General features: G+C 44.1%; 2 protein-coding genes across 5 annotated transcripts in view; one reads left to right on the top strand and one right to left on the bottom strand.

Moving 5' to 3' along the window:
* The window catches only part of PREPL (prolyl endopeptidase like), a 48743-nt gene extending 41495 nt beyond the window's left edge, over positions 1 to 7248 (top strand). For all 4 annotated transcript variants that reach the window (XM_073564190.1, XM_073564191.1, XM_073564188.1 and 1 more), the window contains 5 exons: positions 2506 to 2722; positions 3403 to 3552; positions 3842 to 3968; positions 4868 to 4953; positions 6851 to 7248. In XM_073564190.1, coding sequence (XP_073420291.1) covers positions 2506 to 2722; positions 3403 to 3552; positions 3842 to 3968; positions 4868 to 4953; positions 6851 to 6895 — 625 coding nt within the window. In that variant the 3' untranslated portion in view covers positions 6896 to 7248. The remainder of the gene's footprint in view (positions 1 to 2505; positions 2723 to 3402; positions 3553 to 3841; positions 3969 to 4867; positions 4954 to 6850) is intronic.
* Positions 7249 to 31644: 24396 nt separating this feature from the next.
* Positions 31645 to 62434, bottom strand: SLC3A1 (solute carrier family 3 member 1). Its single transcript, XM_073564215.1, has 10 exons — positions 61746 to 62434; positions 53678 to 53857; positions 53438 to 53592; positions 52659 to 52784; positions 49166 to 49285; positions 46958 to 47082; positions 46670 to 46871; positions 44514 to 44693; positions 33746 to 33862; positions 31645 to 32398 (listed from the first exon to the last, which is right to left on the bottom strand). The coding sequence occupies exons 1-10, from the start codon at positions 62161 to 62163 to the stop codon at positions 31958 to 31960; spliced, it is 2064 nt and encodes a 687-aa protein (XP_073420316.1). The 5' UTR covers positions 62164 to 62434; the 3' UTR covers positions 31645 to 31957.
* Between the last annotated feature and the right edge of the window lie 227 nt (positions 62435 to 62661).

Raw genomic sequence — 62661 nt, 5'->3', positions numbered from 1 at the left:
TACTTAACCTTAAATCTACTAAAATGCTTGTGCATGGCCTCATCATCTCCCGCCTCGACTATTGCAATATCCTTTTCTGTGGCCTCCCTGCTAACACCCTTGCACCTCTCCAGTCCATCCTCAACTCTGCCGCCCGACTAATTCATCTCTCTCCTCGCTACTCCTCCGCTTCTCCCCTCTGCAAATCTCTTCACTGGCTCCCATTCCCTCATATCCAGTTCAAATGACTAATACTGACCTACAAGGCCATCTATAACCTGTCTCCCCCATGTCTCTGAACTAATCTCCCGATACCTTCCCTCACGTAATCTCCGGTCCTCCCAAGACCTCCTTCTCTCCTCCACACTTATTTGCTCCTCACCCAACCACCTCCAAGACTTCTCCCGAATAGCCCCCATCCTCTGGAATTCCCTGCCCCAACACGTGTGGCTATCAACCATACTCGGATCCTTCAGATGGAACCTGAAAACCCACCTCTTCAAGAAAGCCTGCAATGACCCCACTACCTCCTCACCACTACCGGAGATATCGCCTCAACCAACACCGGAACTGCTGCAACCCACCAACCTACTGTCTCCTTCCCCACCATCCTGTAACATGTAAGCCCGAAAGGGCAGGGTCCTCTCTCCCCTCTGTATCAGTCTGTGATTGTTAGTTTGTTTACTGTAAGTGATATCTGTAATTTGTATGTAACCCTTTTTCATGTACAGCACCATGGAATCAATGGTGCTATATAAATAATAAAAATTATTATAATAATTGTAAAATAAAAGTTAATCCAGCTCAACGAACCATGAATAGGCTTTTGTTCACACAAAGTGCATAACAGAGGACAACGTCAGCTAGTATAACTTCTATATCAATGCGTTTCGGGTGACAGTCAACCCTTAGTCATGACTTTTTAACTTTAAGGGCTCATTCTCACTTGCGAGAGACTCGCATGATTCTCGTGCGAGTCTCTCGCATGAAAACCCGGCACTGCGGCTGGGACTGGAGCGTGCGGCTGCATAGAAATACATGCGAGTCTCTCGCAAGTGAGAATGAGCCCTTAGACTTCAACTTTTTTTCAATCTGTTGTTCATCTAATTTCTATTCCATTCACAACTTTAGCCCCAACTTGATGTCATATTTCTTCTAGCTGTACTGCTGATCTTGTCCCATTATGAACTTTGTGTGAAATAACTCAACGCACAGTGACTATACTTTTTTTTTTTTTCCAGAGAAAATTTGCATGTAAAATGGTAGTTGGGGCTAAAGTTGTGAATTGAGCAGAAATTAGATGAACACATTTTTAAAAAATTGAAGATCTGCCGAATCCATATGTCCTACTTGTTTTATTATGCTTTGCTTGTAGAGCGCCGTCATATTCTGCAGCACTTTACAGACGTTATCGTTACTGTCCCCATCGGGGCTCCCAATCTAAATTCCCTTATTGGTAAATCTTTGGCGTTTGGGAGAACCCCGAGGAAACCAATACAAACTCCTTCCAGATGTTGTCCTTAGTGGGATTTGACCTGGCCCCTTACTGTAGTAATCTTCATCATCATGGGCCTCTTCTGGTTATAATGACCTCTCAGCCTGGGCCCCTTCCTGGTGTAATGTCCGTTCTGCTGCTTTTTTTTTTTTTTTGAACACATTAAAATATATATTCTTGCATTCCTCTGCTCCTACAACATGCAGTGTCCTTTTTCCATAGCCTGAAGCTGACATGAGCATGCTAGCCATGGGTGGCGGATGATGTCACTGCCATGCGCCGCTCGTGACAAGCACACAGACATCAGCTGCCAGCCTCTGATTGGCTGGTGGCATGTATTGCAGTGCAGGGAGCCAGCGGGTCTCTGTGCTGCAGTACACTTCAGCTGAGGACGCACATCCAGCTGAAACTGGTGCTGGTGTCGACATGCCCCCTTCCCACACAGGACCATTCACACCCTCTGCAACCACAATTGATACCCCACTGGCCCTTTTTATGTTTTTTTTTTTTTTTTTTTTTTTTTTTTTTTTTTTTTAACACTGTAGCTTCCTGTTTCAGGAAATAATATTTAGATTAGCCCTAATAAAGAGACCACGACCCTATCTTTTGTATTGAAGCATCTAATGAGCGTGTACAAAAATCATTGTGAAGGGGAGCAGGGTCAGCAGTGACATTGTCTTTTGTGATTGGTGGATCCTGTGTCTTCAGCTGTGTATAGCGGTATTATCGGTTATCATCCTGCCTCTGATGACAAGGAACCTGCTGAAAACCTTTTTCCTGATTCCTCCTTCACACGTCTGTATAAAACACGTGTGTGAAAAACCGGTGTCATCACTGTGTCCTTTTTACCATCAGTCCTCAGTGTTTTTCCGGTATGTATAAAGAAAGATATGACAACGCTTCTCCTATACTTTGCAACAGATTTTATTTCTGTCCAAATGATTGGGTATAAGCTTGTTCTTGGTGTTATAAACATGAGTGTCTGTCATTTATTTCCACTGCTTCCTCCAGTGCCTGCTCTGTCTTTACAGAGGTGGTGGAGAATTGGGCTGTAACTGGCATAAGCAGGGTAACCTGGAGAAGAAGCGGAATGGTCTGGATGACCTGGAGGCTTGTATTGTTCATCTCCACGATGTTGGATTTTCTCAGCCCTGTCGGACATCCCTAGAAGCTGCCAGCGCCGGAGGAGTTCTGGCCGGAGCTCTGTACAATTCGAGGCCGTGGCTTTTCCGAGCCATGGTCTTGGAGGTACCACATTAGGTTACATAGTTCAAATAGTTTGTTTCTAGATTTTGCAATTAATGGGCCAGTTCTTAGGTATGACATTGCTGTGTTTATTGGTGGGGATGGATTGTACAAGAATTTACGGTGACTGGTCAAACAATCGAGCGAGTGCTGCGGCCCCTATGGGCAGACCCTCAATGTGAGATAAGTGAAGACCAAAGGCTAAACCATCAATAAAGACCCCATTATATCTAGAAAATATATACAGTTTTATATCGGACAAGTGTACTATCCTTTAATATTAATGAGAAGGCGATTCGGTACCAGGAACAGTCAGAACCGTGTGAATGGGCAAATCCATAGGCGAGCGCTGCGCTTTTTTTAATCTCCATATTCGTACTGAACTGGAGCATAATAAATGCCGTAAAAACGAATGATGGTTTGTCCACTGGGAACTACACTAATCACAAGTATGGAGGTCCTCTGTCCCCTGTGTGAACGCTCTGGAGCCGTGGTGCACATGTATCTAGGGGGGGAGCAGTGGTCACCAGTGTCCACTATCGCTCTCATAGAAGTGAATGAAGTGGTGGTCTCACCTGCATATGGGGGACCCTGTTCTCGTACTTCACTTTTTACTTAATTATTAACATAATGCCCATCTACGAAGTGCAGCAGTACAATGACCATGCCGGTTTCTTCATTAGGCGCCTTTCCTAAATGTGTTGGCTACAATGATGGACCCGTCTTTACCACTCACCATTGAAGAGCAAGATGAATGGGGCGACCCTCAGGGTAACGCGCAGCACTACAGAGCTGTACGGGCTTACTGCCCTTATCAGAACATCACTCCGCAGGTAGGAGCGACACTGACGCCTTTTTATAGCCTTGGCTTTATCTTTTATTAATCTGCAGTTTTCTTTAAAATTTGGGTGAAAAGAGAGAATAGGCGTCAAAGCGTTGTGCCGACCTCGCCAGTCTATCCCTGACCTGCAGAAGAGCTAATGTGTGCGTTCAGAAAAACTGACCGCGGCTGGACTGCCAAATATTCTGGCTTATTGGACTGTACATAGAAAGAAAAGTGTGTAACCATTTCTGATCCTATTACGCTGTCATGGTCGTGTCTGTTTCTTTGTTCTCTTGCAGAATTATCCCTCAGTTCTGATTACGGCTTATGAGAATGATCAGCGCATTGTGTTAAGTGGATTACTGCAGTACGTGAAAAGGCTCCGGACAGCTGCCCTCTGCCATTTTCAGGCATCGACATTGCCCGGTGAGTAAGTGCCAGTAAGTGAGCGGCGCCTCCATCTATATCCGACTGTCACTTGCATACTTAATTCTAGTAGATCTGTCAACACCATCTCCCCCCATTTTACCTTTGAACTCTGCGTTTGGCTATCCCTCTGTTATTCCTCTTGGAATCCTTTGAATAAATTGACGGATGTTTTTGTTTCTCTTCCTTGCCTGGATTCGCCTTCTTATTCTTGGGGGGGGGGGGGAACGACATTCACACAAATGGGTTTTTCGCTCATGTAATGTGCGCTTGTGCAAAGAGAGGCTACAGTTGGTCTGTTTGGCATGTGCTAGACCTCATGGGTAAATATCCCCACAGACCTCAGGACGTCGGTGGATAAAACTCACAATTTGCACTAACCTGGCCCATCTTATGCACCAGACTAGGGCCACTATATAGTAGGCATCTTTCTGCTGATGCGCACACTGAGTGTGTCTGTCACGTCTGCAATTTGCGGATGTGACTGGTCCTTTACGGTCAGTGCTCTTCTGAACTTCTTCACGTATGGCTATATGATATGGCTGGGCAAATCTTTGGCAGTTCTGCCACCACCGCACCATTGTACTGTTGGTCTGACAGTCTAGAAAAACACCCTGTCGACCATGAAATGGGCAACAACCAATTGTAAGTTTTCCGAGTTTTTGGTGCCTTTTGGTTCTTAAACAAAAAAAAAACTTTTTGGTCCTTATTAACCATGAGACACTTTTTTTTAAAGAAGTGCCCCTATGGGAACTGGGAATGAAAAGATTTGTGTAATTGTAGAATTGCTAAAAAGTAAAGTGTATAATACAAAGGCATACTGGTGTGTGGTTTGTTGTGGTGTTGTGTTTTTTTTGTTTTTTTTTTTTTATTATATTGTACTTGTGATACTATTTCAGATTGGAGGATGCCAAATATACTGCTAGATGTTCAGCCTGGAGGCAGTCACACGGATTCATTATCTTGGGAAGATTCCTTGAAAAAGGTAACAAATCGCACACAGTCACTTGTGTTCTCAAAATCACCAGTAAAATCGAGGTAACGCTCTGGCAAAACTGATGGCGCAGCCTGTCTGGTTCAGAGCCTCGGGAGTGGGGGGGGGAATCCCTGTCATGCTCCGCCCCTGAGGTCTGCACTATGTAGAATATAGTGTATCGGTTTTGCCCGGTGTGTTCCCTTTTTTAACCCTTTCGCTGCTAGTGATTTTTCAACTCTTTTTCAGCCTCTGGTAGTCTGGACAAACCTTCAAGTACAAGTAAAACTTAAATTGGAAAATAAAAAATATATTAACCCCCCCCCCCCCCCCCCCCCATACCTATATCTTCTTGTAAGTAGACGCTTGATACATTAAAACATTATCAGAAAGCCACTCAGAACTTGATACACAGTCGCCATCATGTGTTTTTTGGTTTTGTTTTTTTGGTTTTTTTTTCTATACCTAAAAATTAATATTGGTGTCTTAAAGAGGACCTTTCACCAAACTTTAAAAAAAAAAAAATTGCCTTTCCGTTGCGGAGATTATTAGCAATTTACAGTAATTTTTTTTTTACCTGTTGCGTTGACTTTTGCTATATCAAATTGGGTGTCATCAGATCTCACTGGGGTTATGTACTTTTTCTTTGTATGGTGTTTGCACATGATAAGCAAGCAGCAACAATGGAAAGGAATTGCAGACCCAACTTCCATTAGCTCAAAACAGGCGTTTGGCGCAGGTCGCTGCACCGTCAAAAGGATGCATGCGGCGGCAAAAGCATACCTGCGCATGGCCTGTGTACCCAATGCTAAAGATGGGGTACGCATGCAGCGGCACGGAGGAGGCGCGGCAGGGGGTGGAGCTTCACGACGAGCGTCCACTGCGCCTCCAAATGTAAATGTGAAATAAGCCTGCCAGGTCCCTTTTGTCTGCAAATGTTGTGTGGTTTTTTTTTTTTTTTGTTTTTTTTTTTTGTTTTTTTTTTTTTTTGTTTTTTTTTTTTTTACTAAGCTATTAATTTTTACAAGACCATTTACAGTTTCCTATCTTACAGAATTGCAATGTGTCCGTAAAAATTGGATGCCATACTGATGGTCTATCTGCACTGCCCCATTGAATAACATGGGACCGAGTGCTGTCCGATTTTAAAAAGAAAAAAAAAAAAATAGCAGTTGTCCGTTACACACTCGTGTGAGCTCTTTAGCCCAGCTCTTGCAATGTTATTAGATCTTTACCGAGCATGCGCCGGCCTAAGAAATTTCGACACGTGATGAATCTCGGGCAGGGGATGCAGGTCACTCGGACAAGAGGCAGTCGATGACCGATACCGAGAGGAGAACAGGCAGGGAGCTGTAAGTGCCACTCCAGCTGCACTTATGGATCATTAACATAAAACATTTGCAAGGGACTGCTAAAAAGAAAAAAAAAAAATCACTTTTCTACAACCAATAGATATGAATTTAATGTCCTTTACAACGACTTTGCTTAGATCCCATTAGTTTGGTGTACAAAAACCTGCGGACAAGTTCCCTTTTAAAAAAAAAAAAAAAAAAGGACACACATTCAGCTGAAGTAAGGGCTGGTGTTGGCGGCCCTCACCCACCGGGCCCGATCACAGCAGAGACTGCTGCAACCGCCCGTTATGCCTCTGCCCCTATACCTACATCTATATTTTATCTATCTTCATAAAATTATCAGACCTGGAGAATTTTTTTATACATTTTAGAAGCAGCAAGCAAATCACCACATAAAAAAAAAAAAAAAAAAAAGTGCACCCTTTTTTATAGTGTTACATGGCATTTAGGAAGTTTATTAGTTCATGTGAAACACCTGAAAGGCGAGGATACCTGAGTAACATATCGTTATGTCTTATCTAGTGTTGTTTTTTTTGTGTGTTTTTTTTTCTTAGGTGGCCGCGCATCTTGCTTTTCTTCACAAAGAACTGAAACTGTAGGAGAAAAGATGGTTCCGACATTAGAGGCAAAACAGGAAATTGAAGTACTTAATGAAGCGGAAAGGACGTGATTACCACGCCTCTCTACCATGCAGCAGATTGGTTGCAGAAGTTTCTGCTGTTTTCATGCATTGAAATAGTTTCTGCAGCAGCACGTCCATGAATGTCTGCAAGCCCCATTTCCCATTTAGGTGAATGTGACAGTCATAGAAAAATATACTCTGTAGTAGACCGGCGGACACAGAACCTGTGGCGTTACTCTTGGAGGACAGTGCTCATATTTTGTAATCCTGAATCGTCCCTTTTGGGGACTGCACTTTTGAATAAAAAAAAAAAAAAAAAAAAAAAATTTAGATCAACCTGTCATATTATCATTTATAGTTTATCGCGTCGTGATGGCTTCAGTCCTACAGTGTGATAAATGTGCTGAGGATGAGGACGCTCGTCTGCACTGTGCTTTCTCCCATTAGGTAACGTTCTGCCGATGCGTGCTGCATGTAATACATTACTTTGTTGAAAAGTGGATTCTGCAATGTATTTTTCATGAGATTTTACCGATGCAGATTTTTCTTCACTTGGGTTAGAAATGTAAAAGTTGGCAACCTCATAACTAAAGTGAGAAAGGAGCGTTATGTAGATGCTTTAGGCGACTGCTCTACCTGTTCTACCAAAAACACTTAAGGATGTGAAACATCTTTTTTCCCGTCTCCCATGACGGCACACATGAGAGAGGGGATCCGCCCTGTCAGGACAGGAACCCTACTGAAGATAAAAGGGGCGGTACCTCTCCCTCGCTTCAGTTGGGTTTCCTGTCCTGACAGGGACTCGTGTGCTGAAGACGGCGTGTCAAGATGTCTGTACCTTCCCACCCCCGTGCCAGCGTGGAAGATCAGGCAGAGCCTGGGCGTCGGGGGTGGAAGCGCCGTCCACGGGTCCCCCAGGGGGTCAGCGTAAGAGCGGGCGTCAGCGCAGCACGGTCAGGGGTCCAGGGGCTCTTTCGTGGCTGCCGCGCCGCCCGCCCCCCTCTGCCGATGTCCAGGAGGGGCGGCCTTTCCTGGGTGGCTCCCCTCTGACGTCACGCGCAAGGCACGCTGGGAATGGGCGTGCCCGTGTGACGTAGGGGGCCCTCCGGTGCCCATTCACAGCCCGTCACTCCTGCCACGCCGCCGGGATGATCTTTTGCCGGCCAGCGTTTTCCCCATGGGCGCCGCCATCTTGGATCCCGGCGGCGTGGCAGGAGGAGTGACGGGCTGTGAATGGGCACCGGAGGAGGCTTGAGAGTGCAGTGGATCCCTCTGATAGAGGGATGACCACAGAAGACGCATTCATGCCCAGAAAACTTCACGAGGGAAGTGGGGCAAGAGAGCAGCAACAGCAGCAGCAGCAAAAGCTCTCGCCAGATGCAGTGCCGAGCCGCCAGCAAACCAGAAGTAGCCGCTCAAGTGGTGGGAGCGCAAGTTGTAAACACGACTGGCATGACTCTGAGACGTCCAGAAAAAGCGTCACGAGTGCATCTGAGGAGCCTCCGAGATTGGTACCCTTGATTGACAGCGGTGGTGAGTGATCTACGTGAATGTCATCCTTATGGTAACGGGGTTCCAATTTTTCTGTTTGATCACTAGGGGTCTAGCGGCAAAAATAGAGCATGCACCCTATGCAGACACCTGCTGGCAGGTCAGTGGCAGAAAGATCTCTGCGCTGACTGTATAAACAAAGCCATACGGGATGAAATCCCTGATTAGGTGACTAGCCTTAGGGCTATAATACAAGAGGAGGTGAAAGGCTCCCTAAAGGCAACCCTTAAAAGGGCGAATTAAAAGAAGCCGTACAAGGGACTCGGAGGCCTCGCTAGTGCAAAAAGGCTGTGAAAAATCCCTGTCACCCTCCACCTCCTCTTCCTCTACTCAATCCTCAGAAGCCTCCTCAGACAGAGATATAGGGGGCCATCTGTGTTTCCAAAACAGACAACGTGGAAAAGCTGGTCAAAACTGTCAGGTCTACAATGGGCCTTAAGGAGTAAAAGTCTCGTAAATCATGGGAGTAGGTTATGTTTGGAGGACTGGAGGAAAAGGAAAAAGAAAAAAAAAAAAATGATAAGATAAAGGCTTTAATTGACAGGGAATGGGCAAAACCCTGAAAGGTCGGGTGCCTTACCTTCTACATCAAAAAGGTGGTACCCATTTAAAAAGACTCAGAAACCTGGGAAAAATTCCCAAAGATTGATGGTGCCATAGCTAAATCCTCAAAAAAAAGTATTTCTACCATTAGAGGACTCTGGCGTGCTGAAAGACCCGCTTGATAAAAAAAAAATGGTTTCCTGAAGCATATCCAGGAAGCATCGGCAGGTGGATAAAAACCAGCAATAGCTGGTACTTGTACCGCTCGTGCCCTCATGGCCTGGCTACAACAAATAGAGGACCAGATCAGGGATAAAGTTCCTAGGGACGAAATACTGTCTAACCTGACACTGGCGTACACGGAGCAGTGGCTTTCCTAGCAGATACCTCAGCAGATGCCATGAGGTTAACAGCTAGAGCGGCAAGCTTATCAAATGCAACAAGGCAAACCCGGTGGCTTAAAGGGTGTCCGGGGGATTTGCCATCAAAACATAGACTGTGTTCCATTCCATGTGACGGCCAGTTCCTCTTCGGGAAAAAACTAGAGCAAATTTTGGAGCATGTGGCAGGGGTCATCCCACGGGAGATAGGAAAAATTAGGACTTTAAAAGAAGGAGAGGATCGGGCTATATGTTTAAAGGGCCATATACTTCCTCCAAAAAATCTCCCCAATGACATCAGGTCGGAGGTAGGGGGAGGACTTTTTCTCTTCCTTCCCGCCTGGGCAAAATATCTCCCCCAGTACATGGGTCCTGAGCATAAGGACGGTTTAAAAAAATAAATAAAATTCACCCGTCCGCCCAGGCGAACCTTTATAATGACACCCCAAAGGAAAGCCCAAGAGCAACAACTGGCCCTGGAGACGGAAGTCTTGGGACTAGTGCAAAAACGAGTCCTACAGGGGGTCCCAGTTCAAGAAGGAAAGGGGCTTCTACTCCCCCCTCTTTTTAATACAAAAACCAGACGGCTCTTGGAGGACCATAGTTAATCTGAGGAGGCTCAATTAGTGGGTAGACAATTGCTCCTTCAAAATGGAGTCAATCAATACAGCCACAAAAATCCTGTTCCAGCACTGCCTCATGGCAGTGATAGACTTAAATGATGCCTACTATCATATCCCAATCCACCGGGGGTATCAAAAGTACTTGAGAGTAGTGCTCTATGTCCAAGGTCAGGTCAAACACTACCAATATGCAGCTCTTCCGTTCGGCCTGTCTACAGCCCCCAGAGTCTTCATCAAGGTGATGGCTGAGGTAATGTCATTTCTTCATTCCCGGGACATGGTGATCGTCCCATACCTGGACGACTTTCTTGTCATAGGGAGGTCGGAGACCCATTGCACACACCAAGTGAAGGAAGTGATATTAACGTTACTAAGGCTAGGATGGATAGTAAACATCCCCAAGTCGAGACTAACACCAGTAAAGGTGCAATCCTTCCTAGGGCTAATACTGGACTCCGGGCGACAGCGCTGCCTCCTACCAGGAAACAATGTGACCAGAATAAGGGGCCTAGCTCGCACAGCAATACAAAGGCTAGCTATAACACTGAGGAACGCATTGTCCCTTTTAGGCTTGTTCACATCATGCATACCCGCGGTAGCGTGGGCACAGTACCACTTAAGACAACTGCAGTGGGAAGTTCTGTCAGCACAGAAACAATTGAAAGGGCGTTTAGAGGGCGAACTATGTCCCTCCATGGAGGTAAGAAACTCCCTACTCTGGTGGACTATAGAAGAGCATCTAACAGCCTGTGTCCCGTGGCAGAAAACAATCGAGGACCTCATTACAATCGACGCAAGTGCCACAGGGTGGGGAGCACACCTAAGATCCCACTCGATACAGGGAACCTGGTCCTCGCTAGAAAAGGATCACGGTTCAAATGTAAAAGAACAATGGGCAGTAGAGAAAGCCGTGAAACTTTTTCTCCCCTTGCTTCGGGGCTGCCACACCCGAGTCATGACTGGCAATCGTGCAGTGGTAGCTTACATCAACCACCGGGGGAGGGGAAAGATCTTGGGGCCTCATGAAAATACCAAATCTACTTTTCCAGTTAGCTGGACAACATCTGTTGTCCATCACGGCACTGCATATAAGGGGTGTCGAAAATACACAAGTAGAATTCCTGAGAATTCCGGGGTCAGGAAGTTCTGCTCAGTGAATTCAAAAGAAAATCCCTTCGCAGTAGATGCCCTACAAATACCCTAGAAGTTCCCCCCCTGATAACAAAGATCCCCGTAGTAGTCCGGAAAATCAGGGAGGATCGAGCAAGAATAATTCTTATAGCTCCGTTTTGGCCAAGGAGACCTTGGTTCTCCATTGTGGGACTCATGTCAGTGACTGATCCATGGATCTTACCAGAGGTTCCAGACGTACTCTCCCAGGGACCGGTGGTCCACTCTCAGGTGGGGGGGCTTCCATCTGGCAGCCTGGATTTTGAGAGGGTGCTACTGAGTCGCCAGGGATTCTCACCAGGGTTAGTCACCACCCTGTTGAAAAGTAGGAAACCTATAACATCCCAAATCTACCGTAGAACGTGGAAAAAGTTCCTAGGCTTCCTGAGGGAGCCTTTGGGGGATGTAGCTCCAGTGGGACCTATCCAAGAGTTCCTTCAGTCGGGGCTGCAACTCTGGTTGGCCACTGGCACCCTCAGGGTCCAGGTCTCAGCTCTGGGGGCCCTGTATGGCTGCAGCCAATAGGTGGGTGTCCCGGTTTATAAAGTCCTGTGGCAGATCGAGACCGGTCATTATACCAAAGATAACTCCCTGGGACCTGAATCTAGTCTTAGAGGCTTTAACCAAAGATCCCTTTGAACCATTACATGAACTGTCACCAAAACTACTCACATTTAAAACTGTATTATTGGTAGTCTTAACATTGGCCCATAGAGTGAGTGACCTACAAGCTCTATCTATATGCCCTCCATATACGCAGATCTTGGATGACAGAGTGGTTCTAAGACCAGACCCGGCCTATCTCCCCAAGGTGGTCCAAGACTTTCATAGGACTCAAGAGATCTCCTTGTCATTTTTCTGTAATAATCCTAAAAACCCTGGGGAGCAAAAGTTCCATACATTGGACGTAAAGAGAGCCATATTACAATAAATGTCAATAATTAGTCAGTAGAGGAAAGATCAGTCCCTGTTTGTAGCTTTTCTGGGTAGTAGAAAAGGGTACGGGGTAGCTAAGAGTAACATTGCCAGATGGATCAGGGAGGCCATTATGTTATCCTACTCTGCAAGTGGCGCTCCGGGTCCAGAAGGCATCAAAGCTCGCTCCACCAGAGCCGTGGCTGCCTCCTGGGCAGAGAAGGCTGAGGTATCGATTGAGCAGATTTGTAAAGCCGCTACTTGGTCCTCACCTTCGGCCTTTTCTTAAGCACTACCGACTTGATCTATCTTCCTCTACTGACCTAACCTTTGGTAGAAGGGCGCTGCAAGCGGTGGTCCCTCCCTAGGGTGTCTTATTCTACAAAAGTCTCTCATGTGTGCCGTCATGGGAGACGGGAAAACACCAAGGTTACTTACCCGTAGCCGGTTTTTCCGGAGCCCATGACGGCACCTGTATATAACCCCCCCTTATCACTCCTTTGGTGTGCACTATAGTTTGGGTGCTTTTTTTTTGGTTAGTAAGATATAATGTGGTGATAGTTTTACCATGTGTACTAACCCGGGGGGCCTCTCATGCTCTGTAAACCAACTGAAGCGAGGGGAGGTACCGTCCCTTTTATCTTCAGTAGGGTTCCTGTCCTGGCTGGGCGGATCCCCTCTCTCGTGTGCCGTCATGGGCTCCGGAAAAACCGTGTGCCGGTAAGTAACCTTGGTGTATTCATTGTGAAACGCGTGTCGGGTGTGATGGATCTTTGGTTCCACACACTGCTGGTAAGGTTACCTTTTACTTTTAGTCCTATATATGTGGTCTATATGTTGTTAGATATATTCGTGCTATGCAGGATTGTCACTGTGACTAATTCACACTTTACTTAGAACCTCCTCTGATTTTTCCATATGAAAACTAAATGCTTATTTGTATTTAACTGATTTCATCTGGACTATACAGTGTATTAGGCTATGTGCACACGCTGTGGATTCTGCTGCGGATCTGCAGCAGTTCTGCAGACAGTGTACAGTAGCATTTTATCCTATGGGATTTACAATTTTCTGTGCACATGCTGTGGATTTTTAACTGCGGAAAAGCTGCGGTTTTGAATCCGCAGAAAGAAATGACATGTCACTTTTCTGCGGATTCTGCTGCGGTTTACATCTCCATTGTAGAGGTGATAAACCGCAGGGGAAAACCACAGGCTAATCCGCAGATAAACCGCAGGTCATTTTACCTGTGATTCCGCAGATAAAAATCCGCAGACCAATCCGCAGTGTGTCCTCTTAGCCTTATACGCTATACTACCCAGGTGTACTCCTGCATTTGTTTCTCCCATTCTTGTTGAGCTATTATGACATTGGTTGTAGAGATATGTCTTTTTAATAATTTACAATAAAGATGTTTTTTTTTTTTTGTTTTTTTTTGCCCATTGTAAAGAAGTTTCACATCCTTAAGTGTGTTTGGTTGCTTTATGCTTCTTTTCGGCTGTACTGATAGTGGATTTAGAAATTGTGGTGTGGTTGTACCTGCTGCACCAGTTTTATAAAACATATATATTATTATGCATTTTTTAACCCTATATATAATTTTTTTTTTTTTTTCATTTTATACAAGTTTTATCTTCCATTTCCAAGTCAACATTTAGGATTTAAAGTTTCCTTTTGGTGTTGTTTTTTTTTTATTTTTGAGTAAATCTAGTGCCTTATACTCTGTGCTCTAAAGCCTCACTGTTTTAGGCACTTCAAGATTATGGTGGGCGAACATTTCTAGAAACAATCACTTTACAATAATCTTGTTATCTTAACAGGCTGCCGATCACTGGACGAATTAAAAAAACGCTCAGTTTTCGAGTGTAATTATCCCTTGCACAGCATAAGGCCCCCCCCCCCCCCCCCCTTAAAACACACGTGAGGCGGTCCGTTTTTAATATTCATGTGTCTTTTTTGTTGGCCATCGGTGTGACACGTACCGGTATAGGATGCAGAATAGAAATTACAGATTAAGGCTTCTTTTGCATTTACCGGGTTTCTTGCGGCCCGTTTTTGCGGGCAGTATCGCCGCAATTTTCAGTCTGCCGCAATAACTGACTTCAAAAAACTTGCGGATCGCCTTTTTTTTTTTTTTTTTGATGAAATAGATTTTTATTAATCAGAATTCAAAATACAGAACATACAGTAAATCTTCCTCAAACAATAGATTTACAAATTGAACATCCCTGTTCCCCCCCCCCCATGTAGACAGCTTAGGCTGGTTTCACATTTGCGCTTTTGTGCGCAGCGCATCGTGCGCACCCGTGCGCATGCGCACTGCGCACCTATGTTTAACATGACGTGCGCATGTTTTTGCGCACACTTGCGTTTTCGTGCGCATGCGTTTTTTTGTCTTTTGCGCCAGGTGCGCCAGACGCAACATGTTGGATTTTTTGGTGCGCCCTGTCTCGGCAAAAAAACGCATGCGCACGCTTGCGCACGGAATGCGCAAAAACAACACATTGAAGTCTATGGTAACGCATGCGTGCGCATGGTCTTGCGCACGGTTGCGTTTTTTTACGCATGCGTTTTTGAGTGAAACAAGTCTAGAATGTTCTCTAGACAATGGAAAAAACGTCACACTTAAAAACGCATGCGCATAAAAAACGCCAACGCATGCAAAAAACGCATGTAAAACGCAAACAACGCTGCGTTTTTTTTTACACATCAGCGTGCGCATGACGTTAAAAAAACGCGCGTTGGTTTCACATTTGCGCTTTTGTGCGCAGCGCATCGTGCGCACCCGTGCGCATGCGCACTGCGCACCTATGTTTAACATGACGTGCGCATGTTTTTGCGCACACTTGCGTTTTCGTGCGCATGCGTTTTTTTGTCTCTTGCGCCAGGTGCGCCAGACGCAACATGTTGGATTTTTTGGTGCGCCCTGTCTCGGCAAAAAAACGCATGCGCACGCTTGCGCACGGAATGCGCAAAAACACATTGAAGTCTATGGTAACGCATGCGTGCGCATGGTCTTGCGCACGGTTGCGTTTTTTTACGCATGCGTTTTTGAGTGAAACAAGTCTAGAATGTTCTCTAGACAATGGAAAAAACGTCACACTTAAAAACGCATGCGCATAAAAAACGCCAACGCATGCAAAAAACGCATGTAAAACGCAAACAACGCTGCGTTTTTTTTACACATCAGCGTGCGCATGACGTTAAAAAAACGCGCGTTTGTTTTGCGTTTTTCTTTGCGTTTTTTATGCGCCCGATGCGCTGCGCAAAAAAACGCTAATGTGAAACTAGCCTTTGTTTTGCGTTTTTCTTTGCGTTTTTTATGCGCCCGATGCGCTGCGCAAAAAAACGCTAATGTGAAACTAGCCTTATATAACTCTTTTCTCCATAAGATTTCTCTTACACCGTAATTTACCATTAGTCATCCTCTTTACCCATATTGTCAATCAAACCATACAAAACAGAAATGTTCCTATGTCTGGGTATTAATGGTCTATCCACAACACCAGCATTGTAAAATATAGCACATTCCCATCAGTTAACTGTACCGTATTGTAGCCAGGGATTCCACAACCTCTCATAGGTTTTAGAATTGCCTCTTTTAGCATATATCCTTTCCTCCAGCCAGATGATACAAGACACCTGTTTCACAAACTCTCTCCCAGAAGGTGGTTCTTTCCTGATCCAGTTCCTCGCAATCAGCTTCCTTGCTACATATAGTAGTCTGGCTATAGCAAGTTTTGCACTGTTAACTATTTCAATTTCCTCCACATATCCGAGTGGGTTTTTGGGTATAACACTTCCGTAAGCCCCTTCTATTCTGTTAATGACAATAAACCAGAACACAGCCTGGGACAAGTCCACATCATATGAAGGATTCCGGCTTCAGACCCCTCACATCTTGGACAGTCAGAGTTGTCCCTCAGCCCCATTTTAAACATCAGAAGGGGGGTACGAAACACACGATGGATCACATAAAGATGGGACAACCTAGCTGGTTCACTCATAGTGAGTTTGGGGACATATTCTAGGATGCTGTCCCATACCTCGTCAGTCATCACCCCAATCTCTCCCTCCCATTTGGATCTTGCTTTAAGTGGGAACCCCATTAAATGTGTATGCACTATATCTTTGTAGGTGTTAGAAATTACCCCTTTTGTAAGTCCAGCACCACCACATACAATCTGACATAGTGTTGGACTATATATCTGCAGGTTTCTGGAAAGTTTTTGAGCCGTAATGGCATGCCGTACCTGACAGTAGTGGTACCATTCAGAATCCGGCAACTGAAACGCACTCTGTAATTGCACAAACGGTCTCAGCTCCCCGTTATCCATAATTTGAGACATTAATGTCAGCCCCCTACGTTTCCAGCCTTCCAGTCTCCCAAGTTTCCGAATCTCTGGGAGGTTACTATTATCCCATATAACTGTGAATCTAGTCAACCCGGTCACCCCTCTCACCTTCTTTAGTCTGTTCCACAGGTCTTGTAAGAGTCACAGAGTGGGACACCCGTCTCCCATTACACCCATCTTCTTATCCTCTAGGCCAAGTATCAACGGGCTTCTATTTAGTACGTATTCCAGCACTCCTCTGATGACGCCTGCCTTCTATTGATTAGACCACCCTCTGAGATGTTGACTTTGGGCAGCTAAAAAATACAGTTCCGGATTTGGTAGTGCCAGTCCCCCTCATCCTTTGGTCTTTGCAAGGTTTCAAGCCTTATTCTACACTCACTGGCCACTTTATTAGGTACACCATGCTAGTAAGGGGTTGGACCCCCTTTTGCCTTCAGAACTGCCTCAATTCTTCGTGGCAGAGATTCAACAAGGTGCTGGAAGCATTCCTCAGAGATTTTGGACCATATTGACATGATGGCATCACACAGTTGGCGCAGATTTGTCGGCTGCACATCCTTGATGCGAATCTCCCGTTCCACCACATCCCAAAGATGCTCTATTGGATTGAGATCTGGTGACTGAGGAGGCCATTTGAGTACAGTAAACTCATTGTCATGTTCAAGAAACCAATCTGAGATGATTCGAGCTTTATGACATGGCGCATTATCCTGCTGAAAGTAGCCATCAGATGTTGGGTACATTGTGGTCATAAAGGGATGGACATGGTCAGCAACAATACTCAGGTAGGCTGTGGCGTTGCAACGATGCTCAATTGGTACCAAGGGGCCCAAAGAGTGCCCAGAAAAAATTCCCCACACCATGACACCACCACCACCAGCCTGAACCGTTGATACAAGGCAGGATGGATCCATGCTTTCATGTTGTTTACGCCAAATTCTGACCCTACCATCCGAATGTCGCAGCAGAAATCGAGACTCATCAGACCAGGCAACGTTTTTCCAATCTTCTACTGTCCAATTTCGATGAGCTTGTGCAAATTGTAGCCTCAGTTTCCTGTTCTTAGCTGAGAGGAGTGGTACCCAGTGTGGTCTTCTGCTGCTGTAGCCCATCTGCCTCAAAGTTCGACGCACTGTGCGTTCAGAGATGCTCTTCTGCCTACCTTGGTTGTAACGGGTGGCAATTTGAGTCACTGTTGCCTTTCTATCAGCTCGAACCAGTCTGCCCATTCTCCTCTGACCTCTGGCATCAACATGGCATTTCCGGCCACAGAACTGCCGCTCACTGGATTTTTTTTCTTTTTCGGACCATTCTCTGTTGTGCGTGAAAATCCCAGTAGAGCAGCAGTTTCTGAAATTCTCAGACCAGCCCTTCTGGCACCAACAATCATGCCACGTTCAAAGGCACTCAAATCACCTTTCTTCCCCATACTGATGCTCGGTTTGAACTGCAGGAGATTGTCTTGACCATGTCTACATGCCTAAATGCACTGAGTTGCCGCCATGTGATTGGCTGATTAGAAATTAAGTCTTAACACACAGTTGGACAGGTGTACCTAATAAAGTGGCCAGTGAGTGTAGGTTGTTTCTTACCCCATACCAAGACCCTATACAGTGAATTCACCACTCCGAACCTTTTCTGCGGTATCCAGATTGGGGAGTTGTGTAATATTTATAAAAGCTTGGGCATTAAAACCATTTTAAGTAGATTAATCCTTCCCACTACCGACAAGTGTAATTTGTTCCAAGTATCCACCTTAGTTCTTAGAATTGCCAGTAGAGGTACTAGATTAGTATTAAGGTACTCAGTCACCGGTAGGGAAACCTGTATCCCCAAATATTTTAAACATTTCCACACATTGTAGTTTGTTGGCCCCTATGTCTTCCTGAGTCCATACCACCTCCTTGTCCACTTTAAATAGGCTTGATTTAGACCAATTTATGGTAAGTCCTGACCTCTCACTGAACCCCTCAATGGTCTGTACAGCATGATCCAATGAAGCAGAGGGGTCTCCAAGGAATAACAAAAGGTCATCCCCATACAGGGCCACCTTTTCATCCAAATCGCCATATTGGAACCCCTTTATTGCCTTGTTGCGTCTAATAGCAGCCGCCAATGGCTCTATCGCAATAGCGAACAGGAGCAGCGACAGTGGACAGCCTTGCCTCGTTCCTCTATGCAGCTGTATTCCCGCGGACACTACCCCATTAATCTTAACTCTAGCTGTGGGTTGAGTATACAATAGCTGAATCCATGCTGTAAATTGAGGACCAAAGCCCATACTATGCAGCACTCTCCACAGGTATGACCATTCTACAGTGTCAAAGGCTTTATAGGCATCAAGTGAGGCTATCACCCTCCCACCTGGGTTATCGACTGGCAACTGCAGATTGAGATATAGTCTCCGTATATTGGCTGCTGTTGATCTGTTGGGCATAAACCCCGATTAATCCATATGGATCAATGTATCAACACCACCAGTTAGTCGGTTCACCAGCACTTTAGCCAGTATTTTCACATCAGCTGTCAGCAAGGATATTGGTCTGTATGAATCTGGAATTCCTGGATTCTTACCGTCCTTAGGAATCACCACTATCACCGCCTCCTGCATGGACGCAGGCAAAATCCCTTCTTTTCATAGCCTCCTCAAACACTATTAATAGCTTGGGTAGCAGAATTTCTTCTAGGTGTTTTGTATATTTCCGCAGGAAGACCGTCTGCTCCTGGGGCCCTCTCATTAGTCATGCCATGCAGAGCCATCTCCAACTCCTCTACTGTGATAGGAGACTCCAACTTATCCCTATCTTCCATAGATAGTGTCAGAAGGAGTCCCGTTCCTAGAAATGCCTCCGCCCCCCCTTCCCCTCCCATTCTACTCGATGAATAGAGGATCTGGTAAAAACCTGCGAAGACCTCCAGAATTTCGGGCGTCTCAGTAACCCTTGTCCCCTTTGCAGTATCCATACTATGTATAAATGAGCTGCCTCTCTGGGCTGCAGCTATAATCGACAATAGATGACCAACTTCTTCCCCTTCTTCGTAGAATATAATCTTCTGAAAAGCCTGCTTCTTAGTTGTTTTATCTAGTAGTAACCTATTGACCCGTTCATGTGCCTGCCTAAGTGTCAGTTGAGTGTCGGGTGTAGCGTGCTGCGCCATTTCTATTTCCGCCCTAGTTAGGGCTTCCAGACTATCCACCTCATCTCGCTTAGTTTGTGTCTTTCTCCTACATATATCCCTGTATAGAATTCCCCGGAGATATGCCTTCATGGCATCCCATACCACCAGAGGATGAGCACCATCATCATTATGGACAAAGAATTCCCCAATCTCCCGCATGATGCCCTGCATATTTATATGTTGTATCCAGGCCAGATGTAACTTCCACTCTCCCCTTATCCCCCCTATCAAACGCTCCCGTTTAATGGACACAAGGATGGGACTGTGGTCCGAGATCACTCTCGGTAAGTACTGCACATCCCCCACCACTGCATTCATCAACTCATTAGCTAATGCCATTTCGATGCGAGATAGGGTATTATAAGAAGCTGAATAGCAGGAGAAGCACTGTTTCCCATCATTTCTTACCCTCCAAATGTCCATCAAACCCATTTCCCGAACTAAATTGCCAAATGGGGTTATAGTGTCACTCAATACTCCCAACGGCCTCCTATTCCTGTCCCAATAAGAATCTATTACATTATTATAGTCACCCACTATCAAAAGAGGCAATACTCCCCCCTCTTCCTGAGAATTCCCAAGTCTCCCTCAGCTTAGTACTCGAGTAGGGGGTGGAATATAAATAGCGGCAATGCACATGAGGGTATGTGCACACGTAGTTTTTAGTCTGCGGATTTTGTAGAGAAAACCGCAGGACAAAGTGCTGCGGTTTTTCTGCGGTTTTTCTGCGGATTATCTGCGGTTTTTCTGCGGTTTTGCCCTGCGGTTTTACACCTCATAATGGATGAGGTGTAAAACCGCAGCGTTTCTGCACCAAACAATTGACATGCTGCGGATTGTAAACCGCAGCAAAACCGCGCGGAAAAAAACGCAGCATGTGCACAGCTTTTTTTTTTTATTTCCATAGGAAATAAAGGTACTGTACAACGCAGCAGAATCTGCTGCGTTTCTGCAGAGCCAAAAACGCTGCGGAAACGCAGCAGAATCCGCAGCGTGTGCACATACCCTAAGGTGGCCAAATAATTTACATTTGGTGATTACACACTGCCCATCCGGGTCAATATGCACCTCTATTTCCTCATTGTATTGAAGTATGAATTGGCACAGATACCCCCCTTGCGTAGCTAGAAAAAGAGTGATAGGTCCTCTGTATCCATCGCCTATTCAAGAGTCTCGTGTCAGGTAAAAGATGAGTCTCCAGGAGGCACACCACCGATGGGCCCTGGTCTTGTATATATTCGAATATAGCTGCCCTCTTAGTTTTGTCAGATAAACCCCTAACATTCCAACTTAGTACCTTAATTTCCCCCCCCTCCATAGTGTTGATAACTGGAATTATTAATCGGTGTAGTTCTCCCCCTTGCTGTCTGAACCCATCCCTCACCCTTCCCTTCACCCATCCCCCCTCCTCCTCTTCTCCCCCTTCCTAGTGCATATACTCTCAAAGAGAGCTGGGTAATCTGGTCCCTGGCCCCCCTCCCCTCCTGCCTCCCCCACCACTATGCTTCTACATTCATCTAATTGCATACATAGAGCAACTATCTTCCCAGCTCCCCCCCCCCAGTCCTGTTGTGTAGGATAGAAGATCCCATTGTGTAATATCATCATTGATATAATAAAACATATAAACAATTCAAATTTTGGAAACTATAACAATAAACACCCCCGCTGTGCCCAACATTGGGTAACCACCAAATCTCAATCATTTCGCCCCGCCAAAGCCTCAATCTCAACCATATGCCAGTGGATCTAAAGAAGACCATATTCAGGAGATCAAGAGGCGTATAAAAAAAAGGGCCAAAGAACCGATGGTAAAAAAAAAAAAGACAGGAAAACCAGGAACAAGGCCGAAGCCTACCAAAAATCAGTTCTTCGACAGGAAAAAAACGGTTAAGAATTCCTTGCGAGATACTGAAAGATGTAATGTGTCCTCAGCCGACCATCTCAGGCATAGTCCTCTTGACTAATCAATCAATTCCAGCTCATGTCTTTCCCCGGAGTTTATGCGCATTAATGTCAATCCATTGGTTAGCTTCTATCGGATCGATGAATAATTGTACTTTATCAAGCGCCACCACCCTTAGTTTAGCCGGGAAAATCATGGAGTACTGCACTCCCAGCTCTCTAAGACGCTTCTTCACTCCTCCAAATTGCATACGCTGTTTTTGGACTGCAATAGAAAAGTCTGGGTAGATAGCTACTTTTTCACCATTCATGGCAAGATCCCCCCATCTCTCTCGCCCTCCATAGAATTATGTCTCTATCCCTATAATGGAGAAGCTTAGCAAGCATAGTTCGTGGTCCCCTACTCGGTGGTTGTGGCTGCATGGGAACTCTGTGCACGCTCCACAGAAAAAAACTTGGTCAGAGTATCTGTGCCAAATTTCTCCCTGAGCCACTCTTCCATAAATTGTGGGGCTTCTCCCTTCGGATTTTGTCCGGGAGGCCAACAATCCTTATATTGCGTCTAGAGCGGTTCTCTAGATCATCATTTTTGCCCACTATTTCAGAGATTTGCTGAGCGAATCTTTTTTCTGCTTTCTGGAGTTTAGTGATGTGATCCTCTGCTTGCCCCACTCTCTTTTCTGCCTCTTCTGTTCTCGTATCAGCTTTTTTCATATCTTTTTTTTAAACCAGCCACTTCAGATTGAATTCCCAGAACCTGCTGTGTCAGCGTGGTTAAGGCATTCTTACAGAATGAGACCGCAGCAAATATGTCCTTCAGTGTGGGATTCTCATGATCCTCCCCTGCCTTCTTGGTCTCACCTGCCCCCACCACAGAGCCTACATTTTGCGGCTGCTCCTCTTCCTCCCCCATCTCTCCGAGGGAATCCTCTGAATCATTCTCCTCCTCCTCCCCTTGTTTACCTCCAGATCGCAGGTAATCCTCCTCAGTTCTAGCAAACTTCTTCAGCTTAGCTGCAGCCTCCATACGTCTCTGATATTCAGTGTTGGCTCTCTCCGCCTCCTTCCTGGCCTCAGCTCCATCTTGTGAGCCGAGTACATCTCCCCTTCCTGCATCTTTCTGTCTCCGGCGGGTCATGGCTCCTCACCAGGGCTTCAGAATGCAGCTGCAGGTAGTCTCCCCCCTTATCTGTCTGATCGTCTGGCCGAGGATATCAGTGGTGTCAGCGGGGCTGCGAATTACTCCAGGCACCAGAGGGAGAAACAGACCCTGCTTCCTTTCACATTGCCTGCCAGGCCACGCCCCCCGGATCGCCATTTTTCAGGTTTCCAATGCTATTGAAGTATTGGAAAAAAAGAAACGACGTTCTGCAAAACCAGAAGTGACTGTGCACCACAAAAACAAACTTCCATTTGTCTTTGCGGCCCCATTGATTTTCATGTCCGCAAATATAGCCCTCACGGCCATTCGTTGCACCGTGGCATTTTTGCAGGCCGATTTTTACTGCCCTATAGAAATCTATTGGGGCTGCAAAAACATCCAGCAAAAACACGGTAAATGTAAAAGAAGCCTTAGTGATGTGCGGAGATATAGACAGATAATAGATGGATAGTTGGATAGCTTGTAGTGCTTTCTATTAAGCAACAGAACTAAATGAAGAAAAAAAGTAGGGTCCCCCTATATACAGTGCCTTGCGAAAGTATTGGGCCCCCTGGAACTTTTCAACCTTTTCCCACATATGCTTCAAACATAAAGATACCAAATGCAAATTTTTGTTGAAGAATCAACAAGTGAAACACAATTGTGAAGTTGAACAACATTTATTGGGTATTTTAAATTTTTTTGGAAATTCTAAAACTGAAAAGTGGGGTGTGCAATATTATTCGGCCCCTTTACTTTCAGTGCAGCAAACTCACTCCAGAAGTTCATTGTGGATCTCTGAATGATCCAATGTTGTCCTAAATGACTAATGATGATAAATATAATCCATCTGTGTGTAATCAAGTCTCCGTATAAATGCACCTGCTCTGTGATAGTCTCAGGGTTCTGTTTAAAGCACAGAGAGCATCATGAAGACCAAGGAACACAACAGGCAGATCCGTGATACTGTTGTGGAGAAGTTTAAAGCCGGATTTGGATGCAAATTGATTTCCAAAACTTTTATCCATCCTAAGGAGCACTGTGCAAGTGATCATACTGAATTGGAAGGAGTATCATACCACTGCAAATCTACCAAGACCCGGCCGTCCCTCTAAACTTTCATCTCAAACAAGGAGAAGACTGATCAGAGATACAGCCAAGAGGCCCATGATCACTCTGGATGAACTGCAGAGATCTACAGCTGAGGTGGGACAGTCTGTCCATAGGACAACAATCAGTTGTACACTGCACACATCTGGCCTTTATGGAAGAGTGGCAAGAAGAAAGCCATTTCTCAAAGATATCCATAAAAAGTGTCATTTAAAGTTTGCAACAAGCCACCTGGGAGACACACCAACATGTGGAAGAAGGTGCTCTGGTCAGATGAAACCAAAATAGAACTTTTTGGCAACAATGCCAAACGATATGTTTGGCATAAAGGCAGCACAGCCCATCACCCTGAACACACCATCCCCACTGTCAAATGTGGTAGTGGCAGCATCATGGTTTGGGCCTGCTTTTCTTCAGCAGGGAAAGGGAAGATGGTTAAAATTGATGGGAAGATGGATGGAGCCAAATACAGGACCATTCTTGAAGAAAACCTGTTGGAGTCTGCAAAAGACCTGAGACTGGGACGGAGATTTGTCTTCCAACAAGACAATGATCCCAAACATAAAGCAAAATCTACAGTGGAATGTTTCACAAATAAACGTATCCAAGTGTAAGAATGGCCAAGTCAAAGTCCAGACCGGAATCCAATCGAGAATCTGCGGAAAGAGCTGAAAACTGCTGTTCACAAACCATCTCCATCAAACCTCACTGAGCTTGAGCTGTTTGCCAAGGAAGAATGGGCAAGAATTTGTCTCTCGATGTACAAAACTGATAGACAAACCCCAAGCGACTTACAGCTGTAATCGCAGCAAAAGGTGGCGCAACAAAATATTAAGTTAAAGGGGACGAATAATATTGCACGCCCCACTTTTCAGTTTTTGAATTTCCACAAAAATGTAAAATAACCAATAAATTTCGTTCAACTTTACAATTGTGTCCCACTTGTTGAGTCTTCACCAAAAATTTACATTTGGTATCTTTATGTTTGAAGCATGATATGTGGGAAAAGGTTGATAAGTTCCAGGGGGCCGAATATTTTTGCAAGGCACTGTATTTCCTCTATCTTTTTTTTTTTTTTTTTATTTATTTTGTATTTTTTTGTTAATCCAGCAAAGGTAAAGCAGACAGCTGAGAGCTGATATTATCAGGCTGGGAAGGTCCATGGTTATTTGGCCCTTCCCAGCCTAAAAATACCAGCCAGCAGCCTCCCCAGAAGTGGCGCAACACATGAGATGCGCCAATTCTGGCACTTTGTCTTCACCCTTCTCGATTGCCCTGGTGCATTAGCAATCGGGGTAACGGATTTTGGGGTTGTCAGCTGTGAATTGTCCAAAAACACAGTGGACATCAAGTCTTGGTTTGGAGAGGTGTATATCAGACACCCCCCCCCATCACTGATCCAGTAATAATAAAAAAAAAAAATAATGAAATAAAGACTATCCCACACTTTCCCTCGTTAACCACTTTATTCAAAAAGGAAAAAAATTTCACCCAGGTCCGCCATAGTCCACGGAATCCGACGTAGTCAAGTAATTCCAACAAACAAATGCTATAGAGACTCTGACACTCCATAGCCTTTGCCTAGAGTCACTTTTGGGTCCCGCTGTGCTGCATGAGACTCAGCAACACTGAATAGCAGTGACGTCAATAACATTACCGCTCTTCACAGTTGGCGGGTCATGTAGAGGGCAGCGTGAGACCCGGAATGTCTGAAGAGTGGTAAAGTTGTTCTACACTACCGTTGTCATCGGTTACATCTTTATCAGGTGGATATTATGCTCCGTAACCCGCCTGAAAAAGCACTAAACGTTAAAAAGCCTGTAAAAACTACTTGCTGTGCATACTACATTCAGTCGTCTGAGCATCTTTTAACTGCTTTACATTTGCGGTTATAGCGGTTAAAAAAAAAAAAAAAATCCACAAAAAGACATCAGGAATGACACTCTTCTGCTTGCAAAACTCGGTGGGTACGCTGGTGTCTAAAAGACGCTGTGTGCAGTCTCAAACTTTTGTTTAAAGGCTTTCCTTGTTACTTTAATGTTTTTTTTGTTTTTTTTCCCCAGAATTATTTATCAGCTATACGCAGGATAGGCGATAAGTGTCTGCTTAGACTCAGGTCCTGCCAATAGGACTCCTACTGACCACAGGAACAGTGTTTGTGTCTCCTATTTGTCTGGAGCAACAGCATGCATGCTTGACCGCTGCTGCATTCAAAGTCTGTGTTACTAATGGAGATATCTATAATTAATTTCACATGCAGCCGGCCAATAAATAATGTTTGCCTCCTGCTTGTATGACACCATCTATTCTGAGTTTCTCCCCCCTCACTCTTGTATGGAAGATCACCAATTTCCGCTCTTTGGCTCCTCTCCCTCCTCCTTGTCTCATGATGGATTGTGTCTCATACTGGGCAGCAGATATCCTCAATTGGTAATAAGGATAGTTCATCAATGAAAAAGTAGTGGACAACCACTTTAACTTATTATGCCAGATAATTTACATACCATAGTTTTTGTTTATTATTTTTTTTTTGTTTTGAGATATATTACATATAAAATAATTTTACTTATTTAATTTTTTTTTTAAAAAAAGCTTGCAAAACTCCTGCAGGAAAAATCTCTAGAAGTCATAAATATTGTATAGTGGTCATGACTTCCAGATGTAAATCCTATCCTAGAATCTAGTATATTACCAAATGTTAACATTTTCTTACTAAACTAGGATCTACTATCAGTGCATTGCTCCCAATGATTGGCGTTTATGCTTTTTGGATCAAAAACAGTGTTTACTAAATAGCCTATGGTACTTATATATACTATTACTGTATACCTACAGCATGGTATTTGCTCATTTTGTTCCTATCTTAGGTTTTGTATGTTAAGTAGCGCAACTGCTAAAAAACAGACACACTGTCTATGAAAACGCACTGACCTCTGTGCAGACCTATTCACTTGAATGGGTCTACTTGTGTAAGTGTCTCTGGTACATGTGGAAACTGCCACCGCACTCATTGGACACACTGACATCTGAAAGAGCCCTTTATGCTACAGCTCATTTCTTTGTATAAAGTACAAAAAACTAAAACCAAATGTGTGTGGCCTCCTTTTTTGAGCTGGGAATTTCATCTCTATAGCTTCCCATGGCCAGGTGTTCCTGCTCCTTCTCTCTGCCCCCATCCACATCGAGGTCGTCTGTGTGTGAACATGCTCTTATGCGTTGCATGTATACCATCTTGTGATCTGGTTTCGTTCCCAATGATTGCTAGAATGAAGTAGTAGATATGCAAGAAAATCTTTGTGCCCATTTCTCACCTACAATAGAGGCTCAATTTTGCTTTTTTTTTTCCCACCAAATATGGTCATCTATTGGCTACAACGTGCCACCAATGTGGCTTTGAAAGCTGAAAGGAACCAGAGTGTCCTAGTACTGCTACTATTTATGTTGGGTTTAAAGAGGTCTGATCATTCCGAAATAATCTTTGAGCGCAATTCTTAGCAATATGCGGGTCAGGCACGTGTGTCTCCCTGCAGCATACGTATCACTGCAGCAAAAGTATCTTGAAAATGCAGTTATTACTACGGCAGTTAATCTCGGCAGGAGTCAGGACCCCTACCTGTCTCTTTTGGGTATGTCTACTGAGTAAACCCTTCTTATTACTTGGACCTAGCTTCTCTTAACCGATCTTATTTCTTCACCATGTTTACATATGCCCTCACAGTGTTTGCTCCTTTAGTCCTCACTCTCCTTCGCTATCCCCAAACCCGAGCACCCTCTAACCAAATAATCATCTCCCCTTCCCTCTTTCCTCCCCACCTGACCTCCTCTGCTGAACTGCTCCTCAACCTCAAATCTGTCCGAATGAAACATAAAACAAGCTGCCCACTCTCCTACCATCTGCTCTCCCTTTCTCTGCTTCTCACTGCTGGCGACATATCTCCCAATCCTGGACCCCCACAGCTCTCACCCCCCCACTACTTCCCCTTCCTACCGCTCCCTATCTAATAAGAACTACCACAATCTTTCCAACTTAAAACCTGTGCCATTGACACCCAACCCCCTGCTCCCTCTCTCTGGTGCACTTTGGAATGCCTGCTCCATATGCAATAGCTCCATGTGATTCATGACCTCTTTCTCTCTCACAATCTTGCCTTCCTCGGCCTCACAGAAACATGGCTGACACCCTCTGACACCGCCTCCCCTGCTGCGCTGTGTTACGGCGGCCTCCACGTTACCCACATTCCTCGCCCTGGCAACAGAAACGGTGGAGGAGTGGGTCTTCTCCTTTCTTCCAACTGCACCTTCAACCCAATCCCACCTCTTCCCTCCCTAATCCTCCCCTCTTTTGAAGTCCACTCTGTCCGCATCTACCCTCCCTCCAACCTCCAAGTGGCCGTCATATACCGACCTCCAGGCCCGACCACTGCCTTCATTGACCAATTCTCTACCTGGCTTCTTCATTTTCTTTCAACCGACACCCCCACTATCTTCATGGGTGACTTCAACATCCCCACTGATACCCTTCAGTCAGCAGCCTCCAAACTCCTGTCCCTTACTTCATCCTTTGGACTTACTCAGTGGTCCTCCTCAGCCACCCACACAGATGGACACACATTAGACCTGGTCTTCACCCGTCTCTGCTCTCTTTGTAACTTCACCAACTCCCCTCTCCCTCTGACCATCATCTACTCACTTTCTCATCCCTATCCTCCTCACCTGGCGCCCATGTCCAGCAACATGCACACCCCCACAGAAACCTTACACACCTAGACACCCACGTGCTCTCTGACTCTATTCTACCACTGGCATCCATATCCTCACTCCATGACACAGTGCCACTGCTTTCTACAATGCCACTCTCACATCAGCTATTGACACGGATGCCCCTCTCGTTCATGGCAGAATGTGACGTATCAACAGACAACCCTGGCACAACAACACGACTAAAAAGCTCCGGCAAGTGTCCAGGATTGCAGAGCGGCACTGGAAGAAAACAAATTCGCAAGACTACTTCACCACATTCAAACAGGCAACACTCGATTTCAAATCTGCCCTCACCTCTGCTAAACAGGCCTACTTCACAAACCTCGTATCTTACCTATCTTACAACCCAAAACAGTTATTCAAAACTTTTAACTCCCTCCTCCACCCACCACTGCCTCCTCCAACCTCCCTCTGCCGAGGACTTTGCCACACACTTCAAAAACAAGATTGACCAAACAAGGCAAGTATTCATCACTCAACCACCACAACCCCTTTGTATACCAGACCAATGCCCAAACCCCATAACCTCACTCTCCAACATCATTGAAGGGGAGCTTAATCGCCTCTTCTCCAAATCGCACCTCACAACCTGTGCACTTGACCCCATCCCACCTCCTCCCCAACCTCACCACCACACTTATCCCATCCCTAACCCACCTCTTCAACCTATCACTAACGTCCGGTACCTTCCCTTCTGCTTTCAAGCATGCCACAATCACGCCTAGCCTTAAAAAGCCAACCCTCGACCTAACCACTATGTCCGGCTATCGCCCAATATCATTGCTTCCAAACTCCTGGAACAGCATGTCCACGCTGAACTTTCCTCCCACCTATCATCTAACTTGCTCTTTGACAATCTACAATCTGGTTTCCGCCCCCATCACTCCACTGAGACAGCCCTGACCAAAATTACTAATGACCTACTTACAGCCAAATCAAATGGACAATACTCTATACTCCTGCTTCTAGACCTGTCTGCTGCATTTGACACAGTTGACCACTGCCTCCTACTACAGATCCTCTCCTCCTTCGGCATCAAAGGCCTTGCCCTATCCTGGATCTCCTCATACCTTTCCAACCGCACATTCAGCGTCTCCCACACCACCTCCTCATCCCACCCTCACTCTGTTGGAGTCCCCCAAGACTCTGTTTTAGGACCCCTACTCAATCTATACACTTGGTCTGGGGCAACTCATAAAGTCCCACGGATTCCACTACCACCTTTATGCTGATGACACTCAGCTCTACCTCTCTGGCCCAGACGTCACCTCTCTGCTGTCCAGAATCCCAGAGTGTCTATCAGCCATATCCTCCTCCTCCTCTCGTTTCCTCAAACTCAATGTAGACAAATCTGAACTCCTCATCTTTCCTCCATCTCACAGATCTAATTTACCCGACCTAGCTATAACAATGACATCAAACTTTCCCCAGTACCAGAAGTCCGCTGCCTCGGAGTAACCTTTGACTGCCCTGTCCTTCAAATCGCACATCCAAGCTCTTTCTATCTCCTGTCGCCTCCAGCTCAAAAATATTTCCAGATTCCGTCCTTTCCTCAACCCTCAATCTACTAAAATGCTTGTGCATGCCCTCATCTCCCGCCTCGACTACTGCAACATCCTTTTCTGTGGTCTCCCTGCTAACACCCTCGCACCTCTCCAGTCCATCCTTAACTCTGCCGCCCGACTAATTCATCTCTCTCCTCGCTACTCCTCCGCTTCTCCCCTCTGCAAATCTCTTCACTGGCTCCCATTCCCTCAGCGTATCCAGTTCAAATTACTAATATTGACCTACAAGGCCATCTATAACCTGTCTCCCCCATATGTCTCTGAACTAATTTCTCGATACCTTCCCTCACGTAATCTCCGGTCCTCCCATCCTCCCAAGACCTCCTTCTCTCCTCCACACTTATTCGCTCCTCACCCAACCGCCTCCAAGACTTCTCCCGAATAGCCCCTATTCTCTGGAATTCTTTGCCCCAACAAGTCCGACTATCAACCACATTTGGAAACTACAGACGGAACCTGAAAACCCACCTCTTCAAGAAAGCCTACAGCCTGCAATGACCCCGCTAAATACTTCTCTCTCACCATTACCGGTGATATCACCTCAACCAACACCGGAACTGCTGCAACCCACCAACCTGTCTCCTTCCCCACCATCCTGTAGCATGTAAGCCCAAAAGGGCAGGGTCCTCTCTCCCCTCTGTATCAGTCTGTCATTGTTAGTTTGTTTACTGGAAGTGATATTTGTAATTTGTATGTAACCCCTTCTCATGTACAGCACCATGGAACCAATGGTGCTATATAAATAAATAATATGCTGTAAGTATTTGTATGGAGATAACCCTCTTGAGTAGCCTACTAGTAATGAGCGAAAATGCTCTGATAAGTTATCTACCATTCTCGGGTGCTAACCAAGTGACTTTGGCGTACTTGAAAAATTTGTTCAAGTCCCCGCGACTGCATGTCTCGCGGATCTTCGGCAGCAACACATGCAGGGATTACCTGTTTGTTCGACTGCCCCAACCCACGCAAGGATTTTCTAACAGCCGCAAGACATGCAGCGGCCGGGGACTCAAACATATTTTTCGAGTATGCTTGAAGACACTCAGCACCCGAGCATGCTCTGATAACGCCTTATCCCAGCACGTTTGCTCATCACTATTGCCTTCACAAGTGGGGCCTTGTCACAAGGAAATGCAGCAGGATCAAATTGGGAAAGATGACTAAACCTTGCATGTTTCATGATTTAATACAGTTTTTCTTTGTAACTTTCTACCTTGATCATTTTCCCCATCTGTAGGAATACAGGAGAGTTTATTTTTTGCTTTATGGCCCATATGTTGCCATAAAGTAGATTCACCTTTTGAAGCTAGATCTCCACAATTAACTACATTAGTTGAATAACTTCCTATCATGTTCCAATCTTTTGACAAAAATTATGGACAAATTAGTCGCCATTTCCTGAGTGTTTTTGGGGGTATTTTTTTTAACGCTTTCCAAAACTGTTAAATCTTTAGTTCGACGGTGTTTTTTTTTTTTTTTTTCAATCTCCTCTATCTTGAATACTAAAAAAATTAAGAAACATACTCAAGCACCAAAACTTTACTGTTTATTCTTCCTGTACTGTATATGTACACAAGTATGTATTTTTATATGGTACTGAGGCTATGTTACCACCACATTTGTGCCCTATGACATGAATATTCATGTTTTTGGCGTAAAGGTAAAAAAAATTATAAGAATTTGATATTCTGTTTTTTGTGTTTTTTTTCAGAATCCCCTAAATGTATAAAACTGTCAAAAAAGGCTAAAATACCCAATTTTTCACACCTGTACACATGTCTGATGAAGCCCAAACACATGGAGTACGTAGAAGCATAGCGCCGTATAGCAAAATTTTTTAGCAATTCTTGTACAGTAAATCAAAGGCGCTGGAATAGCAGGCTTTCTCTGAAATGAAGCACCGGTCCTTGAAGGCCGCATTACTGTGCAGTGGTTTGCTGGTGGTGTACTCCAGGATCAGCCCTTCTCCTTTCTCTGTATTAATACTATTCATGTTGACCATTTTCCCATTATTGGTGGATTTTGTACTTAATCTGATTTTTGCCTGCGTCGGGAGGTCTTGGATTTCATTTTTGATATCTGTAGTTGTTGTCGCACCAAAATTGAGCACCATCATGAATACTTTGTTCAGCCCATTTATTTCTCGCACGTAGGCGAAAACATTGGCGTCATTCCAGGCGTAACACAACCAACCCCTGTGAAGGGGCAACTCTTCCTTCCGCAGCTGGATTATATCCCGGTACAAGTTCAGTGTTGAATCTGACTTTGTCTTTTGAACCTAAGAGTCAGATTATGAACATTATTACTTCAATATTGTAAGAGATCCAAGGATATAGCTTCTGCTAACAATTACACCCCACAAATAGTTTTCCTTGCTTTGACCCCATTCACACTTAATTTGGAGCCTCTGTCAGTTCTTCCATTAAATTTGGCAACAAGAAGAGGACAAAATGAAACGGGGCCACTCCGACCAGCCCTATTTTAAGTCTGTTGGGTCTATCAGGTGATCAGTCATATGAAGTATTAAGCGTACTTCCCAACAAGTAAAAGGCAGATTTTGCGCCAAATTTTTAGGCCATGCCCTTATCCAAACCCATATGACACATTCTAACATTTTTTATGTGGCCCGGGAGGGATGGAATGATAAACGCTGTACAAACTCTAAAAGCAAAATGCCAAAATCATGGCGGAATTACATTTTATTTAATTTTTTTTCAGCATTTCATCCTACTTGACCTTTTTCAGTATAGTGTATGGAAAAATGGATGGTGTCCTTCAAAAGTACAGCTTGTCCTGCAAAAAAGCTCTCCTATGGCTACACCAAGAAAAACATAGTTGGGGGTTCTTAGAAGTATGGAGAGAAAAACGCAAACGATAAAAAATGAAAATAGCCTGCAGAGGTGATGGTGATTAAAAGGGTTTTCCAGGCTGGGGACAATAGACTTCAGGTACTCTATAAGACTGTCACATTTTAGCGGTGTACATGGTGTCATGATTCTTGGGGTTGCTGATGTGAGCAGATAGTCACATGCCTGCATATATAAAATTTGCATTCCAACGTTCATGAGCAAATTAGACCCATAAGGCCTATCTCAATTCACTTCTATAGAGAATAGCTGGGAGATGTCTGGTTGGCATGTCACCACATGTGTAAGTGATGCAAATTGCATACATGCAGCCATTTCACTGCCTGTTTACATTAGCAATACCAGGAATTTGTGCCAGCGTACACGCTGTCATAATCCGGTGGAATACAGTCACATGGCGCAAAAAAAAATCAGGACATAAATATGTAGCTACAGAAAAATTCTATCCTTAGCATTAGAGCCTGTGGCTTACAGATAAGGCTGCCGCCTACAATGCAAGAGGGCATGAGTTTGAATGCTGTAGAACGCAGTCTCCCCCCCCCCCCCCCCTCCAAGAAAATAAACTGAACAATCACAGAAGTGATTGGTGCTGTGCTGTATAGAATGCCCTGACTTCAGCTGACGTTGGGACATAGCCATAACCTTGCGGGACAGCAGGACACCTCCCCCAATCTGGGACAGTTGGTAGGTAAAGATCAAGCGTTGCACTTGGGCTTCCGTTATGATTTTAACTAGACCCTTATAGGTTTGGTACTTACTTCGACATTTACTTCTTCATAATCCTTGTTGACAGGCAGCCATGTTTTGTTGGCACCACTAAAGCCAGCATTTGAGCTTGTATCCCACTGCATAGGTGTCTTCTCTGCGTACTCGGTCTACAAATTGAGCAAATACAATTTTATAATTTGACTATTTATACTTTAAAGTATTACTGGGGTCTAGTGAGTATTATTACATCAAGAAGTTTGTAAGCAATTTCCATTTGAAAAAAAATTCAAACAGGCAATCCCATTTGGTCTCCCAAATTTCTCAGCCTATTACTTTGCCAATCTTATCAAGCAGAGCACGTACTGGTTGACCCAAGACAAATCACAGGCTTGGCAGGTCTTGGAAATTACCTTAATAAATAAACCACCACGTGATCTTCTATACAATCATCTATTTAAAAGGGACTCGGGCAGGTCTACCCATCCCATTTTTTCCACTTCCATTCTTGTTTGGAGGAAACTTGCCGAACCCAAAAGAGGAGTAGGAAAATTCAATTCCTTAAAAAAAAAAAAAATCTCCCCCTGTTGTTCATTTCCACTTAAAAAAACAATAAAATGCCTCCACTTTGGTCTGAACATTTAATTACTAAACTAAAAGACATCTATGATGTGGGAACAACTCTCCATTTATGGAATTAAAAAATAAATTCAATTTCCCCACAACAGCCGTTCTACATTATGTGATCCTAAAAGAGCATATACAGTTTCCTCCCAAACAAACCCATGCTCTCTCTGATGCAATGGTTAACCTTTTGAGCAACATCAACCATAAAATATTCTGGAGATGCAAAAGCGTCTATAACTGGTTTAACAATGACACCGAACTAATAAACACCTACATGATCAGATGGGAATCAGACCTGAAAATTTCTACTCCACACGTAAACTGGGAAAACGCATTGACCTACTCGTATGCTTCCAACATTTCACTGTCTCTCCATGAAGCATTTTTCAAGCTTCTATTAAGGTGGTATTACACCCCGTCCAGACTCTATCACATTAACCCAAACAACTCGCCACTGAGGAATTGTGGTCAACATGGAAACATTCACCATATTTTTTTGGAGCTGCCCAAAATTACAACCCTTATGGGCCCAAATTTCTGGTCTAATCAATAACCTATCGAATAGCAACAATACAATTACCCCACATGGCATTGTTATCTTTAGAGATGGAGGGTACAAACCCCTCAAACAGACCTTTGCTAATACATGTTTTTTCCCTTCCCCATGACAGCACCGCACATGAGATGGTATCCGCCCCAGGAACAGGAAACCTGTAGCAGAGATAAAAGAAGGGGGCGGCACCTCTCGCCCCAGTTTCCTGTTCCTGCAGGTGGATGCCTGTCACAGACTTTGTACCTCCAGGGGGATCCCCCTCTGACGATAGTCGGTCGGGAGGCTGAGGTTCACGGGGAGGGAGGAAGCGGCGAGGCGCGGTAGTGCGCGCCTGGCGTCCTGGGAGCTGCAGCGTGTCCTCTCCCCCGCTGGACTCCCCGGCGGCCGCTCCTGTCGGGAGGCTGGGCTGGGGGAGGCGTATCCACCGTGACGCTGGTGCTGACTGAGTGGAAACTACTTCCGGTCGCGCCGGAAGTGACGTCACACGCCGGAAGAGACTGTGCTGGAAACTTCCGGTAGGGAGCGGCTCCGGGGGGCACACACCGCTCCTCCACATAAAAAGATGCGATGCGCAGGCAGCGGAGAGGCAGCAAGCTTCTCCAGTATGGCGGACCCAGAAGCTGAAGTGCGTGTGCCAGAGGAAGACCTGCAGGCTACCGGGGTACCCAGAGGGTTCGGGTGAGTGCCTTTTGTAAGGCAAATACATGTCATTAATGATTGCCCTATGTCATGTCTCTTCTTAGGGAAAGGCCACATCAAAGCAAAAAAATAAGGAATGTGCATTATGCAAAAAGACCCTAGCTAAAACTTATGACAAGTGACTCTATCGCTCATGTATTAAGAAAACCGTGGCCGAAGAGTCACCATCCCTGTTTCAAAGTATTAAGTCTATGATCCGGGACCAAGTAAAAACAACGGAAAAAGACGAACCCCAACCTCCTATGGAAATGGGGACCGATGTAGACTCAGAAGAGCCGAGGGAAGTAGGTCCCTCTGATGACTCAGACCTGGACTCAGACGAGGAAGAAGGTCGTCCTTATTTCCTATCCGAAGATATCGGAAAGTTGCTCAAACTTGTAAGGTCTACCATGGGGGTTGAAACACCTAAGGAGCCACGGTCTATTCAAGATGCCATGTTTAGTAATTTAGAAGGGAAGAAATGCAGAGTTTTTCCCTTTCATGATAACCTGCTAAATTTAATAAAAAGAGAATGGAAAAAGCCCAACAAAAAGATGTCCATACCACAAGCACTCAAACGTAAATACCCATTCGATGAGGTATGCGAGAAATGGGAAAAAGCTCCCAGACTGGACGCTGCTATTGCTAGTACCTCCAGAGGAATAGCATTGCCATTTGAGGACATGGGCGCCTTAAAAGACCCCCTTGACAAAAAAGCTGATGCGTTTCTAAAAATCAGCTTGGGAGGCGTCGGCATGGTCATTTAAACGGGGTAGCCGCCACTTGCACAGCGTGTGCTATGGTCAAGTGGTTGGAGGCATTAAGTGACCAAATAAAGAATAAATGCCCAAGGGAAAGGTTGCTAGAAGCAATACCTTCCCTACAGAAGGCGGCAGGATTCCTGGCTGACGTCGCGGTGGCTTCCGTCCGAGGTGCCGCCCGTGCATGTGCCCTTTCAAATTCAGGTCGCAGAGCACTGTGGTTAAAAAAAAAAAAAAAATTGGAAAGCAGATTTCCAGTCAAAGGTCAAGCTCTGTGCCGTCCCTTGTGAGGGGCAGTACCTGTTTGGGAAAGCATTAGACAAAATATTGGAAAAAGCGTCAGGAAAAAACGATTCCCACCCCCCTTCCCTAGGCACCGTTGGAGTGATGCTCGTTCGTCCTTTCGTGGATCAGGGAATAGAGTGAGCCGAGGCCGGCCAGACGATAGGGCCATACAGGGCAGACCCTGGAGGGAGAAGAAGGAAAAGGGATTCCTCTTCATTAAGGCCACCCCGAAACCTGATACCAAACAATGATGCCAGAATACCAGTGGGGGGAAGACTTAGGGGGTTTGTTCATCAGTGGGCAGCATTACCCGCATCAAAGTGGGTAATCAACCTGTTATCCAAAGGTCTGCGACTAAACTTTCTGAGCCTTCTGCCGCACCGAATAAAAATGACCCAGGTGGCCAAGAAGAATCAGGCCACGCTAGAAAGAGGTTCAGCTCCTCATACAAAAGGAAGTACTAATAAAGGTACCACACCATCAAATAGGAAAAGGGTTCTACAGCACCCTGTTCCTCACACCAAAATCCGATGGTTCACTGAGGACAATATTCAACCTGAAAGCCTTGAACCAATATATCAGAACAGAAAAATTCAAAATGGAGACCTTAAGGTCGGCAGTGAAATTACTCGACCCGGGTTGCTACATGGCAGTAATAGATTTGACCGACGCCTACTACCATGTGCCAATATGGGGAGAACATCAGGAATACCCCTAAGGTTGGTAGTAGAGATTGCTCAAATCCCCACTCATCTCCAATATCAGTGCCTCCACTTCAGGGTGTCGGTAGCCCCTCGTATATTCACAAAGATCATCGCAGAAGTGACGTCCTTTGTGAGGAAAAAGAACATACTATTCGTGCCCTATTTGGACAATTTCCTTGTCGTGGCAAACAACGAAGAAAATTGCGGGAAGGCGGTGGCGGAGGTTCTGGAAATATTAACCAGATTAGGCTGGTTAATAAACCTAAAAAAGTCCAGATTAGCTCCAGTTCAGGAATTCCGCAGAATTTAATTAAATTCAGTAGAGCAACAATGTGTCCTCCCTGAAAGAAAGATTTGGACTATCCAATAAAGGGTACAACAAATACAACCCGGTCAGGCCATATCGATAAGAGAGGCAATGTCACTCCTGGGTACCTTGACAGCAACGATCCCAGCGGTCCGGTGGGCACAGGCCCACACAAGAACTACAATGGCAGATCCTATCCGAGCAAGGGACTGGCCCTTACAACTTGAATCGGAAGATCATCTCACCTCAAGTTCTGGAATCATTAAAATGGTGGCTGAGCACCGAAAACTTAAGCGGGGCAATGCCCTGGACTGTTCAGAACGCGGTGGTGCTAACCACGGACGCAAGTCCGATGGGAGGGGGCACACCTAGGAGATCGAATCCTACAAATCCAACGGGAACTCTCAATGAGAATAGCATCCTCAAATCTAAAAGAATTGGCAGCTGTAAGGCAGGCCCTTCTTCAAATAAAAGAGGAAGTTCAAGGGAAGCATGTCGCAATATTATCCGACAACAGCACAGCCATAGCCTACATAAACCAGCAAGGGTACAAGGTCAACAACCCTGATGGCAGAAGCCAGAGAATTATTCAAATGGGCAGAAAACAACCTCTTGTCCTTGTCGGGTACACATTTAAGGGGGGCAGACAATCATCTAGCTGATTTTTTAGCGATCATGTATTGCACCAGGGAGAATGGTCCCTTAATCACAAAATATTTGGTGAAATCTGTGCCGCCTGGGGCACGCCGGAGGTGGACCTGTTTGCTACAAGAGAAAATGAAAATCGGAAAGTAGACAGGTTCTACTCTCTAAACCCAAGAGTTCCCAGAAGGGGTGGATGCACTGCTACACAACTGGAAATTTCATCTAGCCTATGCGTTTCCCCCAATCCCGTTAATCCTGATAGTCATAAAAAAGATTTGGGAGGACAAAACTCGAATAATCCTTGCGTGCCCTTCTGGCCAAAGAGGGCATGGTTCACATGGCTCAGACGCATGTCTATCTCGGACCCATGGATCCTTCCGGATATCCCGAATCTTCTATACCAGGGCCCAGTGCAGCATCCTTGGGTTCAGACTCCATCTCACGGCATGGAACTTGAGAGGGGACTCCTTTTAGCAAAAAGATTCTCAGCCCCATTGGTGACCACCCTGCTCACTAGCAGGAAGATAACCTCACTCAAATACCAAAAAATTTGGGAGAAATTCTTAGTTTGTATGTAACAAGCTTCCTTTCCTGCATAACTACTTTCTGAACAACTCTCAATCTGTTGGCCCTCACTGAAACCTGGATTCAGGATTCTGACACTGTCTCTCCTGCTGCCATTTCCTATGGTGGCTAACAATTCACTCATTCCCCGAGACCCACAAACAGACCTGGTGGTGGAGTCGGCATACTCCTGTCCCCACAATGCACTTTCCAGGTCATCTCCCCAGTTCCATCACTCTCATTCCCTTCTTTTGAAGTCCATACCATCGGGCTCTTGCGTCCCCTCTCCCTCAGAGTAGCGGTCATATACCGGCCCCCAGGCTCACCCACCCACTTCCTTGACCACTTTTCAGCCTGGCTGCCGCACTTCATGTCCTCAGAACTACCAACTCTTATCCTGGGAGACTTCAACATCCCCATTAACAGCCCTACTTCCACATCTGCATCCCAGCTTCTATCACCTCTCTCGGCCTCTCACAGCTCTCAACCTCTGAGACACACAGACGGTACCACCCTTGACCTGGTCTTTGTCCGGCTTTGCTCAATCTCCTACCTAAATAACTCACCACTTCCCCTCTCTGACCTTCACACTCACAAATCCTAGCCCACCCCAGCACACTCCTACCTATCACACATTTAGAAATCTACAAGCCATTAACCCTCAGACACTTTCAGACTCCCTACAATCTTCCCTGTCCCAATCTCCCCTTTTTCTGTCCTGATCTGGCTGTTCATCACTACAACAACACTTTTACAACCACCCTTGACCAGGTAGCGCTCCTCACCCTCAGAACCTCCAAACACTGAGTAGGACTAGGAGTGCTGAACGCCGATGGAGAAAAACCCACACACCAGAAGACTTCATCCACTTCAAATTTATGCCAAGTACCTACAACTCTGCCCTTCACCTCTCCAAACAGACCTACTTCACCACCCTGATCTCCTCACTAGCCAACAACCCCAAGAAACTTTTTGACACCTTTTACTCCCTCCTCAGGCCAAAAGCACAAGCTCCTATCTCAGACATTTGTGCAAATGACCTGGCCTCCCATTTTATAGAGAAAATAGATAATATCCATCAGGAAATCCGCTCCCAACCACCAAATGCTGTGACTCCCATCCCTACCTGCATTTCCCCTGGCTCACTTTCCATATTTGATCCCATCACAGAAGAAGTCTCCAGACTCCTCTCTTCTTATCGCCCAACTACATGCACTACTGACCCCATTCCCTCACAACTCCTCCAGTCTCTCTCTCCAGTCATCACAACTCACCTAACTACAATCTTTAATCTCTCCCTCTCCTCAGGCATTTTCCCATCCTCCTTCAAACACTCTATCATTACTCCATTATTAAAGAAACCTGCTCTCGACCCATCCTGCACAAACAACTACAGACCAGTCTCCAATCTCCCCTTCATCTCTAAACTCTTGCAGCGCCTAGTCTGCCGCCTTACCCGTTACCTCTCCACTCACCCCCTCCTAGACCCTTCACATTCTGGCTTCCGACCCCTACATTCGACTGAAACTGCACTCATCAAAGTGACCAATGACCTGACAGCAAAATGTAACAGTGAACACACTCTGCTCATTCTTCTCAACCTTTCTGCAGCTTTCGACACTGTTGACCACCGTCTCCTACTCCATAGGCTCCAGTCACTAGGCATTAAGGACATCGCTCTCTCCTGGTTCTCTTCCTATCTCTCTGACCGCTCCTTCAGTGTTTTGTTCGCTGGCTCCACGTCATCTCCTCTTCCTCTCGCTGTCGGGGTACCTCAGGGCTCAGTCCTTGGCCCCCTTCTCTTCTCTCTCTACACGGCCCCAATTGGACAGACCATCAGCAGATTTGGCTTTCAGTACCATCTTTATGCTGATACACAACTATATGTCATCCCCTGACCTTACCCCCGCTGTACTACAGAACTCCAGTGACTGTCCGCAGTCTCCAACGTCATGTCCGCTCTCTATCTGAAACTTAACGTCTTAAAAACTGAACTTCTTCTGCTCCCGCCATCTACTAACCTCCCTAAATCTGAAATTTCCCTCTCCGTGGGTGGCACCATAATAACACCCCGGCAGCAGGCACGCTGTCTGGATGTTATGTTTGACACCAACCTCTCCTTCACATCCCATATACAATGTCTTGCCCGCTCTTGCCGCCTACACCTAAAGAACATCTCCAGAATTTGCCCTTTTCTCACCATGGAAACAACAAAAACCCTCACTGTCACATTGATCCACTCCCACCTGGACTACTGCAATGCTCTATTAATTGGCCTCCCCGCTACTCGACTTTCCCCTCTCCAGTCCATACTTAATGCAGCAGCCAGGGTCATCTATCTGGCTAATCGGTACTCGGACGTGTCAACTCTTCGCCAGTCCTTACATTGGCTGCCCATTCATTATAGGGTCCAATTCAAAGTACTTGTTCTCGCCCACAAAGCTCTCCACAGTGCGGCACCCACCTACATCTCCTCCCTCATTTCTGTCTATCGACCTAGCCGACTGCTGCGCTCTGCAAAAGACTTTCGACTAACCCCTGCACTAATCCGCACCTCCCACTCCCGACTCCAAGACTTCTCCCGCGCTGCGCCAATCCTCTGGAATGCTCTACCCCAAGAAATTAGGACTATCCACAATTTGCACAGTTTTAGGCGCTCTCTCAAAACACATCTATTCAGAGCAGCCTATCACGTTCACTAATCAAAGTCATTTTATGTGCAAGTGTGAGTATGTAGCCCATTCATTATCTCTGTCCCCCACCTTCTCAAGATGGCTGGACCATCATTGTAAATACATCATTGTAAATACACACCTGTACTTTGTATCTCCCCCACCTCATTGTAGATTGTAAGCTCTCAGGAGCAGGGTCATCTTATTTTACTTTAATTACTGTATTGTTAACGTTGTTACTTATGACTTGTGTTTTGAAACTGTTAAACTGTAAAGCGCTGTGGAATATGTTGGCGCTATATAAATAAAGATTATTATTATTATTATTATTAGAGTTCACAGGCCGGCAGTTATCCGAAACAGCTCAGGAAGTCCCAATAAAGGAGATCCTGGAATTCCTCCAAAAAGGGCTAGAAAGAGGACTGTCCACAAGGACCCTAAAGGTGCAGGTCTCTGCCCTGGATGCGTTGTTTGATCAAAAACTCTCCGACCACCCTTCGGTCTATAGGTTCATTCGAGCCTCCTTCACAACCAGACCCTCGAAATTACTGACTAAGGTAGCTCCCTGGGATCTAAATTTAGTTTTAAATGCCCTAACATCTTCTCCTTTTGAGCCTATTACTTCCATCTCGGTAAAGGCACTAACACTGAAAACAGTACTCCTGGTATCCCTGACGTCAGCTCGGCGTGTCTGCGAGCTGCAGGCTATATCTGTAACCCCCCCCCATACACTACCTTTATGGATGACAGAGTAGTCATAAAGACTGACCCAGCCTTCCTACCGAAGGTTAATTCCACAGAGACCAGGAAATAATTTTGCCCTTATTTTGTGCCAACCCCAAATCCCAGGGAGAGCAAACCTTTCATTGTCTAGATGTCAGACGATGCCTGCTTCAGTACGTAGAAGTCTCAAAGGCATGGCGACAGTCATCAGCCCTTTTTGTCTCCTTCCAGGGGACAAACGGGTAAAAAAGATTCAAAATCAACCATTGCATGATGGCTACGTATGGCTATTTCACTGGCTTACTCTTCCTCAGGTCGGACTCCCCCACTGGTGTAATGGCTCACTCTACAAGGGCCATAGCCACATCCTAGGCTCAAAGGGCAAATGCATCTTTAGAAAAGATTTGCAAAGCAGCAGTATGGTCGTCACCATCCACTTTCTTTTGTCACTATAGACTAGATCTAGGGCTCTCAAATCTGGCCTTTGGGAGAAAGGTGTTATCTGCTGTTGTCCCACCCTAGGAGTCTCTTCTATCTCTTCCTCTCATGTGCGGTGCTGTCATGGGGAAGGGAAAAAATGATAATTACTTACTGGTAATTTGATTTTCTAAAGCCATGACAGTACCGCATTGATTCCCGCCCTATATATATAATGTGGAAAAATAATACAAAAAAAGGTGGATATCAGTAACCTTGTCATATAATATACATTTGAACTAATAAGCCGGCCACCTTGCATACTCTGAAGCAAACTGGGGAGAGAGGTGCCGCCCCCTTCTTTTATCTCTGCTACAGGTTTCCTGTTCCTGGGGGCGGATACCATCTCTCATGTGCGGTGCTATCATAGCTCTGGAAAATCAAATTACCGGTAAATAATTCATTTTTCCTGTAGTTAAAAATGCCATTGCATTCTATTGGAAAAAAACAGACATTCCAAAGACATACTGATAGGGAATTTAGATTGTGAGCCCCATCTGGGACAGTGATGATAATGTGTGCAAACTGTAAAGCGCTGCGGAATATGTTAGCGCTATATAAAAATAAAGATTATTATTATTAGACCCATCTAATTTTCAAGATATTGTAGACAGAATCTCTCTCCACAAAACCTATGAACATAGATTTGCCATTGTCAATGGCTTTCAACGAGTTCTCTAAAAATTGGGCTCCCTGGTCTGAAACCTACCCTTGAATCATTTCTCATGTATATGTCCCCCACTGTTTTACTTCCATTAGGGTTTGAATTAAAATGCATTAACCAGCTTCTGTAACCTCGTTACTTTATATGTCTTTCAAAAATTTGTAATACTCTAAATATTGATGTCCAATAGTATCTTACTATAATCGAATTCTCCTTAATTTGTTTCCTTCCCTCTCCCCTATTTTTTTTCTTTTTTTACTTTTGAAATCGCCTCTTCCAATATCCAAAGAAGGCAATTTATTACATATGCTGATTAAGGAGCTCAGTTCACTGCTCCTCCCACTTATTTGCATGAAGTTGCTTCCCTCTATTTTGATTGGCACCACTTGCTTGCCTGGAACTAGCATTGTTTGCAAAGAAAGCTCTTTCACGCAATCACCTTGTAAGGTCCGGCGCAGTGGACACAGTCCTCTCTCTGCTCTTCTGTGGCTGCTCTTGTACATTTCCAGGTGTAACTGTGTAAAGTCACCTGGTGCCTAAGTATAAGGACAGATAACGCCTTAGAAACAAGGCGATTCTCGGAAGGTGCCATGTCTGGTATTGAAACGTAGTACACAGGTGCGATCCAGCTCACTCAGGTTGAGGTAACCAGTGATCCTTGGCTTGCAAAGAAAACTCCTGCTCAGTGATAGCAAACAAAGTAGAGCTTAGGAGGAATCCGGGCTTTTTTGGAAAAAAATGTTGAAAAACTTAATAATAAATTCAGATAAAACCAAGTAAAAAGTTTTTCCTACTCGTTTTAGACTAATACATGGAAATGAGAAATCCATGATATGCTTTAGTCCGAAACATATAGGAAAATTTTTCTAGTAATGAAAGTTAAATATTTGGATAAAACGATTTTACTTTTTTTTTTTTCATACAAAAAACTGCTAGATTCCTCCTACATCAAAACATAGTCCCATCCAATTGAATGGTGCATTTTTGCTGTTTTTTTAGTGTTCTAACGGAAATGGCACTGTGTAGAAAGTCCCATTAGTTAGGCTGTGTAAAATAACAGTGAATGGGGAGAGGCGCGCATGTACTCTACCCTCGGGATTGTAAGGGGCTGCAGAATATGCTAGCACTATATAATGGTTCTGGTCACAAGCCGTTACTCACCGGATTATGTTCACCAGATACACTTTCATCGTTATTTAGTGTAACGTTGTCTATCATCCCCAATTCTTCACCATAATAAGTGGTAGGGGTGCCCGGAAGAGTCAGCAGGAGCATGTTAAAAACATTCACATATTCCGTTCCCACCCGAGAAGCAACACGAGAATTGCTGGGGCTTCCAACCTGAAAGAATTATTAGAAAAAATGCAGTGAACTCCCAGATGTATAAATGACCACCAGGATGGGCAACAACCAGATCATGGATGCAAGATGCAGAAATGTGTAACTTTTCTCCTCCATTTAGGGACCAGACTGGTGATATCCAAATGCATTTGGCTTGAAAAGGCCATAACCTTTAAAATATGAGGTCACACTAAGGCTTCATCTTTATTGTGGAAATTATGCGTCAGCGTAAGTTGCAAAATTCTAATATCACGTTCCTGTAAATTTGGTTTTGCAGAAAAGAAAAAGGTTATATTTTATGCCCAGAATATTTTGCTATTCACAATCGAGTCATTTCATCTGAAAAAAGAAAACTTAAAGGTACAGAAGTAGAAAAAATAAATATATTTTTAAACTAATTTTCTTATTGAAAATGAATGACTTAGAAGATCCTGTTCTGCATTACACAGACAAAGCGTTAAGCAAAGAAATTAGCAGGACCGTGGTCTAGGGGCCATGTTGGTAATGGCACTGCACTGCGATTTTCCGTTTTTGAATTTAATTTTTTTTTACTTCCCCTTCCATGAGCCATAACTTTTTTTTTTTTTTCTTAATTTTTCAGTCAATATAGCAGTACGAAGGCTTGTTTTGTGTGAGACGAGTTGTAGTTTTTTTTAATGACACCGCTGATTTTAGCATATAGTGTACTGGAAACCGGGAAAAAAATTCCAAGTGCATTGAAATTGCAATTCCATAATTTGTTTTTTTGGTTTTTTTAATTACCATGTTCACTATATGGTAAAACTGACCTGCCATTATGATTCTCCAGCTAACTACGAGTTCGAAGATCCCAAACATATATAGGTTTTTTTTTATTTATGTAAGTGGTGAAAAACAAAATCTGAAAATTGTAAGAAAATAAATTTGCTTGTGTTGCCATTTTTCCGTAGCGTTTCATTTTGAGGGATCAAATTTTTTTTTTATTTTTTTTTTGCACCCTGAGCTGATATTTTTATTGATACTATTTTAGGGTAGATACAATGTTTTGATTGCCTCTTATTGTATTTTACATCAATGTTGCAATTTCCAAAAAAAAGGTAATACTGGCATTCTGATTTTTGTTTTTTTTCTCATTACGTCGTTTACCTTACCGATCAGATCAGTTGCTTTTATATCTGATAGATTGGACATTTCTGAACGCAGCGATATCAAACGTGTATTTTGTTTTTAAATTGTTTTATTTTCAATGGGGCAAAAGGGTGAGTATTTTAACTTGTGTTTTTTGTTTTTCCATATGTTTTAAAAACCTTTTACATTGTATTTAACAGTCATATCACATTCTCTTATGAATGCCAGCCACGAGCAAGCATTCTCAGGAGGACCTTAATCAGGCTTGGACTGGCCCACAGGAGAACAGGAAAATCCTCCGGTGGGCCACCACCCACTTATATGAACAGTACTTGGCACTATATACTTCAATCTTTATGTACAGACAAAGGCGACCTCTTATTCATTTACCAATCTACCCAGTTCCTTGTTATATAAATTTGTGATTGAGGATAAAGTCATATTTGCATGTAGATGAAAAGTGTGACCCTGGAGTTGGTTACTGGTGGGCCCTTGGCTTCCCAGTCTGATACAATAATGCAGACCCTCGGCTGTCATGAAAACCCATCGGCGCTCTGCAATCATGTGCCAGGGACGCCGATAGGTGGGATTAATGACGCACTTCCGGCCGGTGCATGTTAAATCCCACTGTCAGTTTTTGCCTCTAACAGCCTTTGGGCGTCAAAGGCACTTGATAGCTGATTAAATCGGCCATCAAGGGCGGAGAAAGATGCGGGCTCAGTGCACGAGCTCACGTCGAAGGCAGGATCACGACCTCTGATGTTTGAAATGCGTTGGCGGTTTTATTGCGCACAGTATCCTTATATTTTAGTCATGCCAATACATTTTGAAGTTTATACGCCTGAAGCTGAATTATTATTGTTTTGTACCATCCAGTGGGGCCACTTCCCTTTAGGCATGGATTTCATCCAGAGATCCACAACATCAAATACAGATTTTCCAGTGAGATCTTTTTTCAAATCGAACAGGTAGAAATTGAGCGGAAAGTCGGCTTCCTGGATGAAGGCGTTGCCGTAATACATCATTGTTTTTGCCACTGTTCTCTGATCGTCGGACTCTGTACCCATAAACCTGCAAAAGAGTCGCCCCGTGTGAGAAAACTGCATACAATCTATTTGAAGGCACACAGAGGAGTAACATCATAAACGTTGGGTTACCTGTAACGTCCGGGTTCTCTGCTGTATGTATTGATGGTCTGACGAAAATCTCGCAGGATGTCGTGCATCCCCACCTGGGTAGTTGTGTAATCATGATACAGGTCTCCGTAGGATAAAACTGTGCTCTAAAAAGAAATTATAGAAAATATTGTTGTACATGTGCTGTTTCCTGAAATAACTGGAAGTTATAGTCTAAAAAAACTCCAGTGTCTGATGTGAGAATTGGAAGATTTCTATTTGTTATTTTTAATACAGATTGTGATATTAGAAAAAATAAATTCCCTAAAAAACATATACATAAAAAACACTTATCTCAAAAACCCGATTTAAAGAATAGGTCATTTTCTAATTGTAACTTCCTTACTTTATGATAGAGTTACATTCCTCTCTCCTACCGATCTGCCTGCGGTTACAGCTCTGGCATAGTGTTGAAGAACACAATATATATAGTTGTGGCCAAAAGTATTGACACCCCTGCAATTCTGTCAGATAATACTCAGTTTCTTCCTGAAAATGATTGCAAACACAAATTCTTTGGTATTATCTTCATCTAATTTGTCTTAAATGAAAAAACACAAAAAGAATTGTCCTAAAGCCAAATTGGATATAATTCCACACCAAACATAAAAAAGAGGGTGGACAAAAGTATTGACACTGTTCGAAAAATCGTGATGCTTCTCTAATTTGTGTAATTAACAGCACCTGTAACTTACCTGTGGCACCTAACAGCTGTTGGCAATAACTAAATCACACTTGCAGCCAGTTGACATGGATTAAAGTTGACTCAACCTCTGTCCTGTGTCCTTGTGTGTACCACATTGAGCATGGAGAAAAGAAAGAAGACCAAAGAACTGTCTGAGGACTTGAGAAACCAAATTGTGAGGAAGCATGAGCAATCTCAAGGTTACAAGTCCATCTCCAAAGACCTGAATGTTCCCGTGTCTACCGTGCGCAGTGTCATCAAGAAGTTTAAAGCCCATGGCACTGTGGCTAACCTCTCAAGATGTGGACGGAAAAGAAAAATTGACAAGAGATTTCAACGCAAGATTGTGCGGATGTTGGATAAAGAACCTTCGACTAACATCCAAACAAGTTCAAGCTGCCCTGCAGTCCGAGGGTACAACAGTGTCAACCCGTACTATCCGTCGGCGTCTGAATGAAAAGGGACTGTATGGTAGGAGACCCAGGAAGACTCCACTTCTTACCCCGAGACATAAAAAAGCCAGGCTGGAGTTTGCCAAAACTTACCTGAAAAAGCCTAAAACCTTTTGGAAGAATGTTCTCTGGTCAGATGAGACAAAAGTAGAGCTTTTTGGGCAAAGGCATCAACATAGAGTTTACAGGAGAAAAAAAGAGGCATTCAAAGAAAAGAACACTGTCCCTACAGTCAAACATGGCGGAGGTTCCCTGATGTTTTGGGGTTGCTTTGCTGCCTCTGGCACTAGACTGCTTGACCGTGTGCATGGCATTATGAAGTCTGAAGACTACCAACAAATTTTGCAGGATAATGTAGGGCCCAGTGTGAGAAAGCTGGGTCTCCCTCAGGGGTCATGGGTCTTCCAGCAGGACGATGACCCAAAACACACTTCAAAAAGCACTAGAAAATGGTTTGAGAGAAAGCACTGGAGACTTCTAAGGTGGCCAGCAATGAGTCCAGACCTGAATCCCATAGAACACCTGTAGAGAGATCTAAAAATGGCAGTTTGGAGAAGGCACCCTTCTAATATCAAGGACCTGGAGCAGTTTGCCAAAGAAGAATGGTCTAAAATTCCAGCAGAGCATTGTAAGAAACTCATTGATGGTTACTGGAATCGGTTGGTCGCAGTTATTTTGGCTAAAGGTTGTGCAACCAAGTATTAGGCTGAGGGTGCCAATACTTTTGTCTGGCCCATTTTTGGAGTTTTGTGTGAAATGATCAATTTTTTGCTTCATTCTCTTTTTTGTGTTTTTTCATTTAAGACAAATTAAATGAAGATAATACCAAAGAATTTGTGTTTGCAATCATTTTCAGGAAGAAACTGAGTATTATCTGACAGAATTGCAGGGGTGTCCATACTTTTGACCACAACTGTAGGTACTTTCCAGATATACGAGTACATATTTTCCTTTTCTGTTACCATCATCATTTGTTTTTTTGCTTAATGACTGTGAACAATGTAGCATTTCTTCTCACTGCTTATGTCGAAACTGCAGCGACACGACACATACCGGATCTTGTAGTTTGTTGACTTGAGGTTCATCTCGGAGGTGTTCTGCTTCCAGGAGGAACTTGGCAGCATCGACTGTAAAACCATCAACACCTTTCTCCAGCCAGAATTTTATAATATCCTGAGATAAACAGATTTATGTAATTACTAGGGGGGGAACGCAATCAATGGAGACATAATCCTTCTAATTTCCATCTGGTGAAACATTGAAACAAAAAAACGACGTAGACATAAAATGTAAACTATCTAGACGTGAAACGAAGCCATTATCTGAAACATCTCATTAGTAATCACAGAAGTCGTGTTGCTACATGGCCCAACTGTTTCACAGCCACGAGACATGCAGCCGCGGGGACTCCAACATATTTTTCATGCACGCCGAAGTCGCTCGGCACCCGAGCATGCTCAGAGAACACCTTATCTGAGCATCTTCACTCATAACTAGTGGTCAGAGGTGGAAGGGAGTTCATAAACTGTCAAGAGGGCTGCCTGCTCCTGTTTCTGCAACTACTATAGAGCTTGATGGACCTGATTTGCAATGTCACTGCCTCATAACCCTTGAAGAAGGCAGTTCTTGTGAAACGTCTGGCGGCTATGAGTGGCTAAGATAATCAGAGCTGTATGGTGAGATGGATTGGCTTAGTATACATTTTTTTTCCAAAAAACGTATTCACTAAATACCCTGTTTTTGTTATTTTTTTCTAGCACTTGCTGTCTACTGTTATATTTTTTACAAAAGAGTATTTTTGCACACTTGTCATACTGTTTTTTTCTGTGTTTCAGTCTTTGGGTGGTGTGAACACTGTCCAACCAACCTGTTCACTTTTGTGCATGTCACATGTTTTTTATTATACTATAGAACTTGATGGATCTGATTTGCAATGTCACTGCCTCATAATCCCTGAAGAAGGCAGTTCTTGTGAAACGTCTGGCGGCCATGAATGTCTAAGATAATCAGAGCTGTATGGTGAGATGGAGTCAACCTCTCTAGATGCCATGAAGTACGGTATTTGCTTCACAATTGACTAATAGGAGCTAGCACATCTGTTCCTATAAGTGCGATCTGTAGGTGCTGTGTGAATGTGCACCTACACGTTACACTTGTATTAACAGGTGTGCTGGCCCATGTTTTCAGTTACCACTCCCGTCCCGTTTGGGCTGTGCACCTTGTCTATTTAGGTGTAAAATAGTCAGGCCCAGGTCCTTCTCTACCCTCGTCTATTTTGAGGCCTGCAGGCTCATAGCGAAGCGAGAAACTAGACTGTCCTGATTGGGTGCGTCTTGTTGCAGTGGGATGGCTTTTTACGTTTTCTTGATCAAATGATTGTCAGCTAATCACCCCCTTGTGTTTTTTACACGTATTGCTATATCTAATTATTTAGTTACTCCACGGTACGTATTTATTGTTTTTATTCTATGTTGTGTATTGATAATTTACTAATATTATTGACCCCATCCAGAATAATATATAAAGCCTCATTCAGACATCCATAAAACGCAGTCCAAGTAGGTACTGTGATGTGTGGACTGGCCAGGATTCACAAGTCTTAAGACAGGACAACTGCTTTGACTAAAAATTTCCTTATTGGCTACATGAAAATGGGTTTTCTCAATCTGTTATCCCTGTTTATTGAACCGTGTACTTTGCTCTGTGTGAGTGCTCAGACAGGACCTGTCTCCCGAGTTGCGCACTTCTTAGCTGCCTTTTGGGAGATCGGTGGGGTCGGAGGACCCAGACTCGGGCCAATATGTAGGCAATAACAGTGCATTAAAAAATTTTTTTTTAAAAAACTGTTAAATGTTTAGTTACTCTTTAAACACTTTCGTTTGCTTAGATAACGTGAGATTCTCTTAATTGCCAATTTGTGTCACTTATGTAAAGTTAATAATTATAAATCGGCCAATCTTGTCTCAGTTGTAAAGGTTTCTTGGACGACTTGTCAGCAGTTTGAAGAATGTGTACAGTGACTAATTTTATAATTATGGCCTAATGAGAAAACCAGCAGGTGTAAAGTTCATCGTTTTTCCAAGTTATTGACGCATTTATTAACTGATTGAGGTATAAACTTATTCACCTCTCTGATTTTTAAAGCAAATGCTCCTTCCTGTGAAAGAAAGCCTGTGACATCGGGAACGATACCGGAAAGGACTGGTCAGCTGTCATCATCTCAGTGAGATCAAAATCAAGATGATCTCCATTTATCTACAGGAAAAGTTGAGCTTTTTTTTTCTTTTTTTTTTTTTTTGCGGGTTTTTATTTTTTAGACCGGACAACTCCTTTATGTCCCATTTAGTGATTTTTTTTTTCATATGCAAAACATGGACCGATTCCTAAAGAGTGCCATTTCTGGCCAGTGACATGGCTTAACTGCTGACCTGAACTGCCCTTTTTGTGCTGTTGGGTCGGGATGACACATGCGAGAAACTCGGCGAGTCTCGCATCTTAATACGCGGCACTGCCATTGGCGCTCGGGAGCGGAGTGTGTGGCTGCATATAAATGCATGCAGCTGCACACTCCGCTCCCTAGAGCCGGCAGCAATGCCGAGTATTAAGATTCGAGACTCGTCCGAGTTTCTCGCATGTGTGATCCCGGCTTTACAAGCAGAGGCATTAGAGTTGGCCCATTCCAGCTATTCCACCAGCTTCAGACAACCTTTACAAGAATCTTCTGAGGTGGCCAGCGACATGGCTGAACTGCTGTCCTGAACTGCCCTTTTTCCACTGTTACAAGCAGAGGCAGCTTTTCATCTGCAATATAGGAGAAATGCAGAGGCACTAGAGTTGGCCCAATCTAGCGATCCCATCAACGTTAGACAGCCCTTACAAGGATCCTCTGAGGTGGCCAGTGACCCTGGAAAGGAGCTGTACACTATCAAATTCAAAATCCCTCTGTCCATGAGAATGAAGTGTAAAGCACTTTCATAACATATAGATGATAACATGTTTTAACCCCTTAAAGACCTCTGTACAAACTAGATAAAAGTTAGTTGTTCCCGGTGGGTTCACAACTCTTTTGAAGATGATGATGGGGGATAGAAGGAACGGGCAGGTAAAATTCGAATGGCTGCTTCTTCTGTTTTCAGGGGCCCGAGTCACTGACATAGATTTCTGATAGCAGCTTTCTCACCTTTGCCATTTGACAATCATAAATCCTCAGGGAAGTTAAGTTTCCATGCTGATTAATGGAGACGGCTACCAGTATATTGAGTAATATCTGATTGTGACCAGCAGGTGCTCATTTTCACAGGTCCACCAATAGTCATGAAAATATGGTCCTGGTGGGTGCAGAGTGGGAGTGGGTACGTTTTTAATACTAAGGGTGCTTGCCGCTGTGTAATTACTATCCAGAGCTTGCACGACCCAGCCCGTAGTGTGGACCCAGCCTGAGAGCTTTTCACTGCTGACTCCTGAGTTATGGAGGTAGCGCCTAGCCCTGCTCCTATAATAAGAGTGCTGTGGGTTCTCACCAATTACATACCGTATATCCACTTACCAATATTTCACTCTCTACATCAGGATTGTGGAAATTTAAGTCTGGCTGCTCTTTTTTGAACTGGTGCAGGTAGCATTGCTTCCTTACTTCATCATAGTCCCAGGCAGAGTCTCCGTACACACTCACCTGAAAAGGGCAGATGAAGGTCTATGAGACTATGACGAAAAATGGCGCACTTTTAATAGGCTCTATTATATGAATGGAATACTACTACAATTAAATATTAAAAAAAAAAAGCAATGTGCCACCGAATGGAGCTGGAGGCACACGTAGTCTGATTCAATAATATTCAGCGTGTAGCTGTTACACACCTATCCCAGGCTCTGCTTCCTTCCCCTTGGGCTGCTGCCATCTGTTGTGCTCCACATCAGATTTTGCCAATTGCCTGCTGTGGCTCGATGAAATCTTCTCCCTAGGACTATTTCAGGCCTACTAATGAACACACCTGGGTCTTAGGGTTGAGACTCTAGTCCTGTGTATGGTGTGCTCCACTAATTGTGCATATTATGCTTCAACTTGCATTCATCCCTGCTGGATTCCACTTCATCTGTCCTACTGCTCCTCATGGTTCCGGACTGAACTACTTGACTACACCAATGTTGCGCCAGTGCTTGTTTGACTATTCATTTCTTGCTGAGAAACTCACAAGTGCCCAATGGTTTTGGGCTACATGATCTCTTTATAATAGCCAACAAGGACCAAGTATCTGCAAAGACTAAATGTCGGCAATATTACACTACATAGATGTACTGTATGTGTAATTTTTGTTTAAAACATACCCAGTTATTGGGAGGGGTAACCTTGCCTCCGGTAAATTCACAGTCACGCCAAATATAGTAGTCAATGTATTTCTCAGTTCTATTCCTGCTTAACTGGTACCAGTTGTGTTTATTGCTGGTGTGATTTGGGATTAGGTCAATGATTAGTTTTATACCTAGTGGATAAGAAGACATAGTAACGGTTTAGATGTTTTGAAATCAGGGTTTGAAAAATGACAATGGAATAAGCTTGTAAATCACCTTTGTCATGGAGAGCAGCAAGTAGGTCCTCAAAATCACTCATGGTCCCAAAAGTTGGGTCAACAGATCGGAAGTCATCGACGGCATATCGGTAGTCTTTCAGCGTGGACTTGTAAAAAGGAGCAACCCAAACAGTGCTCACATCCAGATACACAAAGTGATCTATCTTTTCCTGGACTCCTAAACAGGTTTAAAACCAACTTGATGTTATGAATATTCTTCAAAACAGTAGACAAGAGGAAAAAATGGCCATAAGAGCTAAGCATAAGAGCAAGCAGTTAATCCTGAATGCTATCTATGTATTTTCAACTATGCAAGCTTATATCTGGTAACCAGCTTTTCCAATCTCTGCTCTGAATCCACTCCTGTGTCTCCATTCAATGTCAGCAAGCAGTTAATCCTGAATTCTATCTATGTGTTTTCAACTATGCAAGCTTATATCTGGTATATAGTTTTTTCTTTCAACTTACTCCTTTTGTCCCCTTATGTTGTGAGGTCAAGAAACTTTTCAAAGTGCTTTACGATCCATGTAGTGCTGGACATGTGTTTATTTGACCACAACACTTTATTGGGTCCTGGTGTCTCAATTTAGTGTGATTGATTAACGAGAAGAGAGAGAGCAAAAAAAACCAAAACTTAGCCTTAACCTCCTATATATTCAGACCTAGCTAGGGGGAGCATTTATGTACATGTAATCGAAGTACATGTATCAAAGTACAACTGGCAGTTATAACATGGCAGACAGGGCAGGAGACAGGTAAGGCATTTATATACATCTACTCCCTGTACATTAGGAGTACAACAAATATATACCATATGCATTTGTGTAACTTTTATTCTGGCCGCTGCATTCACACACATCCACCGCCCTGGCATTAACTCTCTACACTCCATCCATATCGGCCCCTCGATCCTTTCCTCTCCTATGTATAGCACTCACGCTCTTTTCACATTGTTAAATTGCACAGATCCAGTCAGTCCCACCATTCAACATCAGAGACGCTCTCACAAATCACTTAACCATCTGCTCACTCTTTCTATCCTCCTCCTAGTCGCAGGAGACATTGCTCCCAACCCTGGTCCCCCATGTTATAGAAAGTCAAACCCCCCGACTGCTACACTCAGAAACCCCTCTAATCTTATTAATATTCCCTGCATGCCATCTGTCTCTCTTAATTGTGCACTTTGGAATTCTCGCTCAGTGTGTAACAAGCTCTCCTTCATTCATGACTTCTTCCTTTCTACTTCTCTTAACCTCCTGGCTCTTACTGAAACCTGGATCCAGCAGTCAGACACTACCGCTGCTGCTGCTCTTTCATACGGGGGGCTACACTTCTCTCATACCCCAAGATCAGACAATAGAGCAGGTGGAGGCGTTGGTCTGCTCCTATCACCAAAATGTACCTTTCAGGTTATCCCTCAACTACCCTCACTAGTCTCCCCTTCTTTTGAGGTCCATGCCGTCAGACTCTACACCCCCTTCTCCATGCGAGTGGCGGTGGTGTATTGTCCTCCCGGCCCATCCCATCAGTTCCTGGATCATTTTGCCACTTGGCTTCCACATTTTTTCTCCTGTGACATCCCTACCCTCATCATGGGAGATTTCAACATCCCCATTGCTCTTCCCCTCTCATTAACTGCTACTCACCTTTTATCTCTAACCTCCTCTCATTTGGCCTTTCGCAGCTTACTAATTCTCCAACGCATGAAGACGGTAACTCCCTCGACTTGGTCTTCTCTCGGCTTTGTGCAGTGGATGATTTTGCAAACTCCCCTCTCCCGCTCTCTGACCACAATCTTCTTTCATTCTCTATCAAGAACTGCCACGCTGCTCAGGTCACCCCCACTGTCCAGACTTATAGAAACATACAGGCCATTAACACCCAGAAACTTATGAAGAACTTACAGTCTTCATTGGCCCCTATCTCCTCCCTCTCATGTCCTGATTCTGCATTGAAGCATTACAATGAAACACTTCAAAGTGCCCTGGATGAATTTGCACCCCCTATAAATAGAACACCACAACGCAGACGGCGACAACCCTGGCACACGGTGCAAACACGTTTCCTGCAGCGGTGCTCCAGGTGCGCCGAGCGTCTGTGGAGAAAATCCAATCTACACGAAGATTTCATCCATTTTAAGTTTATGCTTAGAACATACAACACCGCCCTTCACCTCTCCAAACAAACCTATTTCAACACCCTCATCACCTCACTGTCCAATAACCCGAAACGTCTCTTTGACACTTTTCATTCTCTACTCAATCCAAGAGTACAGGCCCCAACCACAGAGGTCCGAGCTGACGATCTGGCCAATTACTTCAAAGAAAAAATTGACCAGATTCGACAGGAAATTATCTCCCAATCACCTCATACCATGCACTGTCCTCCCTCCCCCACTGCATCTAGCTCACTCTCTGATTTTGAACCAGTCACAGAAGAAGTAAGCAGGCTCCTTGCATCTTCTCGCCCAACCACTTGCACCAGTGACCCATTTCCGTCACATCTCCTCCAGTCCCTTTCCCCTGCTGTGACCCCTCACCTAACTAAAATATTTAACCTCTCTCTCTCTTCTGGTATCTTTTCCTCCTCATTTAAGCATGCCATCATACATCCACTACTTAAAAAACCATCCCTCGACCAAAACTGTGCCGCTAACTATAGACCTGTCTCTAATCTTCCCTTCATCTCTAAACTCCTGGAACGCCTGGTCCACTCCCGTCTTATCCGCTATCTCTCAGAAAACTCTGTTCTCGACCCTCTCCAATCCGGGTTCCGCTCTTTACACTCCACTGAAACTGTCCTCACTAAAGTCTCTAATGATCTGCTAACAGCTAAATCAAATGGTCATTACTCCATGCTAATTCTCTTGGATCTCTATGCAGCATTCGACACTGTGGATCATCAGCTCCTCCTCACTATGCTCCGTTCCATTGGCCTCAAGGACACCGTTCTCTCCTGGTTCTCCTCCTATCTCTCCGACCGCTCCTTTACTGTATCTTTTGCCGGTTCCTCCTCCTCTCACCTTCCCCTTACTGTTGGAGTCCCCCAAGGATTGGTTCTAGGCCCCCTCCTCTTCTCCTTGTACACTGCCCCTATTGGTCAAACAATCAGTAGATTTGGTTTCCAGTACCATCTCTATGCTGATGACACCCAATTATACGCTTCTTCTCCTGACATCACGCCAGCCTTTCTAGAAAACACTGGCGATTGTCTAAACGCTGTGTCTAATATCATGTCCTCACTATATCTGAAACTGTACCTGTCAAAGACTGAACTCCTGGTGTTTCCTCCCTCTACTAATGTACCTATACCTGACATTGCTATTTCTGTGGGTGGTTCCACTATTACTCCCCAGCAACAGGCCCGCTGTCTTGGGTTCATACTTGATTCAGAGCTTTCCTTTGCCCCCCACATTCGATCAATGGCTCGCTCTTGTCATCTGCACCTCAAAAACATTTCTAGAATTAGACCTTTTCTTACTTTTGAGTCTGCAAAAACTCTGTTTCTCTTATTCATTCTCATCTCGACTATTGTAACTCTCTTCTAATCGGTCTCCCTCTTACCAAACTCTCCCCTCTCCAATCTGTCTTGAATGCTGCAGCCAGGATCATATTCCTCACCAATCGTTACACCGATGCCTCTACCTTGTGCCAGTCATTACACTGGCTACCCATCCACTCCAGAATTTAGTATAAACTTATTACCCTCACCCACAAAGCCCTCCATGGCTCAGCACCACCCTACATCTCCTCCCTTGTTTCAGTATACCACCCTACCCGCACCCTCCGTTCTGCTGATGACCTGAGGTTAGCATCCTCAATAGTCAGAACCTCCCACTCCCGTCTCCAAGACTTTACACGTGCCGCGCCAATTCTTTGGAATGCTCTTCCCAGGTCAATATGATTAGTCCCCAATCCCCACAATTTTAAGCGTGCCCTGAAAACGCATTTATTCAGACTGGCCTATCGCCTCAACACATTAACCTAATCTATCCCTGTGTGGCACAGCCAAAAGTTTTACCATAACCAGATTTCCCGCATCATGTTCCCACATGCTTTATGCATCCATTAGCCCTCTGTGTCTGTACTGTTACACACTTAACATTATGGCTGGTCCATACAATCAGGGCAACTGTTACCACCCACCTTTCGTGTCTCCCTCTTTCCTCATAGACTGTAAGCTTGCGAGCAGGGCCCTCTTTCCTCTTGGTATTTGTTATAATCTACTGTATGTGATTATTGTTATGCTGTAATGTCTATTGTCTGTACAAATCCCCTCTGAAATGTAAAGTGCTGCGGAATATGTCGGCGCTATAAAAATAAAATGTATTATTATAAAAGAGGTGAGTGGGCGAAAGGTGGAAAATAAGAATTCAATTTTATTCTTTTCATTGTAAAATTAGGGGTTTCACATCTACAAAGACTGCAATCATTTTTCCTCACTAGGAATGGTCCATAGATACATTTAGTTAGTCAAGAAAATGATTTGGTCTACCCTCATCTTTACCGCAAATCTTTTTTTGTTGTCAATACCACAGAGGACATATCGCCAATAACACGTAGTAAGGTAAATGTGCATCATGCCTCCTTAGTGGTAAGTGAGTATGTCAATGTGACCTCCAAATAGAGGTCCTCTTTTGCTGGACCTTCAGAGTCCACTGTTGAGTTGAAGACTAGGCTCTCTCTAATCTCCTCTGGTGTTCTGTAGGACCCATACAACTTTCGTACCTTCCAACCTGCTGATATCAGTCACATGGCGCTGTTGTATTCTACACCTTCAGAACATCACTTACACATGATAGCCCCACATGAGGAGCTCTGGCCAGTTGTCCTCACCATGGAGGACTGGGCTCTACAGGTTGAAAACGCAACAGGTATTTTATATGGATGCTAACATTGCTACCCAACCTTAGTTATGGATCATCATGATACAGCGTCCTATTATTTGTGGTGCCTTTTATGACTTGTATTTGAAATATTACTGCAGATTTGTAAACTTGTCTTTATTTCTCTTTTAGGGTCACACTACACAAGTGTTAGTAACCCCAGGTAGTGTGTGCAGATTACTGCTAATTGGGCTCTGCATCTGTACTTGCATCTTGAGGCAATGGCAAGTCCAGGGGCAGCCTGACAATTTGCAGTAAGCCACCAGCTCTACCTGCAGCCACTAAACCACACTACACCATGAGTTGTTTTGTTTTTTTTCCCAAAAGCTTTAGATTTTTTCAATTTGAATCTCAAATGTCCCCTGACAAAGCCCATGGAACCTCTGGGTGAAACACTTTGATGTCACTTTGCTGAATGAATTTGTGGATTTTTACAAAGCAAAGGTCCAAGAATAGGGCTGTAATTGCTCTATTCACTATATAAATATATTTTCCAGGGAAATGTGATTTTTGTTTTTTTGTTTAAAAGAATGATCTACAAAGCCAACCTGTTTATATGGGTATAGGACCACCAAGAAGTGTCCCCATGTCAGGACTCAAGAGGCAGCTCTCTCAATTTGGCTTGCCTGTTCTGTCAATGTATTACATTTACATGTTGGCCAGATCCCCAGGGTTAGGAAAGTTCAACCCTCTGGCTATCAGCTGATTATTTTTTTTTAAAGGAATGTTTTCATGATTTTAGTTCAAACTACCTTAAAATTATGTAATTAAGTTCCTGACCCTCCAGTCAATCCATCAATAATATTTTTAATTTATTAAAGGACCATAAATGTGCAAGGGATGTATTTTGTTTAGCCTATAAATCAACAATATCAGAACATTCGGCTCAGTGGATAGCACTGCAGCCTTGCAGCACTGGGGTCCTGGGTTCAAATCCCACCAAAGACCACATCTGCAAGGAGTTTGTATGTTTTCCCCGTGTTTGCATGGGTTTCCTCCCACATTCCAAAGACATACTGATAGGGAAATTAGATTGTGAGCCCCAATGGGGACAGTGATGATAATGTCTGTAAAGCGCTGTGGAATTAATGGCGCTATATAAATGAGTAAAATAAACAAAATAAAGCTTTGTCCCCATTAACGCGATCCAGGAAAAATCAAAGGAATTGCCAAAAAAAAAAAATACATCCTTAATTATTTGAGAAGGTAATCCTAGTAAAAGTCTTGTAGCTAGTCATAATCCGTCCTAAAACAATAAACCCAATACAAGTGCTGTACTGCTATCATGCAGCATCTGATTGTGTGCCCTGTACAGCCATTCTGTACTTTACAGCACTAATCCACTGGAATTATTTACTAGCCAGGATGAAGTATACCTGTAAGCTGCTGGTCCTGATCATCAGGGGACAATGTTACAAATTTTGTCCGAATTTTAAAAACATTGTTTAAAATAATTAGATGACTTGAAATTTGCTGAGCGTTTCGATCTATATTGTTGTGCAAAGGAATAACTTCATTTAAATCTTAGCACTTCCTATATTTGCCGAGTCCAGAGGGCGGTCCTAATTATTGACTGACATATGCCTGCTCCTATAGGGAAGGGTTGGCAAGATATTAAGTAACTCCGCCCTCTGGACTCCTAAAACCACAATATCAAGGCTTTTCAATCAATAAAATACAAGTTCTACGAAAAAAAAAAAAAAAAATTTACCCAAAATTATATATCCATCTGCTCAGCTCATGTTCATGGTAAAAAGTTCCCTTTAACCCTTTCAGAATGGTAAGTTTATTCAATCGAATTGGGGGCAGTTTACAACACATATGTCCATTGCCCCACAAAGGGTGAACCTGACAAACTTCCATAAGTCAGCATAACAAATGTGCACTGTATAATTACAACAAAACTGCGCTTTTTGCTTATTTTATCTCACGGAATATAAATTTAGTGTTCGTGGTTAAAATCTAATATACTTCCAAGTACATTAAATTTTTCATGGCAGTAAACAGACGATATTTGTATATGACTTTTTGAGATTTAAAAAAAAGCATGTGATCCTCTAAGACTACGAAGAACTATGGTCCCAAATATCCGTTTCCGATCCAACGTCTAAACTCCTTCGACTTGATGATTCTCCTGTTCCGCTCAGATGTCGGAAGTTGTCAATCATATATTTGTTATTGCATTTGTTCTGCTTAGTAATGGTTTTAGCCAGCAGATAGCACAAGTTATACTTTTTATGCTTCTCGGCAGGACATGTGTTTCGAAAATTTGGAGAAAAATAAAATTAAATTGGAAAGATTAAGTCTTGTGTTTCATACAGGGGTGATCAAGAATGAGATGCGCCAAATTCAGTGGCAGACACAGATAGAAAAGAGACCATTGTGTAAAAAGAACCGTACATGGTCCCTTTGAGGTACAATAGTTCTGTCTATAAGAGAAGCGGCTTTGGAGGTGGTAGTGGCCCCCTTACCTCTTGGGCCCCTGTACAGCTGCACAGGCTGCGCCAATGGTACGTCCGCCCCTGGCCTAATTTATTTTTAGGTGCACACTACTTAATGAATTTGGCCCATCTTCTCAGTGGTGTTCGCCTCCATGCGTTTTGCCAGAAATGCAACTCCGGTCATGGTCTGGAGTAACATTTCTGGTGTAAGAAATGCCACACCACTTCCTGGCTTCTCCAGAGCTCTGTTCATTTTGGCAAAGTAGCTTAAAACTGCCATGAAAACACCAACATTTTCACAACTCTACGTTGCACAAAAATGTTGCAGCTTTACAAAGTGTTTTATGTCAGTTTTCTGTTGTAAAGACTTTGATGCATCGGCCCAACGTCTCACTATCCCATGAGAACTCCACTGAATGCTCTGTAGACTGCACATCTCTGTGTGTAATGTTCAGCAATGGTACGACCGCTCATCTTACCAAGCATCGACCCGTAAGAAAATTCTGATATAGCAAACTCATACCGCGAAATAATCTCTGCAAAAGTTGGAAACGCATGCGGGTGACTGATTTGTGAGGTTATTATGATTAGGCCCAAATATTCTCATTCATTACCGTTCCCCCGTTCTAAATTGTTTTTCAGTTTCTAGAACACACACACTGAGAAGTTAAAAAAAAAAAAAAAAAATACAGAATACATATATTTTGAGACTGATAAAGATATATAACATAAACACGTACCCTTAAGGTCACCGGAGCCGTCATTGTCACTGTCTCGGAAGGACTTTGGATACACTTGATAAATTGGACTTCTCTGCCACCAGTCAAGACATTTGGGAGAAAGGGCAATAATTGTGATGGTAGCGGCTATGATGGCCAGTGTGGCTATGATGATGAGCCAGAAAAGAATCTCTCGGGTCACTTTGTAGCATGTTTTATTTGAAAAATGTAGTAGAACCTCTTTGGGCATCCCCGCGTATGGCTTCAGGGGGAATGGGTCTTCAAAAGAATCCAGTTTAACCGTGTAGATCTGGTCTTCGGTCTTGCTACTTTTTCTGCTTCCTGACATCGAATGTTCATCATTCCCCTGATCAGAAACAAAACCATTGTTCTCCACTCCGGTCTTCTTCAATTCAACTGCATTTACCTCCTCAGTCATGGTCTCAGCTAAGCCGGTCTCTGATCCACAGACATACAGACGTGGCCAAGATCAAAAAGTAAAGTTTACCTGAGGTCTGCAAGCCAGCCGCTGCAAATTCCCTTTTAAAATACGTGATCTTAGGTCAAGGTACAGAGAGGCAGAATAATACAAAGTTCTGGTAATCATTGATGGACCACAGCTGCATAACGCCCTGGATTATTGGGTGTCTGCAATCCCTCTGTAGTGTGGCGATGATAAGAGTAGCATTCGTGTGCTCACTGCAGCTAGGAAACACATAGTGAAGTACAAGTCATTCTTGGCAGTCGGATCTCTCCGAGGAAGAACAATGGCCGTTTGATGCCCATAAATTCCTGATGAAGGTCACACAATGGCTCCATTCTAAAAATGGATTTGAATTTCAAATGTTTTGATTATGGGAGTAACTTAGTCTTGCTCTGCCTGACTGCACAAAGGTACAATGAAGATTGGGGCCTTTTTTTTTTACGTTCCACCAAC

This window comes from Dendrobates tinctorius, unplaced genomic scaffold (assembly GCF_039654945.1).
Source record: "Dendrobates tinctorius isolate UK_male_01 unplaced genomic scaffold, ASM3965494v1 ptg000434l, whole genome shotgun sequence".
Classification (NCBI taxonomy): Eukaryota; Metazoa; Chordata; class Amphibia; order Anura; family Dendrobatidae; genus Dendrobates; species Dendrobates tinctorius.
This window is presented reverse-complemented; position numbering and strand designations above follow the sequence as displayed.

Coding starts and splice junctions, on each gene's coding strand:
- SLC3A1 (XM_073564215.1), bottom strand. CDS start 62,163: ATGACTGAGGAGGTAAATGCAGTTGAATTGAAGAAGACCGGAGTGGAG. Junction 46,872..46,957: donor AGAGAACCCGGACGTTACAG/GTAACCCAACGT, acceptor ACTCTTTTGCAG/GTTTATGGGTACAGAGTCCG. Junction 44,694..46,669: donor GGAAGTGGCCCCACTGGATG/GTACAAAACAAT, acceptor TAATTCTTTCAG/GTTGGAAGCCCCAGCAATTC.